Raw genomic sequence first — 60,948 nt, 5'->3', positions numbered from 1 at the left:
TTTCATTACTCGTGTACATTGTGGCATAACGGGTAGTGCTCTAGTAACTATCGTTTGGATTGGATTCTCCCAGCTCTAGCAGCTGGGGTTCGAACCTCTACGGATTATTTTTTTAAAATAAATATAAAATGTTTTTCTTTTATTTTGAAAGAGAGATATTTAGAGAGTCAAGTTAATTTAGGATAATATAATTTAAAAGATTAACAACATCAACATTCAACAGTGTGGCGTGTTGACCGCCGCGAATGACTAACAATTTAATGTCAGAAAAAATGAAATTATAACTCTCTTCGTTACGTGTTTAGAAAAGAATTTATATCTCATCGTTGGTATGTCGGCGTTGTTATGCAAATGAGTTTGTGCAGGTGATGATATTGTTAATCATTCGCGGCCAACACGCCACACTGTTAAATTTAGATTTTTGTGCTAAACATAACATTTACAACATCAAAAAGCGGGTGGCGAAAGCCATAGAAAAATAAAAGATGTTATGGTGTGCTCTCCCTGCCTCAGCACTAAGGCCAAGTGAAGCCAAATGGGCTCCTTCAATTTTTGTACTCTTGGGTGGGCTTCTTTTCCAGATGGACTTCTTTTCGAGATTACTAAATGAGGAGATCTACTAGGTTCCCGCCCTGAGAAATTGTTTTTTTTTTACATGATTTGAATTATCTTCTAATGTAAAGATTAACAACATCACAATTCAACAGTGTGGCGTGTTGACCGCAATGACTAACAATACCATCTTCCCCACTACACTTGCACCAACTCATTTGCATAATAACGCACGGCATACCAACTGTTCAATATTTGTATAGGGGTAGCAATCAATGGGTTTGTTGGATGGCCAGGCTTGTTCAGGCTGCTATTGTTCATCATTTAATTCATTGTATCAGATTTCTCATTATCAATTATTCACTTAATTCAATATCATTTATTCATGCTCAAACACAGTAAAATGTTGTACGTGGTTTGAAATCCTTTTCGTTTGTTCAAAGTTAAAAATTCACAACAAATTGTGACAATTATTTATTACAATAATGCATATGTATTTAAATAAATAGAGAGAATACACTGGCCAGGCCAGGCATCGGCATCTTTACACATTTATATTTATTTGAGAGTTAAGTTAATTTAGGTTAGGCAGGGGCTGGTCTTGGAGACTTATATTCTTTCCATATTTCGAAGTCCAATTTCCGGGCAACTCTATTTTTCTAAATTAGTATTCACCCAACCATGGTGGGCTGGTCCTGTAGACTTATAATTTCGTTTCATATTGTTTTTATTTAAAAATGTTTCATGGGGGTAGCCCATCGAGCAAAGCTGATCGACAATACAATATATAATTGGTCAATCACGGCTAGCCTCGTCGGTTTCGTTGTGCTGCCTATCGCACACACGGTAGTTTGTGAGCAGCCTTCCAATCCTTAGAGTCGATCGAGTCCGAAACAAAAGGATGGATGCACTATTGTACGAAAAAACCTGACAGACCTGTTTTGTACGATATGATATTGTGTAAGGTGATATGTACAAAATTGCAAGATTAAACAAAATATTATTCTTGTTCTGTGGTATATTATTTTTTTAGTTGTTCAAAAAACACACAATTATGCCAGATTATACTAAAAACGGATAAATAATGCCGCGACATTATGCCAGATGCAGTGGGCCTCTAAATAATGCCAAAAAGCATAATAATGCCAGAAATGGCAACTATGGGGTACATCCTTAGTCGTCCAGTATAACTTAGAGTAGGACCACTGGTCCTGTTTACTCAGCCCTCATCTTTAAAATTTGAGCGTAACTCATCTTTTTTTGTCTCCTTTGTGTCGTGAATTACCACTTTTATTAATAAAATCATGATCAATACATTGCAAATTAATCAGTAATATTTTTATCTTTATATGTTACTTCTTTAATCACATATTTTTATTTTTATTTTACTGTTTTTTTATAAGGCTACTACATTTTCATATCATTCAAACTGTTCCAAAAAAGGTCTCAGAAAAGAAAAAAAGTATGATGCATCGGTGCATCGGCATTCCACCTTGCTCATTAATCGGTACAACGCCAACAATCGTGTTCACCATACGCACTTTTGTACATGAATTCAATATAGACTATAGTTTCTCTTAGGTGTTATTTTATAGAAAGCTTATATTATTATTTTTTAAAGTAGTTTATATCACCTTCTGCTTTTACGAATTTTTTCGAGAGCTTTTCCAACTTTCGTAAGTCCTTGATTGACACCAAAGTGTTTAAGGTGATATCGTGAATAATGTTGCCGAACTTCCGACAGCATAACAAAATTAAAATAAACTTCAGTTTGATAAAAAAAAACATTTGTGCATACATGTTTCGTTGTTACGCCGAACAACATCATCAGTGCAACTAAATCCGTATTTTCCAAAATGTATCATATTATTATATTCAAAAGGTACGTTAAAGGCAACCCCAAAACTGATTGTAACCACAATCTAATCTCACATATCCTGGTTTTCCGGTTGTCGTCTTATGGGTATTTTGAACTCAAAGTACGTTCAGTTGACGTTGATGGCGCCTGGTATTTTTAGGGGAAATGACTGCTTTGAATAAGTTTGAATCGACTGTGTAAGTCTGAATGTGTCTATTTTTGTGGCAGTTAAAGGGTGTCTTCCCGAATATTTTTACAACATTGTTCCGGAATCGATGACGTATAATAGGACGACGACATAATAAAGGAACTAGTGACTGTGTAGTTAGTGGCCTTTGTGGTTCCTTTAAATGCTCATTTGAACTCGAACTTTAATACTCATAGCACCATAATGCACTTCATCTGGTTCATTTGCTCATGTCTGATTTTTTCATTTGTGGTAGGGGAACCAGAATGGACCGAATGTAATGACGATGGATGCTGTACTGAGGAAGGGTAAGATTTTCTTCTTTTTTTTTTATTTTCTTAACTAATTATGGTTATTGCTATACTACTGTATACTATATCTTGTTTTAAAAAGATTTAATATTGGCAAATATAGTGATGACAATGAATCGGTAATGTTACTAGCAATTGTAACAGCATACTATTTAAAGCTATATAGTCTAGGAAAACATCTGAAAAGATGCCTAGGAATCAAGTTAGGGGGTAGAATGATAGAGGCAGTCAACATAGCCAGATATCCTAATTAATCCCTTCTGATCATAAGCCATTTTGACACTTAATTTTTTGCCTTGTAGGCCTATTGAAATAAAATCAGATCTAAATAAGATAGATGCACTTGTGCTTGACCGTGTAATGGAAACTGCTCCAACGCTTACGTGTATCAATACGTGATGTTTTTTAAAACAAGTAACTAATTCACTAAACCCTTAAGGAATATTATATATCGGGCTTTAAAAAAAAACACGAATTATACAAATTATAATACACAGAGCATAAGCTCTCATCAATGTATTGTATATACAGTTTGAACATAAATAAATCAATCAATATAAATTGACTGTTGATAAGGTCACAAACTAAAAATGTTTTATTTTGTAAACATCAATGTTTCTAATTTGTTGTCTTAAGTTGATAGATACAACTATACTAGCCCATGCATTGTCGGAAAAGAAAATCACATTTACATTAAGCACTACATGTTGAAGAATTCAGGAAGTGATACATTGGGAAAGCTATATAGTAAATACGGCTAATCCGATTTGCTAATCTTTGCTATATATATATAATATTAATCTTGGCTCTACGACAGCCATTCATATAAAAACGGAAATAGGCCTAACAATAATTAGAACCATTAGCACTGTGATATGACTTCGAATTGTTAACATTCTACAACATATGTTTACAATAACATGTTGATAGATATGTGCATTAAAATAATTATGGAAAATGACTCTAAACGAAAATGAATAGAATAATAAATTAAGAAAATTAATACTAAAATTGTTCATAATTAACGACAGGCTAACAACCTACTTTGGCATGGCAAACAAATCAAATCCGATGTATAATCAAAATTGGCAACTACTTCATTAACCATTATTACATAAACTACAACAATAGCATACAGTAAGTAAATGTCAACGTAAGAGTAAAATTAATGTTGACTAGCGTGCAGAATATTGAACTCATATTGTAGCCCTATATTTTTATTTCTTTTTCTGTTATACAAATTTGTCTATAATTACAGTATTTTAAATAGCCAATTTTGTGTTTTTATTAACATAATAATAATATTAATAATAATAATAATGACAATGATAATGACAATGGCAATTTACAAATAATAGTAAATAATAATAAATAATAATAAATGATAATAAGAAATAATAATAAATATTAATAAATATTAATAAATATTAATAAATATTAATAAATAATTATGAATAATAATAATAAATAATAATAACTAATATTAACAATTAATTAATATAGACACAGCTAAAGGCAATACAGTTCTTGACTTGTTACGTGAATTATATGGCCTGTAGCCTAATATCAAATGTCCGCAAAGAACCAACATCCAATGGTGGTTGACGCAGTAATTTCCCGGTAAAAGTAGGCCTAATCCTTCATAAGAGAACACCCAACATAATTAGGAATATATATATAAAGAGTCGCTATCCAATCGAGTTTGAACAATACCATGAAAGCCCCAGTTAGGTTAGGACATCTGAATATCAAGCAGAAGGTTTCGGGTTCGAGTCTCGGTTGGGGCGACTTTTTCTCATTCTCACAGATTTCCTCATCATTATCGTTTCAAATTAACTAATTAAATGTCAGTATATCACCGGGCGGTTTAGAATTAATGTTCTATGCCTGATGTGTTTATATATATATTATTCAACATTATCGTGCCACATACTTAGTATATTTACATTTATGGTAATATAATGACAAGTGTATCGACCGATGTATTAATAACACTATCGAGCGTTAGATACTACATGTTTACATCTGTTTAAAACATTCTAATAAAATCTCTAGTGTACTAGAGGGGAAAAAACTGCTAAATTGAGGTATGTAATACATTATTATAAAGCTTTCATTATTGCTATGGAGATTTATAATATTATGTTTACGTATGAATCTCATATCACATTATATATGTATAAAGTATCATTGTCTAATAAAAAAAAACTATAGTAATTTAGGAAATAGTGAAGCAGCATGATAAAAGGACGTAACAAATGAAAGCCTGCTATTAGTACAGCTGTGTTTCCATTCACTCGGGAAACGACCAATGACCAAATAATCCCCTGTAAAAACTTGTCTCACCCACGGAGCAAAAAAGGTAAGTAGCAGAGACAAAATGACTGGCTTGTCTAGTCGCTAATCTCGTGGAAAATGTAAAATCCATTATTATTACACAAACTAATCAACAATGACATAATTGTATTCGTCATAAATTTGTATCATTCACAATTAGTGTACTTATTAACGAGATTACGGGAGATAGTACGTCGCTTATCAGAGTAGTAGTAGTAGTAGCCCGACCATAATTAGATTGAGAATAGTTGTTTGTCATACTAAAGGTAATGTTTGCGGTCGCAAATACTGACTACCCACAAAAACAAGTTGGTGTAAACAAATGTTGTAACCTTAAAGCTCAGGTACAGGCATGAATTTTAAATATAGTATCTGGTTAATTGTACATAAATCAAATATTTTTAACAGACATCAAGATGAAAAACATGGCTTTCCCTTAATATGGTCAAATACAAAATTTGGCAAAATTCTTCCATAAAAACCAGGAAGACTTTTTTTCAGTAGTTAGGTAGTTAATCTAATGTAATAACATGTCTGGTGACTCCCTAGAAGGTGAAAAAAGATGGTGGATATGCGGTGGATAATTTTTGCTATAGCATGAAAATAAAACTCTGAAGTTGAATAAAAATACCAGAAATGTAATATTCAAGTTATATTACCTTTTTTTACCACACCGTTTATTTTTCATAGCTTTTAAAATGCCTCTCTATTTACAAAATTTGTGTACACAAGAATAGAGATTTTACTGTGTAATTTGAACTATCCCCCCACTGATAAGAAAGTGCTTATTTTCAACAAGCTCGTGTAACACAAATAAAATCCCAAACATGATGAAACATAGGGGAAACTATAGATTGATCATTATTGGAATGTATGATCAATAGAAATTTTTTACCCGCACCTGGCCTTTAACACAACTTTATGACAATAAAGATAAAGTTAGCGGTTGCAAATAGCAAAGGCAAGATGTGGTAAACCGAATTTATTTCCGATGTTGAGTCAAATTCATTTATTCATAAACTCTGATTGAAGTGTTTTTTTAAAAAACAATTAGCACTCATAAATTATGTTATTGTTGTTAATCACTGTAGCATTTAATTATCAAATGTAATCTTCCTCTAACAGGCAGTTCTCTCGACATCTTCTGCTACTTTTCACTGACGTCTTCGTCTCGTCATCTTCTTCCGCTCTTTATGTAATAGATAATTATTTTCTTTTCCAGGGACGCTTTCCTTCTATTCTTCTTTACAAAAACATTATAGTGTCCGGTTTACCTTCTTTACCTTCTACAATTCCCAGTTTAACTTTCACATTGTTCAACTTGTGGACATGTATTGACGATAAACTTCCACTCAAAATGTATTCTTCTAATTGCTGAAAAAGAGCGGCTCTTTTTGAGCAATTAGAAGAATACATTTTTAGTGGAAGTTTAACTTAGAGGCACTGAAAGACACTGAATGTAACAAGACAGATACTTTCTTAATTTTGGTTTATTTTTATTAAGTGACTTCATTGAGGCACCTAATAAGAATGCAGAAGTTTACATTTTTACTAATGAAATTAGCTTTAATAGCTATATTTCCATTGTCACTGTAACATCAAACCATATTGTTATTTTAACAATTCCAGCGGAACTTTACGTCAACGCATTAAGTTCCGATAGGAAGTGGAAAATACAATATTTTCTTGTAAAAACACATTCGCTGAATCATAACAGGGTTGTGTGATGTTTCAATAAATTAATAATTCTAAATAGTTATTTTTCATATAGATCGTCAGTGATGCCACGCGCACCATGGTATTACAGAGCTATTTCGACATTATCGTTTTCAGATCACGTGTACCGTTGTGGTGTAAATCTGCCTAAAACACTGCCAATTAGAATTAAGAGAATTAAACAACAGAACATCTATTAATTTTATATTACTTTTAAAACTCTTTTTTATTTTTATTTTGTTGTGGACAATTATTTACATAACGTTTTACATATTTCAAACAGTGCTGGCTGTGGTGATTGCGATGAAGTAATTGGTGAATTTGAAAAAGTGTATTGCGATTGCGGAACTTGCCAGCCAGGTAAGATATGCTTTCAAAATAACAACTCTATAGAAAATAACATCGTGTTTGTTTCATTAAAAAAATTGAACAAATGAAATCAGTACTTAAGAGATAAGATGTTTATACAATCCCAGGTTGACATTCCTTTAGTCACATTATGCCTTAATTTAGGACAGACGTGTACGACGATGAAATAATATGCCCAAATACATACATTCCCAATAATGATGATTATATTTATTAGAAAAGAAAGATTATCACTATTAAATATAACTTATACAATAGGAATGTGCCATGAGTTTTTAACACAGGAGAACAGTAATGCATTCTCAGCGTCATCACATATATTTGGAATGGAAGCAAAACAAGCGAGGTTGGTAACAAATGGCTACTCGGAAAAAAATATTTACTTTGGTTGGCAACCAGATGAGAATGATACATTACCATGGTTACAGGTAGATCTAATGGAGAAGCATCATATTTCTGGGCTAGTTACATTTGGAAATGCGTTTGGAGATGATTTCGTGTCGGCTTACAAGGTGTTGGTTAGCCCAGATAATGAATATTGGGAAACAGTCGATGGTTTAGATAATGAAAACGGGGTACGTACTGATTAATACTTTCTTCTTTATTATAATTGGCATTATTATAATCATACGAAGCAAGATTGCGTTACGACACGCACTGCTAAGCGTAACGGCCGTCGTCAGTTTAGAATTGCTATCACAACCAATCGACGCCCTCTTCGTCCTGTTTCGTAAAGTTACTAGGCCTTTATACAAATCGTTCTTAACAAAATAATTTAGCTACATTTTTAGAAAGATTTGTCTAATAAGGTTGAGTATATAACGTGCAAATTATCAATACAAGTGGTAATTGAAACCATACAAAATAATCATTAGATAAAGTGTAGAGTTGACCGAAATTTTAAAAATTACTCCAGTATAAAACAATTTCAGATGCAGGTATAGATTATGTTATTATTATGCATACATACCTTGTTTTTTACGCTGCTGCTCTAGCCCGCTACGTCACAAGAGATGACTCATTTATAAGCTAAGCAAGCAGCAGTTATAGTACTAAAGACTGACGTTTTTGCTAAAATGCATACTCGACTATAATGTAGGTCCCAGCTGCTGGACCCAAAAAAACGTCTGGGAAAAGGTTCACGGTTGAACGATTTTGGATTCTTGCCCTTTGATTGGTTGACGCGAATCAACAGATTGTGGAAGAATTTCCACTTGTACCAACTTGAAGTCACGTTGTCTCTAAAGGGTATTCGTTGCATGCCTACAGTTCAGGCACAGACAAACAGGCTACAGCACATTAAAGTTCAAAATTGACCATTTTTAATTGCCATTTTTGAATTAGTAGATTAATATTTGGCAAATAATACATTGTTGAAAAAGTACACATGTCTTCTTTCAAATGCTGTGTATACAATTAACTAGTGAAAAAATGGGCAAGTGATTCATAATTAAAGAACTATCTGTGATTTGTATGTATCTTTGCGATTAAAGGACATCTTTTTAATAATTAATCATAAATTAATCAAAAGAACAATGATTAATTTTAAAATGTCGAGCGGCGTTTTTTGTAAGAAATATTTCTTGTTTATTATTATTTTATTTGTAAGTGTCTTACTGATGCAAAATAATTGTATATTTTAAACAAATATATAGGTTTTTATAGGTAACTCAGACGGAAATTCATCGGCCATTAATTATTTTGATTCACCGGTCCATATGCGATCATTACGTGTGTATCCACTGACGTGGCAGAGCCAAATTGTCCTACGCATAGACCTACTTGGATGCTTATGTGAGTAATTTTTTTTTAATAATGCTGATAATAATTATTAATAATGAACGAAGAAGCAACAGTAACTTTTTTAGTACTCTTGGGTGGGCTTCTTTTCTTTAAAATGAATTCAAAATGCTGTACATTTTGTGAATTGCTACTACAATAATAGTATTTTCTGCCAATTTTAAATATTTGTGATGAAAATACCATTTTTAAAATGTAAAATAATTCGTAAGCGCAAAATTATTTTTATTTGTTATACTTTTCAGCACTACCAGGGATTTCAGCAACAAAAGAACCAACGGGTAAGTTAACGTTAATGATATTAGTTTTAAAATGCATACATTAATAAATTATGTAATTTGTATATTAATGTAAGTTTTTGCTTTTATATTCGCTTTTTAGATGTAAATAATATCAACATTTCTGTATATCTGATTGCTGGTATCTGCTTTACATTACTGCTAGCTCTTATAATGATACTTTGTGTGAGCTATACACCAAAACGACGTACAGATATGTAAGTGTTTATTTATTTCGTAGTCTTTTGTCTTAGCATACAACATGTAGGAAATATTATTTTGAAATACTTGCATGCATAATTCCACTATGGAATGTTGTAAATAAAAAAAGATGGAAGAGAAACACGTGATTGTTGACAAACACGGATATCCTTATCTAGCAGAAACGAAATTATTGCTGTACTAGAAACCATAACAAAACCATAAAGCAGAATTGTTATTTTCATTTTCATATTACATAGTAATAAAGACATTCCGAAAGCATTGGTATCTACCCCGCCTAGTTCAATTGCAAGTTCACCGACATCTGCCTCATCCGGTACGTATCGTTTTTTATTGGCGAGCCTCTTTCCTTTTTAGCCTAATTGGCAGATTTTTATTACACATAATCACTAATTGCATCCTGCTCTTTTCCTTAAAGTAGGGACTATATCAAAATGTAGTATCTTTTATAGACCTTCCTAACAGGCTTGTAAACTGGGCTAAAAATAGGAACAGTATGGTAGTGCCAGAATCTATCCATGCGCCAAATTAAAAAAAAACAATTATAAAAATAAAAAATACTTTTTATCATTTCTCGTTTGCTTTTCGGTAAGAGTGAAAAAATGAAACAGAATGACTTTCAACGATGGTAAAATCAAATAACAATCCGATCCACCAGCTTATTCTAAAGCACTGTTGTATCAACAAATCTCTTTGAAATCCATGTCCCTTTTCGTGGCCCTCTATAGATGGTTACAAATCAACTTAATAATCACATACAGTAATTATTAACACCGAAACGTATCCTTGTATAAAATCGTTTGTACTCTCCGATTGCTCAATTGAAATGTATGTAAATAATTAATACTATTTAAAATGTGTTTTATTAAAATCGTGCAATTTAATTATTTAGTATTAGAATAATATGTAATTTGTAATAAATTATTATATATTATACTTCTCCAGAAAACTCGTCGTTATAAGGTACATCTACATAGGTTATTAAATATTTGCCGTGAGCAGTGGTGTGCAATAATTGTGTGTTTATGAATAGGCTAGCTGTGGTCATTAATCTCTCAGTTTATAAATTTTTACAAATTATAAACAAATTAAGTATTGTAGCTGATTGGCTAGTGGGTTAGTTCATCTACGCCACAACCAATCTATGCAAATTGGAACAACCCAACTCTCCTGATCCTTTACATACAATTTCTTGCAAAGTATCATAATTATACGATGTTCCTGTTCCTTTGCAATCACATTGCTACTGATTTTCGACGGCAAATCATATAAATAAAATCTTCATCGGAAAAATCAAGATGGCGGCAATGGACAGGGTAATTTTGAGATAAGGTCGATACAAGTCTTTTATCATTCTGGTAAACCAGCAATTTTGTAATTAGCAACACAAATCGCCCAAATGTGATGGGGAATGTGCTTTTCATTTAAAATGAACGAAATTAGTTATGCCAAATTCTTCCAGTTTAGGTACCGAATCTTCAATGCCTCTGAATATCACAGTATATCGGATTGTTATCATAATTATATTGACTAGCAGTAACCCGTGCGCCGCATGGTTTTTTCTGCCTTAATATGTTGTTACCCTAGCCTATACTTTGCATGGACAAGTATAATAAAAGCGCACTTTGATACAGGTAATTTTTAATTATTAAAATAAAAACAAATTGTATCAAGAATAAAATTCGGAACTACTCTATTTACGGCCATTGATTTTGTTATACACTATCCCTTCACTTTGAAATATATTTAAGTTAAAAAATTAAAGCAATACTGAATATGGAACTTTAGACTTTAGTTTTGACTGTTCAGACTTTACGAAAATAAAAGACGCTAAAGAAAAATTGTCTTGTGTGACGTGAATTAGATGATGCGTACAAACACTAACGAAAGTATAACATGTCAAACTATATTATTATATTATTTTGGGTGTTTTTCGTGTATTAATTATTTGATACATATAGATAAAATAATAAAGTGGACATATATCGAATAAAACACATTACTGCGGAAACACGAATTAAGTTGTTTTTATGTTCAACATTATATCAAACCATTTGGAATCGTTTTGTTTGTGTGTGTTCATTTTTATTCATTTTCATTTTATTTTTATTTCAATGGTTTTGTAAGCTACAAAATGAAAGCAGTGCTGGATATTAGACTTTGTGCTGTGTGAATATTAATCTAGGGTGCGCATCAGAAAGTGACAACGTGCATGAGAGGGAAATGCACGTTGAAGACTGTCAATCGGTCGGCAGATTAAAACCTTTTAATGATAAAATATGAATTGGTAAGTTATAGAATTAAGATAAGATTGGAATAATAAAACTACAGCTGCTTACGGAATTTGAAATCAACACAAAAGCACACATGGTGGTAGTCGAAATTAGATGATGCGCTCGGATACAAACTGCTTGGGTGTATTTTTCGTTGATATTTGATATTTTGTGGAAACACGACACCCATTTGGATTCGTTTATTTGTGTGTGTGTGTTTTTTTTTTACATTTTGTTTTTATTTTAATGGTTTTTATACTTTGCTATTGTTTTGTATGAGGTTTGGTGTCTTTTTTGGTAGTTTTGTAATTACATTGTGATCTATGATTTTTTTGCTTTAAGCGGTGATGCTTATTATTTACACATATCGCGGATTCGATCCTCAAACGTACTAAGCATTGATATCAATGGCCACGGCGTTTAACTCACTGAGCCAAACCGTGATTTACGAAAATGATTTTGTTCAAAGGACAGGTGTAATTAATTAAAACTTCAACGACGCAATCATTCGATACGGTTGACCGGCTGCTGAGACTAAACACTGTTTTAATTTGGCGGCCCGGCATGGTATTTTTAGATCCGGCTATGGCGGTACATACCAGAGGAGGTTGCGTAGTTTATACAGTGACGCATGAGACCTCAAATTACTGTTATTATTTGCCTTTTTTTAGTGTTTATACTTAAAATTCAGGAAAGTGACATAGTCTATCGTGTGCGGCCCCTCAATTAACACCAGTGTGCCAAATGTGAGCACGTATCGTTAAGTGGATACGGAGGAGATACGTAAAATTACGCGAAAAATTTAGCCATGCAATTGTCACTAGTTCAAATAAAACAGTGTCTTAAACTTCTAATATTATTATTTCTTTTTAGGTGATACGTCGTTTCCTAATCCTGCATTTGCTACTAGTCAAAAGTCTCTGTTGACGAGTGGTGGCAGACATCACTGTGAAACGAATCCATACATAAAAGTATCTTTTCCAAAAGCAATTCAACCTTAGTATAATGTTAATAGAAATATAGTAAAATGTACTAAAACATTTTGTAATTTTTCATTATTGATTACCCTGTTTTTATTTTTATTTACATTATTTTAATAATCTTAAACAATAAACATGTTTAAATGAAATGTTACCATGACTTAATGATTAATCTTTATACGATATTGATTTATCAACAAATTATAGCAGCAATATGTTCTCAGTATTTTTAGTACCATATAATATACATAATTAATGTACCGTATTCTGTAGGTGGCAAAAATGATTTGAATAATAAAAAGTATTATAATTCCGACACAAAACAACAATTTCTGGTTTTTTTTACATATTAAAACAACAAACCAGAAGACAGTCATTTGTATAAAATCTAATGGTTTTATTCTATGTATACAAATCGACAAAACAAAATATGTTCATATTATTATCAAAATGTTCTTCTATGAGGTTGAATAGTATCGATATATTCTTTACACTTTACAGCATCAGCAATGAAATAGGTTAGAATAGGTTATCAACCACGCTGAAATAATACAGCGTGGTGCTATTTAGTATGGGATAGGATAATTACATATTTTCATTCCCGATGTGTTATTACATTTTTTTAAATAGTTTTTTCGACTTTTCGACGCTTCACAATTATTATCATATTATAGCATAGCATAGGGTGATTCATTAATCATGCACATAAGTAAATATGTACACAGCAAGTAGAAAACATATAACGTTTTACATTTTATATTGTCATAATATAAACTCTTTGAAAGTATAACAATCATTTGAATCGATTCTACACTGTGACCATTTCAGTAACATACAGTGACTATCCTCAACACAAGGCTCATATTTCTGGTTTCAATTTTTGTCTAGAATATCAATGAAATACAGTTAAATTTGGTTTTACAATATAGGGTTGTACAGGGGACCTGACCTAGCCTAATGTATTATCTAATATGACTCGAAAATACAACTGAAATCTCATTGGTCTAGGTAAAGATGTCGTGCACGAGATTAAGTCGCACTTCAGCATTTAAGCATTATTGCTGTATTCACTTTTGTAAAATGTAGTGTATAATTCTACTATTGTTAAGGAAATTCATATTAAATTGAGTCAGGTTTACCAATATCAAATTATAGGTTTACCAATCTCTTAAATTTTTCTGTACTGTACTGTACTTACTGTATTATGCCTAACTGCATTACTTCTTTTTATTATCCTTTCCTAGATTTGGTCAACAGTAAAAGTCACTGGCTTTTAATCTTAATTTTATTTTTAAAGCACTAGAATAATTTTTGAAATTCTCAAAAATGCTTCCGAAATGTAATATTCAGTTGTTATAACAGGCAATTAAGACTAGCTATCAGTATTCGCAATAGCATTTTAGGCATAACTAATAATACACATTTTTACTAAAGTCAATGCTAATGTTCATTTATAAAGTAACTAAATAAACATTAAGCTTAACATGGTAAGTACCTATCCTAACTTTACTATGGATCAGTCAGTTTGCGAAACGAAATGTTGCTCCACAAACCATATTTTAAATGTAATGCTCTCTTATTTTAGAATTGATTGCTAAAAGCTATTGGATTTTGAAAACTTTTACAATTTGCAGCAATTTTCCATAAACCTTAATGATATTTAAACAGCTGCTGACAATGAATTTCGATTGATGTCTATGTTTATATCTATACTCTACATTCTAACTGATCATTTTCAGCAAGACTGCTTTTTGGTGTTTTTACTGTTCCAATTGTACGTGTTGTTATCCATAGGTCGTCTGATTTATTGTCGAATGAATAATCTCTCTCTTTTTTAGATCTTTATACAGCAGCGAATAAAAAAAAAGGAAGTGTTTTAAACCTAAACGCATGTCATACAAACTTAATAAATAGGCCTATACTATTATTTATTAAAAATTACTGAAATGGGGGTCTGTGAACAGTACTAACGGTATAAATAAACTATAGTATTATAAGGACTACTTTACAGATAAATGTGTATTTGAGATTAGTAGTTTTTATGTATCATTGTTATAATTGATAAGTGAAATTACACGTGGTATGTACGTGTTACTCATTTTATTTTGGAACTTAAAAATAGAATGTTAAAGAAAAATAGTCTATCGTCCATGACACATTCATTTAAAGATGTATTGTCCCTTTGACTAATTCCAAAAAAATAAAAACAGATTTCGGTGGGTCATTTTGAAGTATCATAATAGTTATTAACTTTCACCAAAAATTTGTCGAAAAAAAATCATTTAACTGAAATACAGACGTTTTTTTGTTAAAAAAATAACTTTGACTTCTAGTCAAAGTTTTCGATCAAAACATATCCCATAATGAAACGCACTTGTTTGGCTACTCTGTATGCATAATCATAAAAATTCCTCACGATCTGTGTGAAAATACCTTCTCAACCGTGACGAGTTGTAAACAATCATAATTAGCATATGCATAATGCGTACTCGTGGTTTGAAATCTTTGTTTACTTTCGCTCGCGACGATTTTCCAGACGAAATGTAATCAAACTAATTTTCCTGTTAATTACGTAATCTTGTTGCTTTTGGCTCGAATTTTCGACTTAAAGTGAATAAAATAAAATAATATTACTTTGATATGGCCAATTTAAATTTAGAATATTTTGACCTTCATTTTTTTGTGTTTCAAGGGACAATACATCTTTAAGTTTATTTTAAATTGAATTGAAGAATAAAATGTTATATGTTAATGATGGAAATTCGTATTATAATACAATATTCATTCCCATAATATACACTTACTTTGTACGGGAGCAGCAAATGACTATTACAAAAATCGTTACGATGACCCCGGACAATGCAGCGCCCCCTAAAATCCATACCAGGTAAACTTCAAACCAGTTCTAAAAATGAGATCAACGTTAATTTTATGAAATACTGAATAATCGAGCAATAACAATAATTATATCATGGAAAGGTTATAAAACTGTAATTTAAAATAATAATAAATCAACCCAATAAATAATATATATATATATGGTTAGGACATCTGCATATCAAGCAGGCGGTCCGAGTTCGAGTCTCGGTTGGGGCGACTTTTTCTCATTCTCACAGATTTCCTCATCTTTATCGTTTCAAATTAATTAATTAAATTTCAGTATATCACCGGGCGGTTTAGAATTAATGTTCTTTGCCTCTTGTGTTTATATATAGGCTATAGGCTGAGCGCTTTCAGTCAAATTTGTGTTTGATTTTACTGTTGGGTTCATGAAAAGTATTCCAAATCACGTTACGTTAAGTTTACTAAAATTTACGTATAACAACATTACAATAATTATATAGGGCCTAAAATAAATTAAATTACTCGAAGAAAGAACACAAATGGTAATAGGATAGTAACCTGTCTTTCTGGTTGTGCGCTGTAAATTGGATATGGCATCATTATTTGTAGTTCTTCCATCGGCACCAGATCAATTATCTCCTCGATATCTTGTCCGCTAATAAATGAATCATTAATGTGTACAACAAACACAATCGTCGTCACTAGTTTGCTGCGAAAAGCATATTATAATCCTGATTTATTGCAACAATAGACGTGTGATTAATGAATACAAAGTTATTACGAGGATGAAGAAGAGTACAATTTCAATATGGTACCTTTTATGTAAATATGTTTGTAAAACTACTTTTATAATCGTCATGGTTTTAAACCATGGTTCCTCGAATAAAAAGTTGTATAATCAAAACCAGTAGGTTTAGAAGAGATGATTTGGATTTTTGTTTCAGCTTGTGTTGAAATTCGTACTACCTTGTTATCAGCGCTATGCGGATCACTTAGACATAAATCATTGGATGTCATGTAGTAAAATGAATTAGCTATACATTATTTCATTTATATTTAAACAATCACTTTGGACAATTTGATGAAAATACGGACTCACGCAATATTAACATCTGTTGTAGGGATTTCAAAACACTCAACCCTTACACCGTCATTAACAATTTCATTCATTATGATCTTGAAAAAACTAGATTCAAGTGAACTTAAATCCAAATTACGTCCTTCAAACAACATTGATAGTCCATCGGTTCGGGAATCTGCAAAAATAAGAACATTATTTAATACCCGTTATATTAACAAAATATTTGACACGATCTTTACGGTACTTATTATAATGTATTTCTTATCTTAAGCCTAATTAGGGCATGTAGTAACCCACATATGGATTTTATAGTTATTGTTACAGTGTTAAAAAATGTTTATTGTATATGAATTTATGGAATTTACCATATTATTTAAATCAATAATTAACAAATCGATGACATACATTAGAAATGTACTTGAAATTAGTTTATTTATAATACAAACCAATAGAACACGTTAGTCCAGCAAAATGTTGTGCACAATCGCAGTCAAAGCTGTTAATTCTATCTACACACCTCCCTTGGTTATTACATGGTTGACTGAAACACTCGTTTATATTATTCTCACAGTTGACACCATCAAAACCATCTTGGCATGCGCACTCGTAACCATTTATATAATATCTGCATACGCCGTTGTTTTGACATGGATTAGATATACATTCATTTATTTCATCGACACATGTAATTCCTGTAAAACCGGGTGAACAAATACATTCAATCATGTTGATTGAGTCCTGGCATGTCGAGTTGTTTTGACAGGGGGAACTATCACATTCGTTTATGTTTATTTCACAATTGCGCCCCCTGTAACCCGGTGGACAAGTACACTCATAGTTCGCTATCATGTCTGTACATTCGCCATTGTTTTGGCATGGTAAACTCAAGCATTCGTTAATATCATTTTCACAAATAGTACCGTTGTATCCAGATACGCAATGGCAGTTATACGAATTCGCAAGATTATAACAAGTGCCATTATTTAAACAAGGACTACTCAGGCACTCGTTAATATCACTTGCGCATTGCGTACCCTGGTATCCATCTGCGCACTCACATGAAAACTTATTTATCAAGTCATTGCACGTAGCGCCATTTTTGCAGGGTGAGCTTATACATTCATTTATATTTATATCACATGTTTTGCCATTATATCCGCGTTCACATTCGCAAACATAGGAATTGATATGGTCGATACAAGTTGATGCCTGTTTACATGGTGCACTTGAACATTCGTCAATATCGACCTCACAGTTATTTCCCGTAAAGCCATTCTTACAACGACACTTGTACTTATTTATTCTGTCAACACACAATCCATTGTTTTTACAAGGGTCACTGTGACATTCGTTGATATCAATTTCACACTCTGTTCCATCAAAACCGTTTTGGCAATTACAAGTATAACCTGCTATTGAATCTTGACATGTGCCATTATTTTTACAGGGAGAACTATAACACTCATCCACGTTGATCTCGCAACGAGTACCAGTAAATCCTTCCATACATGTGCATTGATACCTGTTTACATAATCTGTACATACGCCCAAGTTTTGACATGGATTAGACAAACATTCATTTATATTTATTTCACAATTCAGACCAGAATATCCATCTACGCATGAACATGTATACTTAGCAAGCAGATCACTGCAAGTCGCATTATGCAAACACGGGTTGCTAATACATTCATTTATTTCATTTTCACACAGCGTTCCATAGTAACCCTCTGTACATTGACAGCTGTATTTAGCAACTTCATCTATACATATTGCTGAATTTGTACATGGGTTACTTGCACACTCGTTAATTTCTAAAGCACAGGATTCGCCTTGATATCCTGTGGTACAAGTACACGTGTAGTTGTCAATTCCATCGATACAAGAGCCATTATTTAAACATGGTACACTTGCACACTCATCAATATTCTCGTCGCAAAAAACACCAGTATAGCCGTCTACACATGTGCAGGTATATGCTCCAATCACATCTTTACAAGAACCTCCGTTTTTACACGGTGAACTTTGACATTCGTCAATGTTCTCTTCACAAGTACTTCCTGAAAATCCGTTTGCGCATATGCATGTGTACTGTGCAATCATGTCATTACACGTACCGTAATTTTGGCATGGTTGTGAAGCACATTCATCAATATTCGTTTGGCACGAGGGTCCAATAAAACCATCAGCGCACTCGCACTTGAAGTCTGCTACCAAGTCAATACACGTTGCTCCATTCTGACAAGAAAACGTGTTACAATCGTCATCATTTACATCGCAACGTTCTCCGGAATATCCTTCCTGACATTTACAAATAAACGCATTCAGTCCATCAACACATGTGCCGAAAATACACGGAGACCGCAGACATTCATTGATATTACTTTCACAAGTCACTCCTTCGTATCCCGGAAAACAATCACATTCGTACGAATTAACTAAATCTTTACAAGTTGCGCCATTAAAACAAGGATCACTGGAACACTCGTTGATTTCTGTTGAACATGTATTTCCAATAAAACCATCTGAACATGTGCAAACATAACCATTGATTTCATCTTTGCAAATTCCTGAATTTTTACACGGTTTATATTTAGTACATTCGTCTATATTGATTTCACATAATATCCCTTAAAAAAATAATTACGAAAATTAATTGTTACGTTGGAGAATAAACATTTTATTGTTTTTAGCATGCTCTGTGTGTAAATTTTAGGAAATGACGATTATCATCAAACATATTGCGTAAGTGATTTGAAAATCCTTACATCAGGCCTATTATAATTACACATGAACATTCATGACATGACACGCTGTGACATAAACGCAGTAGTACACCTCATTACCAGAAACACTGAATTCACTGAGAACTGTCGCTCACGGACAACTGGAACTGTGTTACAAGAACGACGAGTATACCACTGCACTGGCAGTTTGTCTGTCACAATTCATCGAATCTTTTTTTTCTAACACTTTCCTACTTTTAATTTTTATTTCTGTCAGAACATTAGTATCGAAATTGTCACTACACTGATTGAAAGAATGGTTTATTTGTTCATAATTACATGTTTTTACTAATTGTGGTGCAGTCTTATTAAGAAAGTGATGTTGATATGATAATTTTCTTACTTACCTTCAAACCCTGCTGGGCAGTCACATGAAAAACTATTAATTAAATCAGAACATGTGCCACCATTTTTACATGGTGAGCTTAAACATTCATCAATATTTTCAGAACATAGCGTTCCTAAAGAAATAAACAAAGTGTAAAACTGTTAAAAAGTATAAAACAATTAGTAGTCCCTAGTTTTTTTAATGAATAATGCTTAAAGATATATTGCTCCCCTGAAAATATATGTATTTTTTATATTTTTGTTGAATATACCACTTCAATATCACATAATAATTAGTCACTTTGACCAAAAATTGGATCGAAAAAAATTATTTACTTAAAAAACTGTTTAAAGCAAAACCAATAGTTACATTGACTGGAAGTCAATGAGGTTTTGGTTGAATTTAACCTCTTTTTAAAAGGGAAAACATTTTTTTTTTAGTTTTTCTTTCTTTCTAAGTGATTAACTTAAATCTTTTATTTTTCTTAATTTTTTTATGTTTTTGTGGGACACTACACCTTTAAGTAATGTTTATCATCAGAGTTATAATTTTATGTAATATAAAACTTTTTACTATATACAATTACCTGTATAGCCAGAAAAACATGAACATGAAAATGAATTCGGTTGATCTACGCATGTACCACCATGATCACAAGGTGAACTCTGGCACTCATCTATGTCACTCTCACAATTAAAACCTGGAAAATAATGAGTATTGGACAGAAATCAATTCCAATCAGTAGGCCACAGCCAATCAATCCACCGTTAAATCAATCCATAGCTTGTTATTTTTATTGCATCATTTTATTGTAGAGCAATTATTATCATTGACAAAATAACATGAAATAATAACAAAGGAAGTTTGATTTGAAGCTGAAACATAACATGATATTGTAAAGAAACTATACTGATATGTACCTTTGAATCCTGCAGTACATAAACATGTATATTGGTCTTTGCCATCTTCGCATCGTCCTCCATTTAAACAAGGGTCACTTCTACATTCGTTCACTTCCTGATCACAAACTGAACCTGCATAAACACCATCAAAATACATAACCATTTCATGTTGGCCTACATTATGCTGTATTATATTTTTTCTTTATGAGGTATATACAAACTTATTTTAAAGAACACGTCCGCATTGACTATTTGAATGAGGACGATGAGAATATTGAATTGCTGATAAAACAACTTATTTTCTGGCGTATTTATACTCAAACAGCGACTGAATTGGTAAGCCAACAGCCAAACTCAGACGCCGCCAGGCAAGACAAAACCATACTAATTATTCATTGGTTTTGGAGACAAATTGTGAAAAGCGTAATGTTGCAAGACAAGTCACGCTATAATAAAGGGAGGAGAATTTAACTGCGATGCTAAATTGACCATTTGCTCTAGATTCCTTTATAGTATGTTATCGTATCATATTTATACACTATACCATTTTAACATAAATTGCACTATTCTTAAGTTGGTGAACGTCTATCATATCTAAGTGCCGTGGTATGCATTTTTTGTATTGTTGCTCACGGGCTTCAGAATTTACTTCCATTTTGTATCCGCTGTGCCATATAAACACAACATTTGCAGGAATTAGTTCGTTTCCTTTAGGACGCCGTCGGCCTTTTGTTGTCATGTTATAATCATGTGAATATTGAGTCGGTAAACCATTGTACGTGTTTACTGGTGTCAGTATTATACATGTACAGGTTTTCTCCAATCAAAGACTCATCGAGAAAAAGACTACCTCTATTCATAAACCACTCGAAATTGTATTTATGCATATCTCAATAGTGATTATTAAATAGACTAAAGTATAATGAGATTTTCGCTTAGGCAATAATTAATTGTCCTTTCTAAACGATATGATTTAGTAAACTTAAGCCAATGGATTGATCATAATAGAGAAGTGTATATCAAAACATGCATTTTTATACTTATATATTCAGTTATCAATATAAGGTTGTCACTGAAGTTAATGTCTATAATATTTGAATTTTCCTTTTTTTCAGCTACTACATGGCTTTTTAAACATATGTAATTTGTTTGATAATTTTTACAAATATTACAGAAGTTTATTTGGAGTGAATGTAGATTATACCTGTATAACCGAACGGACATGCGCAGTTGAAGGAATTGATGAGGTCTTCACACGTGCCGCCATTAAGACATGGGTCACTTTCACATTCATTCACATTTATTTCACATATTGAACCTACAGTGTACAAAATAGGATAGATTATGAGTTATTGAAAGGCGATCTTTGCCATGATCATGCTACAAACGTATGCAAAAAAAATTCTTAGTCTAAAAGTATTTCCACCATTATACATATTTTACTACTTTTATTTGAAGTATTTATAATTGCGAACTATTCCAAGAGGACGAATGTGTGACGAAGTACCGGGTTGCGAACAATTCCAAGAGGACGAATGTGTAACAAAGTACCGGGTTGCGAACTATTTCAAGAGGACGAATGTGTGACGAAGTACCAGGTTGCACAACGAAGCCAAAATCCCCTTTTGATGAGAAAGGCACATTTCCAATGTAACATTAATTATTATTAATTAAAAAAAACACATAGTATCTTGCAATAATAATAATAACAATAATAATGGTATTGTTTTTTTTTATTGTTTTAACTCTTGTTTAATTCAAGATATGTATTCGTTTCAGGTTTGATTAATCAAAAGATGTAAGCAGCTGTTTAATATATTAAACGAAAACATAATTTACAAGCATTAAATTACAAGAAATAGAAGCTGCGTAAAACAATACCAAGCACTTACAGGCATGTCACATTTAATTAGTAAAGGGCTAGCAGAAAGACAATTGATACACATAGGCAGGAACAGAAAAATAAAGGTATTATGGGCCAATAATCACTGTGAGTGAATGTGTTACATTCGTTGCGGAGAATAAGAACCAGAACTTGTAATATATAATAGACCATTGAGTTAGTTAGATTTAAAGATGTATTGTCCCTTGAAACACAAAAAATGAAGGTCAAAATATTCTAAATTTAAATTGGCGATATCAAAGTAATATTAAAGTTATTCACTCTAAGTCGAAAATTCAAGCCAAAAACAACAAGTTTACGTAATTAACAGGTAAATTAATTTGATTACATTTCGTCTGGAAAAAAGTCATGAGCGAAAGTAAACAAAGATTTCAAACCACGAGTATGCATTATGCATGATGCTAATTAGGATTGTTTACAACTCGTCACGGTTAAGAAGGTGTTTTCACACAGATCTCGAGGAAGTTTATGATTATGCATACAGAGTAGCCAAACAAGCACGTTGCATTATGAGATTTTGATCGAAAACTTTGACTGAAAGTCAAAGTTATTTTTTGAACAAAAAAACGTATGTATTTCAGTTAAATTATTTTTTTTTTCGACTAATTTTTGGTGAAAGTTAATAACTATTATGATACTTCAAAATGACCCACTTTTTCGAAATCTTTTATTTTTATTTTTTTGGAATTAGTCAAAGGGACAATACATCTTTAAGTTAGAGCATGATTTATCAGACAAAAAAACATTGCGCTTGGTGCTGTTCATAATTCCATCCGATGCACAAAATCAAAATAATATTTTTGGGAGTGGAATTCAAACTATAAAAAATATTTCTGTACGTAAGTAGTATCGTAAGTAGTATTAATGCAATTGTTATGTAAATGTATAGTGTGCTGACTTTGACATTTACTATTAGTTTATCTGATCATTTAAAGCAGCACATTGTTGTATTGTATTGTATCGCGTGTCGGCGGGAATATTATGAGGCCAAAATATGACACGAGTACAGTTCACACATGGCCTGAAATACAAGTTCTAACTTGAAAAAAATTATTATATTTTGTTACATAAAAGTAAAATATTTGCCATTCAGGGAATGGAGAAGGGTAACGCATTGATTTTTTTCCTATTCAAAGTTCAAAGCCAACTAGAACATTGAAAGCTATTTTCACGCAGGGTTCTGTGCGTACTAATGTGCTTATTCTCCATTGCATCATTATGACTAGGCTAGTTACAATGTATAAAATGTGTTATATATGTTCTTGCACCAATCATTAGGTTTCTAATGTGAAGCGATTAACGATCCTTGCTAATAAGCGTTGAGTGGCCATTTTTTAAAATATAATATAATAGTATTTCCAAAGTCAACCATACATTTTATTACCAAACAGAATGCTTTTTTAGCCTATAAACATGTTATTTTGTTTTATTTGACAACGGCCAAGTTAAACTAAAATGGTTTATTTATAATAATGCGCATAACAAGGAGTCCAATAGTGAACAATTACATGCAAGGCCGAAAACATGGAAATGAACTACAAAAATGACATGTCTATCAAGCAGTTATCACCTTTGAACCCAGGAAAACACTCAGGTCCGTTGGTCCCACATATATAACGACTCTGACCCTTAGAAGCATCGCAGAATTGTTCGCAGTTTCTTCCGTAATAACCAGGATCACATGTTATACTCAATTCCACAGTAGTGCTGCAATTTATATTCATGAAAATATATATTCAGTAATTGGTTTCTTTAATTGCTGACCCATTACGGGAACTGATTAATTAGCCTAATTAAAATTAATGACAGGCGCAATTGATAATTTACATAAATTTATGGTTGCAATAAATTTGTATCTTTTATAGCTACCCAAGGCCATCATCAATAAATGTATATAAAAAATCTGAAGCTTGTGTCAAGTACAAATGTTACAATATGTTATGATAATGATAATTCCTATACATTATAACATGCTTAAACTACGGTAATATAATAAACATAAGATCAAACGTAGCCTCAATTAGTGAATATATTTAAAAAAGACTCAACCAATCTGTTAACTGACACAAAACAGCCCATGTTATCCATAATGTTCCTGGTACGAAAAAAAAATACTATAAGCCACTGATACCCACAGCATTCTCATTTTGGTCAGTAATTTCTCTTTGGATTTATATTATTTAATATAATTCTATCTATATAATTACAATACTTACCGGTGGTCAAAACCTAAATTAGAATCATATTATTTTACTACGTTATCGGCGTAGGCCTACGCTTTACCTAATTATGGTATCTATACATAAAAAAGATACTACATTACTTTGATACGCGGCCCTTCAACGTATGAGTCTGTTTTAACTGATTAATAGGAAGAATTATTTGCTGTAAGAAGTGGTCGACGAGATCTGGATCATCCTTGCTATCATGGTCCAATACTTTAACGTCTAAGAAAAGATCCCCCTGTAGTAATAATAATAATAATAAGGATAATGATAACATAAGCATTTCGCAAATCTCATGGATGTTTTAAAAATTCTAGTTTTTAATCCTAAATTTTCATTCAAATTGTAAAGCTACTTTATTTATCTCTTCCTACAGCACCAGGCATTGTGAACTTGATATCTTTCTCTAATTTCTTAAATTATTTAATTTGATTATTTTTTCACTCTGGTAGCTAAGTATGAATCTTACCGTCCAGTTTGTAAATTTAAATTGAAATGGGTTGGCCATCTTTTGTGACTCATCTCTAGTTGATATACGGTCAGGAAAATCAAAAGTATCCTCATTGCGAAATATCTTTCCCGTTATTAATGTGACGTCACAATCCATTGTACGCAGTCCACTAAAATTATAGAATCGTCTGACATTTAGAATTTTGACGGAATTTCTTTTATCGAACATCGTACAATGAATTCACATGGTTAGTATGACTCAACATAACGAAACATAGATACCAATACTTTTGTAGAAAAAAAGGACTTATGTTCACACCATTAGATTGAGAAGAGACGTAGACCTAGCCAAACTTGACCAAATGTTAATTTGCTGCCATACTAATTTCATTAAGGGAAATGTCTAATCCTTGAAAATTGTAAAACAGAAGGTACAAATAAATTGTCTATAATTACTCATTCTGACTTAATGAGAAGGTCCATTAATACAATTATAGTTTGAATTGTAAATGAGTTGGGCATTGTTTAAAGAATAATTGTTATGAACAACCATGTAGTAGCAATAGTATATTAAACGTTATATAATTTTCATTTAAAATAGCTCATATGGCCATGTTTGCTTTTGGTTCTGTAACTAGAAATTTGTCAACTAAGCTTTTTCTTTTTTTTTACCGGTAGAAGCAGAGTGTTGAATGTAAATGAACAGTGTAGAAGTCGCTTTAATAATAGCGTTTTAAAATAACATATGGGACTAAGCTACGTGACAATAATTAACATATTGAACAAAACAACGACCCATTAAACATTTAATAGATGCTTGTACATTTCCACATAAATTATGCATGAAAATATGTTAAATCAATTGTCATTGTTTTAATCGTAGCCTTTCAATTACACCGCAAATTAAATCAATACATTGTAATTAAATAGCATTTAGGAATAAATGATTGGTTTTTTTTTACAACTTTAATAATATCGCGAAGCAAATTTGGAATGAAACTAACTAATCAGTGAATCTTTCATATTAAAATCAGTGTATGTAGATGCATTGCTTTATAAACATAATCAGTCAAAAAGAATACCAGTACCTTGGTTCCTTTGTGAAACAAATTTCAAACATATTATCACATTGGCTTTTGCATTCTATTTCTTTTCTAGCTGCATCACAGCATTCACCATTGAACATTCTACTTGTAGGGTTTGAATAAGCCTTCAGAAAGAAATTGAGTGTCGCTGCTCCGTCTGTAAATGTCTGAAACAAAGTGAAACAATAATGTAATATTGTCTACTAGATTGTTTACATTTATTCATTTACTTACTTTAGTAGGCCTACTGAATTGTTTATTTTATTTATACTACCACTGTCGAAAAATATCCCATTTTTTAAACGTACCGATGTTACTAATATAAATTTATTTCTTATCAAGGATCTAAAGCATTTACAGTACGTCTGATTTTGCTGCCATTTTGTTGTTATGCAAATCCGGAGGACGAGGAAACATTTTAATGTAGACAACCACTTCATAATAACATAGTTTTAATTTATTCCATGTACAACAACTATTGTAAATGTAAATTATAAAATCAATTAAAATGCATGTTTTTAAAATAGGTTTTAATACTTAGGGTCGCAGCCACATTGTTCTTCAAGTTGGTATTTGTTATGAAATACGTAGCCTACCTTAAAAAACTCTTTGTTTATGTAAATGAAAATGGAATTGTAAAGGCCTGCAATTGAGATATTTTAGAAACGTTCATGCAAATGCATTATTATTATCAAAAAGCCTATACAATAATGACCTAACTCCGTTACCCCTCCATCAACTCATCCACGATGATGAAAAAGATTGGTTAGAAGTTAGTAATTTATACAGTACGTACCGAGAACTGTTTTATTGAAATATTCCTAATTTTCGGATTTTTTTAGTTTTAATGAATTGATTTATTATCTAACTTTATGTATTTAAAAACAACTGTTGTAGTTTAGTTTGAATAGGCCTATGTTCATGCGGAAAATAAACTATACTTATACCGTACTGTATATACATTTGTGATTACTTAATATGCACGTGTATGAATGTTTTTGAAGAAACGGAAAATAATGACGTAGATTACTATCTCTTTAGGTAACTAATGTGTAAAGTTTATATAGTTATTTCAGGTATTTTATATAATCCAATAATTAGGCCTAGAATATTTAAGACCATAATTTACAAGGACATAAATATTTTTCTGTAAATGGACTTTGCCACTTCTCTCTATTCCCTTAACGATAAATGAAAAATAAAATAAAGGAGCCGCATGATTCATGGTTATAAAATGTTATTGCCATTTTGAATGTTTACACGTGTGTTTAGACCTATTAGACGTTTACGTATTCGGTATAGTCAAAGTAGAACATCTTGTTGATTGCATTTTTTTCTTTTGCTAAGGATTTGTATTATTTTTTGGCTGGTGTGTATGTTAAACATATTAACAGTTCGCTTTTATAAGCTGTGCATGCCACCAGAACAACGCGCAACACAAAGAACTTACACCTCCTAACGTGCTGCTATACAGCACTTTTGATTTAAATATGAATAGGCCTTCGTATACATAAAATAATTACTATAATAAGTACTATTAACTAATGTAAAAGAAATTTGAGAACGAACTTATGAGGTTTCAAAGTCTTATGAAAACTTAAAAATCAATAACGTTGCTATAATAAATGGGATTCTAACTCGTTAAACTGGAAAATGCTGATTTGAATTGCTCATAGGATACAATAAGTTATTAATGAAAACTAGATTGTAGCATCTATAGGTTTTGGCTGATTTACAAACATTATGTTATGCGCATTTTAAAATTGGCTGCCGGCTATTATTTTAAAGAGAATAACCGTGAGTATTAGGCTGTGTTATGAAATTATTTGATTTTTGATTGAAAAAATTCTCTACATTATACAGTATATCACAAAATGCAACAATAAGAACATTCTTATTCTTTTCTTGTTTAGCCTAAATAATCGGGAGGGGGGGATAATTTATAACCTCGCAATATAAGAATGTAACATTCTTTTGTTTTTACAACCACTGCTAAAACTAATTAATTCCCTTAAGCGAGGCTAATCTCATGTAAATTCACTCTTCCCTGCAAAATATACTGTCACACAGGCCATTGTTTATAGCCTAAGAGCTGTAACTTGTAAGAACATGTGACCTTGTATTATGAAACTTTAGTAAGATACTCAAAGTAAAGATAAAGCACCGAAAATCCCGAGTACGAATCTTTCTAAATAATGTTATGGCGTTTATGCGTTTAGGCGTTTATAACTAGCACAATCACATCGATGTGTGATAATTACATTAGGGTGTGCATGCCTTCTTGTATTCGTTCATCATTGCTACTTCAAGGAATAATTTTAAGATGGATAGGTTGTTTGTATTTTGTCAACTTGGTGGGCAAGATTTTAGCTATTTTAGAAAAATATGGACATTTCAAATGGTAACTCTTGCTAAGAAACACTTGCGCCCATATTCCCAAATCGAACCTTAGTCTAGTTCAAACTAGGTCTTGGAAAGGTGCTAGTTTGAACTAGACAAAATAAGTACTGCAGTCGGAGTTTGATGATGTAACCAATCAGATGACAGTACAACTAAATGATAAAACGCTGTCGTCGCGAGGTGTATATCGTGCTACTCCCGTATGGAAATGCACTCTGGGGTGACGCAGGTAAAGATCTTCTCCAAATTGGATAGCATTTACAAACAAAAGTTATTCTCAAATGGTATTAACGTTAAAAATGTCAAAGAATATTAGATTTAGCTGACAACAAACTCGATGTTTTATGATTGAATAATCAACTAAATATTGGTCACGGTTTTCATCATCTGTTAAAAAGCAGGCGAGTTAGCTTTCTCTTCGTGGATTAAAACCATTGCTCAAATTCCGATTTGTTGAGTTAGGCCTCTTTTAGTCACATATTTAGTTTGAGTTCGTTTTATGAATTAAAAATAACGCCATATTTAAAGTTTATTTTTAAGAATACGGGCGTTAACAGTAAACATGCTTTCGAGACGTATGTTTATGTATGTACCACCTGGCGGAAATATCAGCCGCTCCTTATTAGATATATTGTTTATCGATGTTCGATGAAAAAATCACCAAGAATAATGGCCATTTGCGGAAACAATCTTTATGTATGCATAAAAACGTTGTACACCATTATTAAAGTCGTTGTTTTCTTCAACATATTCGATATTATTTATTTAAAAGAAATACATATTTCATGTTAGCCTAATACCATCACACTGTAGTCATGTCGCAGAACTCTTTAAGTGTAACTGTAATAATAGGTAGATTTTATATGGCCTTGTAAATCGTGCCAAATCGAATTTAATGACTGATTTATGTCATGCATTATGCTTTAAATGGATTGGTTATAAAAGTTAGCAGTAGTAAAGAAAAACGAATTTTAACTATATATAGGCCTAAGCCTATTAGAAAAAAAGTATTGATTGGGATATATATTATAACAAATTAATATTGATTAATATTATTAATGGTTTTACTATTCCCTACGTTCAAAACAAATGCATTAACAACTGCTGATATACAAATAATATGGAATAGTAATTATAGTTAATATACAGTAGTGACCTTCCATTAACGATCGTCCATCTTTACACTAAATGTTCTTCTTTGTGTTCATATGCCTACACTATATTATTATTTATATTATTAATATTATTCAAATAGCGTGAAACAAACAAAATGATACTAGGATTGCTAATGTAGGGCGTAGTTTTATTTCATTCCATCCAACGAAATGAAACCATTTTTTTAAACGGATATGAACTACGGTATAGATACCTTTATAATTATACTGACATTAATAATCATTTTCACCTAACGTTTAACCTGACCTATATGTTTAGGTAACATGTTGCTGTAATACTAAAAATACTGGCCTATAATAATTCTTGAACTACAGTATGAGTTTCAACTTTGACCTACTGTAATTTGCATACGCGAAGATTCCATAATAATTCGTTCTGTTACACATTTTTTCATTGAAGACTCTCAGAAACCTTACATTTCTCAACCCAAATCACGTCATATCATGGCTAACTTCAATTCAAAACAAGGGGCATCGACATTGGCAAATGCATACCAATGAGAAATCTGCTTCTTACAATTTGTAGATTCTAGATTTTGAAAGTTTGCAGAAACAGTAGGCCTATGCCATATCTTCTATTTTTAAAAGATAAGAAGAGATGCATTAATCGCATGTATTGAGAAAATGATTTATCTTCAGACATTATGATTCTTATATTTCAGTACTAAGGCTTATTTAACTTATATGTTACAACATCCTCACTAGTTAACGTCATCATTTTTATCTGTATGTACAGCAGTATCAATAGGTCTGATCAACTTTAAAATATAAGAAAAAATGTCGTCACTGATCTTTCATTCGGCCTAATCAATAGCTTAATAAAGTACATTTACTTTTAGTTAATGTACTCTTTTAACTGCAACTATTTCCTCCATTCTTATTTCCATTTAAAATGCGATTGACTGGGGGCGGGGGGAGGGTGGTATATTACAATTTATTCTAGATGCAAAACTAACACAGTTTGCTTGGAATTTATGCAATGTTATTATTATTATAATTGAACAACAAACAACAAAATCAATTATATTAGAAAGAGGAAATAATGGTAGATCATGGATGAAATTTATTTATAATATTGTATGTGTGCTATGGTGCGTATGATCATCAATGACATCATCATTACTCGGTGACTGTAATTATATTGGAGAATACGTTATGGGTTTAACATTTACCTGGATGTGAAATTTTTTCCTATGCAGAATTATATATGATAATAATAACTAATTTTAGTAGATGTAGAGTAGTAAATGTGATATGACGCTTAAATAATGGAATTAAAAGTTATACTAATATGCAATGTTATACGGCATTGATCTATGGGATGGATATTTTACAATCTAGTGGGTGCTTTTATAACTGAAAATAACTGTATTTAGGCATACATTAATATGGGATCAATGGTTGGTTATGATCTAAACATGATTAATTGGAGCAGAATTTAAATGGGGAAACATAAATATGTTACTTATGGATTCACAGAAACCATCCATACCGTAAACAAACAAGAAGTACACACTAACTAATGTTCCAATCTTGTGCAACTTTTTTTTTTACTATGGTTACTACGGAATGCGTCTATCATAAACTTGATCTCTATGGTAACATTCACACATTCTGACGTTATTGTTGACATTAGCCCCAAGACGCCCGTATTACTCAACATTAATATTTCTACACATTTTTATTTAGACTTTTTAAATATTGGCATCAGTACCCCATCACTGTATGGTTAGGCCTATATAATTTGGCCACCTTACTGTAATATTAGGCTATATTAGAAACAAAGAGTTCCATCTTTTAGAGACATAGGCCTACAGATTTGGAATTAGATGTCAAAAACACATTAACCATCAATATTGTTAAAGATTGATAATATGATTTATAAATTACAGCAATAATTAACAAAATGGGAGTACAGGTAACGTATAGTGACTAGTAGCTTACTAGGGAATATTTAATAAGTAAATATTTATTATTACATAGTTGATCGTTCTGTTTTCCGACTCAAAGTAGATTTATAAATTCAAGCTAAATGAGTCACACGGGCCTCTGGGTAGCTCAAAGTATGGTCATTTGTTGTTAATGTGACCATTGAGAGAAGACTTATTGCACGACATGGCTTCTGAAAGGAGTTAATGGATCGGTGCATTAGATATTACGGTTAAATTTAGGCATTACAAGAGGCAAATGCAAAAATCTCTAAATTTACGTCATTAGCAAGCATGTTGTTTTCGCGTTCAGACTTTTACCGCTCTGTCGATGGTTTAGGGCAGTGTTCACGGTATGCAGTTTAGAGGCTGTACTTTTTGACTTGCCAATGAATTCTACGCTATATAAAAACAAATGAAACAATTATAACGGCACAGCCTACACTAATGCAAAACCATGACACTAAGAAAATAAGTATCTTACTATTACTACTATAAATAAAAATAATTGCATTATATAAACACATTTAACACACTATAACAAAAGGAAGACATAAGGCACAACTTACCCAATATGAATAGATTAATAACAGCAGTTGAAATAACGTGTTTAGAAACATCTTCTTAAATTGCTTTAAATATATTTTAAATTGTAATACGAATCACCACGACTCGACTCAATTATCTGTTGACATATCTAAATTAGCAAAGCACATTGGATTGACAAAACGAACATTTTAAACAAGGAAACGCAGTCCTATATCCAAAACGTGATATCAAAAGCCGTTTGATATTGACTATGACATAGATAATAGATAATATGTGAATATTCCTGGACGCTGTATTGAGTTCATCATAACTTTATAATAGTCTGATTAGTTTAGCTCCGGAAACGATAGCCGCTGGCTTATATTTAACAGCATTGTGGGCTGTGCTACGGTAATACGCCGCTAACGCACCAGTGATTTCAAAAACCGCGAGAGCACAACAATCGATGATCCCATCCTAGTTAAAAATAGAACATCGAAAGAACGCGTTCTGTTATTTATAGTGATTTTCATATATACTATAATTAAAACCAATGTTGTACTGTAGCACTGGTACTTGATGATTTGACATCATCTTATTAATTATAAATTTGCGTAGATTTATAAATTCTATGCTGTATAGTTCGAAGTAGTGTAAGTTGTCGTTTTAACCAACCTCACCCAATATCAAATATACAAGTCAATGACGCAACGAAATTATGTACATAATAACATTCGAAATAGTTTGATATATCTTATGGACGAAAACCTATAGTATTAATTATAGAAATGCCAACATATTGTATTTATTATTATATTTCCATCGATTAATGATGTGTGCAGTGCCGGTCTAGGCCCATTGCCACCTGGCCTTTTGCCACCCGGCTCTTTTACACCCGGCCCTTTGCCACCCGGCCCTTTGCCACCCGGCCTGTTGCCACCCGGTCTGTTGCCACCACCGGTTATTTGCAACCCGGCTTGTTTCCACCCGGCCTGTTGTCACCCGGTCTGTTGCCACCCGACCATTTGCCACATGGCTGGTTGCCACCTAGGTATTTTCCCCCTGATTTTCATTTTAAAGAACAATTATAGGGGCTACTGGCAAACGTGATTGCGACAAAGGCGCGTAGCGTCTCTGGGCTAATAATAGGATTATTCCACGCTCTCAGTACAATTATTTGTACCGTCTGGGATCCACCTGCCTATGACCAACGGTGTTATACAATATTTTGGGATTTAAAATAATATAATATCACGATATGGAGATAAGTAGGCCCTATATTCTCATCCACTTGAAATGCTACTGATTATTGTTAATTAAACTTTGTTTTAATTATTTATAAATTGTTTTGTGACAGTCAATTGAAGATGCTGTATACATATATATTAAAAGCCGGGTAGCAAAAGGCCGGGTGGCAAAAGGCCGTGTGGCAAAAGGCCGGGTGGAAAAAGACCAGGTGGCAACGGGCCGGAACTCGTGCAGAGCTATGACTGTAGATGTATGTTGAATAGTTCGCCCTCTAGAATACAACTAATTTGCCAGACATAGTGTACTGTAAAGCTCGTTTATTTCGGTGAGTCTCTAGTACGCCCAGGAAAGCTCCCCATACATAAAAAACGTTAAAAATGTATTAGGGAAAAGGAGAGTACGAACCCGCCTCTCACGATAAAGCATAAAATACTTTTATTTTACTACTAACCAGCTTCGATTCGAGAGGATTATGGATTTTGTCATTTTTCATTTAATTATCACTGTCGTTGGTCAATTTATCCTTCGACCTAAAAACCGAGACGAAGCACAGCTTGTGACGTCATATGAAACTACCCTCCAGTTGGAATTTCTATCAGCGCGGAATGTACAGCAGGCTTAAGAAAATGTATTCTTAGTTGCTATGTACATTTTCAATTCAAAATAAAAGCAGTGAAATATTCTTTAATAATAATAACAGTAACTAAAATCTAGCTGTAATTGTAGGATCCAAGCAACATAAAAAGGCAAAATTCATTGAAATCATTTTGTTTTAAATTCTATTTAATTAAAAATATATATAACAGAGACATTTCTATAAAAAGCAGAATATTACTTAAAATATATTTTTAAAAACCTAACCATTTTCTCTCAAACGATTTGGTTTGACATTTCTGTCTTGAAATGATAACATAATAGCATAACATTAATTTGTAATTAAACGCTTTAATGGAAAATGTAGAAAATGTCATTTAACTAATAGTATTGAAAGAGAGTAAACAGAATAGAAACAAGAATTTTAATGAAAATAAAATAAGATAAAAGAGGAATTTTATTTAGAGGAAGACATTTTGAATTTATTATATGAAAATTACATGATGTTGAATTAAATTGAAATATTTTATTTATACTGGACGACCTCTTCAGTCAAAGACTGGTCTCCCAGACGGTCCCAGTTATGATAAGTGGCTGTGATGTACTAGTACACTACTCGTCTCGAAAGATGTACTAAGACCATCAGAACCATGGAGCGAGTTTGCCTCGAACCTTTGCCGATGTTATGGAAACGTAATTACGGTCCAACTGTCGGCTACTATTCATGTATACTATTTATATTATTAAAAAGAAGCTACCATTGAGTAGATTTGTTAAATATTACTGCTTTGTGGAGAGGTTACGTGAAAACCGAATTCTAATGGACCAATTCCTGAAAGAAAAGGTGTTGGTGAATAAGTCAACAAAGGGCATGGTATGATCACGTATACATGGCCATAATGTTCCCAGGTTAGAGATGCCCAAAAGATGACAACTTGATTGACAGCTGCTAGCTAAGATAGTGAGGAAGGCAACGGGAAACCACCTCACTGTAAATGTTTTCCCTTGAATAATGACAGTCAATAACAGGAAAGACGGATTCCAAGAAAACATAAGTACTGGAAGTCGCGTCCGGCATGGTCAGTAATGGGGATGGCCAGGTCGTCAATTAGCGAATATCCTAAATGAAAATTTTATATAGACATAAAATAGACATTTTACTGGATTAATGTAAAAAAGAGATTGTTATACTTATGGATGACGTCAATACTAATAGTAGGAGAGAAAGACGAGAAGTGTGTTGGGAATTGGACCTGGACACACTTTTCCAGCAACCATTAAGAGGAAGATACACCAGGATGGAAAATAGGATCAATTATAATGATCAAGAATGCAGTGAAAAATTGTCATAGTTATTCTGGAGCATGTTGGCTGAGATCATAACCTTGTTTCTATTACATATATATCTATGAGAATATTAAATCTAAAAGATTAAAAGCAAGAAAGTTAAAAAGAAGTGGAATCTTCAAGCCCTGGAGTGTGATACCACCAAACAGGAATTTAAAATACAAATAGATGAAGATAGTGCCGAAAAAAAATGATATTATTAACGATAAGTAGAGTCATATAAAAAAAGTTTTTATTTAACAGTACAGAGGCCAAAAAAACATGGATTACTGAAGAGATGATCAAAAAATGGAGGAGAGAAAGAAATGGAAAAACAAAAACAATGAAGAAGAAAGACAGAAATACCGAAGTATAAATAATCAGTACGACGAATAACTGACAAGGAAAGACTGGATCAGCAGAAAGTGTAAGGACATTGATGAATTACAGAAAAGGGAAGAAGTGATAAATAATTTACAGCGGTGAAAGAATTAGCACGAATAAATAAAAAGAGAAAGGCACACAAACAATATTAGATAAAGATGAAAATGTATTACTGAGAATCTTGATATAAAACGTATAGTAGATGGAAAGAATATATATAGATTATCATCTAATATGTAGATGATGACGCAATGGAATCACTCAACCATATCACGCTCAAAACGTTCCTCTGACACGCGACTTGCTCCAAGTATTTATTGTCTTTTTTTATGTTAGTCCACCAGTCGACGTTTCGATTTTTGTCTTGAACTACAGACTTGTGATACACGTATACAAATCGATTTGCAGACGTAAGAATGACGTAGGTTTGCATACCGTATTTGGCTATATGGGGGCGGTATATAAATATGAATTTTGAATCAATCAATGATCAAACGGACGTCATTTGGTTTAAAAAAAGGTACGTATTTAAGTACGATCGAGACTGAAATAACAACTGTTGAATTATATTGTGATAGGCATAGAGTGTTGCCGGTTGTTTCTGGTAGTAAGGCCTACATATCAAGTCTAAGCCTAGGCCTCGTACTCGTATGACCTGCCAAATAAACTCCAATAAATAGGTACATACCACCGGAAGCATTATTCAGAAACTATAGAGGGCGTGCATATAACATAAATATTCATGGTGCATGCCTGAGCTCATGACGTGATACTTGTAAAACACACTGTCTGATGCACATTCGCAGTGCAGATCGGCGTTACTGTACTATTTTTTTCTGGATGTTGTTAAAAGACACTAGACCTGCAATTTGTAACGTTTTGTAAAAATAATGCACAATAACTTTAAAAACATTAAACCAGGTAATTCCTTGTCTTAAATATGCGTTCTATTAAGGTTAATTAAAGTGGAGCTCCACCCAGAAAATTGCTATTTTTCATACATTTCAACTATTCTTTAAAAATATCATCCCTCATACTTCATATTTTTTTGAAAATTTTTTCAATGGGTATGATTTTCTTGAAAATCACGCCTTTTTGCGTTTTGGGGGGATACCTTGTAATTTCCTATTCTTTTACATGCAAAATGGGGGTATATTTGAATATTCCTAAAAAATTAATTTCTTCACTAAAAAAAAAATGAAAAATGTTTTTATATGTAATTTTTCCAGATCTTTTTATTTCTGGTATTGTTATTGCGTATACATTGCGCAATTTCGCGTAAATAGACACTTTCCCCCGTTGGGTCCAATTGGGTTTTTTACTTTGCTAGGGAGTATGATCACGTGACATTTCTCACGACATTTTTCACACTGCAGCTGGCGATCTGTTATTGTCGCGATGTTATTTTTGACGGGCGAAAAGTATATTAAAACATTCTGGATGTGACCCTATCATGTTTCACAGTGTAATAAGTGATTATGAAATTATTACTAAAATGTCAAATTTAACGAGATTTGAGAAAGACGTGGCTATATATTCAATAAAGCTAGGCCTAGGCCTACTAGAGTCTAGGTGTGTAACGATGCTGTTTGGCCTCTAGCTGGCTGCCTGATAGCCTTACAGCAGTGAAGTTTGTTCTGGCACCCAATCTCGGCCTACCCATGGGCCATGATAGGGTGCCTGAATAGTTGCTTTTCAGTCAGACATAAGCTTCCACATCCGTTACTATTCTGAGCAATACCAGTCTTGTTTTGTAGAGAATTTTGTGTTTCACAATTCTTAATGTGCGAGAAAACCCAGGAATGATAAATAGGACGAAACGACCAAGCATTTTCGAACCCATGACTACAGTCCTACCTAGACATGAATTCAATCAGACGATTTAGCTAGGCCTAGCTTAAAATTAATAAGCAATTTGATTAAGATTATTATGCTGTTGTTGTACAGTGCAAATCATGATGTTACATGTAAATTATGCTGACATTTTTATCGGAAATATTACTTGGGCCTAAACAAATCGTATTAATTGTGTGTATAAACAGGGAGTTGTAAAAATTATTTTACAACTCCCTGGTATAAAATTGATTTGCCATTTTCCAACACATAATTTATTAAAACGCGTCAGTCGCTAAGTGTAACGCGTTTTGCGACGTATTGTAAACTAATAACCCCTAAGTTACTGAAAAAGTGTAATGTAGTAAAAAACACTATTTTCTGACCGATTTTTTAGAAATTAGTATTTGGAAAATATTGCCATATCTTCCCTGTTTTTTGTATGTAATCACTTTCAATTAAACATACTTAAACATAATATAAGCTGAGAAAGTCTGAGTGTAGCTCCACTTTAAGATAAAAAGAGAAAAACAACACACTATCTAAGTAGCTCGGTTTCTAGGCCTGAGCTTAGTTGGTCTTAGTTTTGCTGGTAAAAGAGCGGTAGCGTAAGAACATCGTACGCTAGCTATAGGCCTAGCCTGACGTAGTTGTCGCGTTGCTGAATTAATTGGGGTTTTTTTTGCAGAATCCGTTAAGACGCTGAGCTATGATATAATTAAACCTGTATAATAACAATTGATTCTAAGGTTATATGTGAGGTTTAATTAATTCATTTAATATGTACATTGTTGGATGTCAAAAAAAAAATTTTCAGAAACATAAGCAACATATTATATTATAACGTTTTTATTTTTATTTATTTGCATTAGCAGTTCCAAATATTTTCCCATGTATATATAGGGAATAATTCAGGTTAAGTCTTAAAGTGCAATGTTAGATCAATTTCATTTACACTCAATGTTTAATACTATAGTACATGCATAGGTGCGGCTATATGATTGGTGAGTGTTTTTGCAGCAGCTACCCTAGCAGCAGCGCGACGAGAGATCATTTTCGGTTACCGCGTAAAAACTATTTCCAGGGTTTGCAGCCACATCATGAATATGTATGTGTGGATTCAGACGCTCTATATTTTCTGCCTTAACCTAATAGGAAAAAACAGGCACATAGCTACCACACAGTTACATGGTCTGGGTGGGTGGGAATGAATCAAAATATCTCGGCATATATGATCCATTCAATGTTTGATTTGCGGAGAAGCTAGCCCATCATATCAAGACGAGTTTTCATATTTAGATTCGGATTCGATTTATGAAGTCATTCATGCATATATAGTACAATGGTAATTGATTTCTTGGCAGAAAAACACAAACAAAACAATACACACATAATGTTCTTGAGAAAAATCCCATCAAATATGTTTACCAGACTACTAGGCATACAAACTCATTTTTAGCCTTCAGAAACTTTCATCATCACGTGTCATCAGAAACGTGTTGGAGTTCGAGTATGCACGCACGTCATCTTAGTTATTAAATATTTGAAATCTCCAAAAATACTTATTAATATATTTTATAGTGAGTAACCAATCGCATCCGGCTGAAACTAGTCAACCGGATAATCGTACGTACCAAGAATTCTTGGTGTCAACCACGTGACTTGTACGTATGTGCCCAGATGGAGTATTGTATCCAAGCACAGTACACGTATGAAACGCCATATGTGCAAAATATTTATCTTGTTACTAATATTAAAGGACAACTTGACCGAGGACCATATTTTTACAACGTTGGATGTACATATGATTTCAGAACAATCGCGAGATTAAGGATATCGCCGCACGCGCTCGCCGTACAGCCGTCGCCATAAATCGCATGGAACCCATACAAGTCGTGTCGGTTTGTGGTGGTGATTCTGCAGCCTGTTGATATGCCCATGCCTAGCCTCCTAGGCCTATGCTAGCTACACTACTAGCTAGGTACGGTATCGAGTCGAGTCTTATTTTGGCCGCCGTTTATGAACGCTTAAATTCATGAACTTTTATAAATTACTCACCATCGTCTTTGAGTACAAGGGTTAGTCCGGTGGATTAATATAACTATCATCGTCTTTATTCACCAAAAATCACCGCGATCGTATTAAACAAGTTATTAGTTCGATATGGTTGAATTATTCAAGAGCATCGTATGTCATGTTCCTAGCTACTGTTTCGGGTCAATAGACAAGTCTGGCAAAGCGCGAACATTTACTAAACACATTTTTTTAATAAATCGTAAAAAATATAAATGTTGAATTTTTTTATTGTTTCTTTTGCCTATCTGGATAATGAAGTGTTTCTTCAAAATATCAGACTAAACATTTTGGAAAATTTAAGCCTAATAAGGTCAAATTAGCAATTGAAGTGACGGTACCTCTTGTATGTTAACAACAGTGAAAACTCATGAGATAGATTTTGCCATGCACTTGTGACGTCACAGCAATTTACGGTAACGGCTGTATGGCGAGCGCGTGCGACGATATCCTAAATCTCGTGATTGTTCTGAAATCATATGTACATCCCTTTGAAATACGTTGTTAAAATATAGTTCTCGGTAAAGTTGTCCTTTAACACAGAGAACATAATGCGAAGGAGATTTAATATGGCCAACAGAAATTGTTTACATAATCTTTCATTACAGTACACCTTGCTCCCAATCTACATAGCTTTTTGGTAATTTACCTTTAACTGTGCAATATCTCAAATTTGTCATACGATCTTGAACAGGAACAGAGCATTGTATGACGTCACATGTGTGCAATTTAATTGTCCCCCGTTTTGTGCTCAAAAACATCTATAAAAAAAATTACCTCTGTATCAAAAGGCTATCAAATGTGCAATTTCTCGAGGGCGTCATTCAAGACTATAAAAGCAGAAACCGCGCAAACGGCAGTATTACGGTTTAGAGAAGTGAGTCGATATGTTAGGCACAATTTTCAAGTAAAAGAAAAGCCACATGGCCGTGGATAACTTCAGTCACTTCTATTTGTAATAATAAACATTTATAGGATTATTTATATAGGCTTTATAACTATTTGTTATATGTTTCTAAAATTTGAAGTGTAGGCCCTCGTTTACAGTATTCGTTTTCTTTCATTCTTAGCGTGTACAAAATCGTACATCGGCTATGCCACCTGGAATGCGAATTATTCGTTTACGTAAGGTGATTATTACTATAGCCTTATGCCACCACGTTTTTATTCTAAGCACACTCTATCCCTGCGCGTCCCTACACAATTCCATGTTATACCCGAGGTTTGAACGTAGTATTCATTATTCTACTAATCCGCCGGATAATCATAACCAACTTATAGTATTATATATTATAAATGTGTTTACTCTGGATTTCCTAATTTGTAATCAAAAAGTATGTAAATGCATTTTAATTTTACTTTGCAGTGCTTACATCACTTTATATGAGGGATACTGTACAATTCCCATTGCATCATCGTATTCGGGATTGTAATCTTTGGTCCACCTGAGTCTGCTAATTTCCAGTTTATTGATCAATATAATAAAACGTTACACACCTTAGCATTTTGTCACATATAGCTTATGTTAGTTTTCGATTTTTGCCTATCCAATTAAACTTTTGTAATGAAAGTCCTACCGATAAAGTGTTAATATATAGTATAAGCCCATGGAGTAATTTATAATTCTTCCATAAGCTTCCTAATTACATGTAAAGAGACTATATATTTCACTAGTCTTTGCTTTGAGAAATATATAATCTCACGATATATAATTATAGTTCACCTAAGTATTCGTCAATTATGTTTTCATGCATTCTGAGATAAACAATAGGCCTATCATGATTTCGCCAAATCATTCAATAATCATTCAAACTATTAAATAATTGAAATACATGTTGAAATACATTGAAATAACATTGTGATTAATGACCAGTATTGCATATTTCTGTGTTTCGAATGCTAATGTCCACGTTCACAATCAAAGACGGTAATACCCATTTATCTACATTATAATTGTTTTTGAATTGCATCCGATACATTAATCTTCATCTTGTAAAGTATAAGGTAAAGCTTAAAGGGAATTCTGGCCTATCTACTCGATTAACAAGTTGGGTATTCCATTTTGTAAAAATAGTTTATTTACTATTTTATGTAGATTAATCAAGAAGATTCAAGAAATTGTATAGATCCATTTAAAATAGAAATTCACTTTCTTAAAATATAGTTAAAACAAGGAAAAGATAATTCAATAAATTGCCAAAATGTAGGGCCAAGTTAAATACGAAAAAAATGTAAAACACAATTCACAGAATTATCGTTGAACGTTTGAATTAAACAAGTGAATGCTATTTAAAATAAAAGACTTATATATATATATATATTATTAAATACCTCCATGATTAGATCACTCATGGTGGTCGCGACTCTACAGCTTACTACTTCGGTCGGTCGGTTGGTCGGTCGGTAAACACTAACTCAAATTTGAGCACGCGACTGCTTTTTATTGATATAGCCAAATTGCATAGACATCGTTGTATCTGTACCTAGTAGAACATTTACCTAACCACGATATATTTTGTTGGCGCCATGTACAATATTATCTTCTAGAATGTTAAACTACCATGTATTATTATTAATAGGATATGCAGTGATCTGAGCGTTTATGGCGATGACTCATTCGATGACGTGTGTGTAAAATTAATGTAATCGAATTGTCTTGGTAAAACTGGGGAAACAGTGTTACATAGCTGTGTTCGAATATGCATACCCGCACACAACAGCTAATATGAATTCATATCAGCTTATGAAGAGCCTACCCTCCGGGGCTACTTTATTTAAAATGTGTAATCTCAAGACAGCAACCTTAAAAATTACAATCTCAATTTCATATCACAAAATCGATTACTGACTTAATTTTACTGCAGATGATATTGGCATTTAAAATAGGAAATTGCTATCTATTGGGAAATAAACATACATTTCAAATAAATTCCAACCAGAAATTAAGTTTTTTCAGTATTTCGGTTCATAGGGTGTAGCCTACTCGATTTCTCTTCAGTTTTGTAAATGTACTGCAAGCACATTAATTATCTGTTAAAATATATACAGTATTAAGTATATTACTTGATTCACTCGACCGATCAGTTAGCTCTCAGTGATTGTGATTTGTTTGTTTGAATTAAGATTCGAATAATTTCCCGTACGACACTATCCTATATACATATATTTATTTTGAATAGCTTCAAGGACCATTAATACGATTTATGTTTATAGTTTGGTATCTTTTTGACCGAACGAATAATAATATATAATACTAATAATAATAATACTATTTCACTGACGAAGGGCTAGTGTTGGCCGAAAGCTCTGCTAATTTTACTGGCTGTTTTACTTTTTTATTTTTTATTTTTTAAGCATTGTCATTTTTTCAGTAATTTTCCTCTGGATTTATTATATCAGTATATGTATAAGAAATCGTTGAGGGCGGTAAATATCCAATGTTTATACACACGGAAATAGGGTATTCATGATGTAGGGGAGAGTGGGTGAGTTGCATTCTAAATTACTCACTTATAACATGCAAAGTTCCTCAAAGTTCAATCATAGGTCCACTTTTATTTTCTATTGTTGTAAGTGATCTCCAGTTCTAGAATACTTAAACTTATTCTTTATGCCGATGATACAAACATATTTGATTCTCATGCTAATCTTAACACTTTATTTAACAGCATAAACAACGACCAGTTCAATTCATCTCAAACTGGTTAAAATGCAACTAATTCTTAACATATTAAAAACCAAACATAATAATTCAAAAATATGCCTATATACTGTAAAGCCCAAAATGTTCGCGCGCCCTTTATTTTCCCTTGATTGAACAACGATCGCGAAAATGAAGGGCGCGCGAAAATCGCGAGATTTCCCACGATATTGTTTACAATCAGTCTAGCTAGGCTTAGTATAGCCTAAATATGGAAAAAATGAAATGAAACTCCGATTACAGTATACATTGCCAATAAGCAACTTAATCGTGTTCATGAAATTAAGTTTCTTTTGTGTCACTACTGATTCCAATCAGGCATGTAAGTAACCTACATTAATACAATCATCACTTTGATCGCTAGAAACATAAGCATGATTAGTAAACTATGTAATATATTCCCCCAAATATCCAACAATTCTTATATTTCATATATTAATTAGAAGTTCGAAAAAATAATTTCATTCCTAATATTTAAACCTCTTCGTCACTCCGTTTAATATGTTGGACCTAATCACACAATTTAAAAAGCAAATTTAACAATTACATATGCATTTAATAAATTATTAGTGGTCTTGTGCAATACCTAATGTTTTAACTACCATAAGGATATATTGTTTTACTTGTTTTAGCAGCATAAAAATATTTTACTTCATTTCCAATTTGCTGATAGTTTATAGACAAATCACACTTTTGACCATATCAAAGTACATCTTACTTGTCGATATAGATTATGTTTGTGATAAAAACAAACCAACAACCAAAAGTATGATTAACAAAAGTTCATAAATACCAACAGGTTAATCTCTAATAACAAAAGTAATTTTATAGTGAAAAATACTATTATAGATGTCTAAAGACAAAATGTTTGGTAATGTATCTTACGCCTCGAGTGTTAAAGTTAAATCACACACCAAAAAGCAACAAGTTAGAAAATTGAGTTTAAAATAACAATACGTTGTTCATCCTCAGAACTGAGAATGCAGAAAATCCAGTAAACTGGGAATATAAGTGAAATTGGGTGAGACCGGTGTGAAAGCTAAAATAATAACAAGGTTCACAATGGGAGGGATTGAAAATAGCTATTTTAGAAGAGCATTGTTTCTCATGAAAAATGATGAATGGAAACTACCAAGAGCATTGATTCTGAGAAGTGTGAACAGCAAATAAGACAAGCTTTGTCTGGGTGTAGACTGGTTAAACAAAAACCATGTCTCTAGAAAGGGTTGTGAAATGGAAACTGGCAAAAGATTATGTAATGGTTTACTTTCGATGTAAATTTTTGTTAAATAAAGATAAACAAATATCACTATTAAATAATAAATCTAATATCTTGATGAACGGTATTGTGTTTGTAGATTTTAATTCTCTGATGTGTCTGGAATGCTAAGAAGGGACGGTAGCAATCAGTTTTAGCATTTTTCTAATTAACTCAGTGTTATTGTTTCTGAGAATGCATAACTATGGAAGATTTCTCTTGCTCTCCTCCTCTAACATGGCCTTGATGTTCTTTGAGCCTGGTTTGAAGGTCACATCCAGTTTTCCCGAAGGGACACAGTTATACACAACAGGTTGACTCCTGTTTCTATTGAGCAGAAAATACGGTTTTGAATACTTCTTTTCAAGAACTTGCCAGCAGAAATGGGTCTCCACAAAAAACCACAAAAAAGAACCGATCTTAAAAACGGTTTCAAAAACCCCAATTAATTCCGGTCTCGATCGCAAAGAACCGTTCTGAAACTTGTTTCCGTGGAGCAATTTTTAGCTGCAACACAATCGCGGTCTCAATTGACCCCAAAAACTGAACTCTGCTGCACTGCACAAAACCGCGATAGGACCTAGCCTAGTCATTTTTATTTCTCTATATATTGATTATTTTATTTAACTAAAAAATGTGGACCGTTGCCATTAAGAGGTTCGTAATAAATATGTGGGGGGGGGGGGAAGATGAGGGGATTAGCCGGGAGTCGAAAGAAAGACTCACATGTTTATAAGAATATTCTAAAGCGTGTGCGACATACCTATACTTTAATCAAGGACCACAATAGCGTTTCAGGCAAAAATGACATGATTTCCTGCACCTTCTATGACGAAATAGATGCAATTCTTGGGGATCGCGCTATGCGAAAAAAGTAAACATGACCTCGAACAAATCGCGCTTCCGTCTAACGAACTGCATTGTGGTGTATAATTAATGACGTCATTCATAACAAACGCTCACGGAACCGGTTTTATTGGAGTAAAAATTGAGCTGCAACGCAATCTTTATTTATAAACAACTGCCGAAACCGGTTTCCAAAAAAAAAAAACGTTCTTTTTTTAAATTTTTTAATTGAAACAGACCCGCACTAGGAAATACTTGTATGTCAGCGTGAGAAAGCTGTCTCAATGGTAAACATGGAAACTATCTAACTCTGCAGGACCTTTATGTTGTAACCATTGAGCTCCAACGCTTTGTTGACATGTTGTATTTCTTGTCGAAAACACGTACTTCCTGTGCCCTATTTTGATGAGAGTTTTACAAACTGATTAATTCGTCGACGGATTTTAGAAAGATCGCTAATGTAAATATCTCTACGTGTGAGTAGGTTTGCAATAAAGTGCCCTCAGGTTCTTTTGTGACAAAGATGCCAATAAATGGTAAACTGTAGTCGTTTTCCTCTTCCATGGTGAATGCAATTATGATGTTGAGAGTTGTGGTGTTGGAATTGCACGTAGAATCTACCTAAAACCATGTTTATCGAAACATGGGTTAATGAATAAAAGTACCTTTGTATGATCACACGTTGTAGTTACTGTACTTTAGGCCTACCAGCCTATAATATAATATCGGTTGCCGGCCACAAAGAGTATCGTGAGGTGACATAACGATCTCTGGTTATACTTCTAAAAATAGATTGTTTCACATACTACAGAGGGCGCATATCAAACTTTTTGCGCGTTATTTTTGACATCGCTTCTCCTCAAGATGCCTCGTAAGGAGAGAGGAAGAAAACGCAAACAAAAAGATTTGGCACAACAAGCCAAACGTTGTATCACATTAGATGGCTGATCATAATAATAATGATATTTAGCTAGGTACCTCTGACGGTCCAGTGATGATCAATGGCAATAATAATTTAAGAATCGACTTATTTTTCACATGTTTAACCATTTAAAAGGTCCATATAGTATTTATTTTCACATAAAATGTAATGTGTGACTTTATTAGGTAATTATTTACCATTTGTCTATAAAATTGTAAATGAAAGAAAATATGGTTTAATACAGAAAATCAAGAATCTTATTATGTAAACATGCATGTAAAGTATCTTAGCTATTGAATTGACAGGCACTTCTAGTAGGACTGTCATATGGTTTACATACGTACAATGTATGTACAAAAAGTCAATTCAAATATAGATATATATAATTAAATATAATCAATACTCTATATAATCTGCGCTTGAGTGGTCTGTTCAACAATACTTTTTAGAATTGTGGTGTTTTCGTATTAAATTAAACTGTATTATCATATTTGGGATACATAAAAAACGATTTTTCTATCTGAGAGTGGCACTAATGTTCAATATGTGAAATTTTCATTTGTAACTTTTTATAACCCTCCCGGTATATTAGAGGCCGATTTGGTGGTGAAAACATCAGATTGATCGAAGATGTAATTGAATATATGGATACTAGCAAGTTAACAGGGGCATTATTCATTCATTCATTTCATTCATTCAATCTTTTATTTCGGAAACTCTGGTCCATAGAAAGTAAATTACATATAAATGAAATAAATTAAATAAACAAAATTACTACTACTCATCTCAGGATGGCATTCCATCTAGAGAGCATCTTCGACTTAACTAAGACGTTGCTTATAATCGTTGAGATTAAAATATTTTTGCTTGCGTTAAGTCTACACATCAGGCCATATATTGATATTCTTAACAATTCATAAAAAGAGGGAATTCTACATTCCGTAAACATGAGGCTGGCACTGCAATGTCGAGGCCTTTGCAACAACACTCTTAAAGAGATCGCAAGGTACCTTGATTATAGTTGCACCATAATGTAGCACAATACATATTTACACAATATGTTCTAAATAAAACACATTTCACATTGATAGAACACATACTAAATTTTCTGACCAAGGAGTTGGCTCGGATACACAAAGATCTGTATTGCCGCTTTATATCAAACTCATCACATAAATCCAAGGATATAACATGACCAAGATATGTGGTTGAGTCAACATATTCTAAGCTTTTGCCATTAATAATAGGTTTCAATTGAATCCTCCGTGACTTAGGACAGATTATCATACAAGATGATTTCTTAGCATTGTAAACAATATCATTTTTGGCCGCAAAGCATTCAGAAATTTTAATTAGATGTTGCAACCCTGATGCAGAAGGTGATATAAGCACCATGTCATCTGCATACGATAGGTTGTTAAATTTAATATTATTTAACTCACACCCTTCTTTGCTGTTACTAAGCTTAATGATAAGATCAGTTATATACATATTATACAGATGGGGAGACATCACTCCTCCCTTATTAAGTTTAGACTTTAGAAAAGCTTTTTACACAGTAGACAGAACTTTTCTTGTTAACACTTTGTACCATTTCAATTTTGGACCGTCTTTTATTGCATGGGTCTGAGTTCTATATGCTAAAACAGAATGTATCATGTTGAACAATGGGTGGTGCTCAAAAAGCCTTAAAATGTTTAGAGGTATAAGACAAGGTTGTCCTTTATCTGCACTTCTGTTCATCTTGGTTGCTGAAATTATGGCGTTAACATAATTTCAGCACAACACAATTAGAACATATTGTGTAAATATGTATTGTGCTACATTATGGTGCAACTATAATCAAGGTACCTTGCGATCTCTTTAAGAGTGTTGTTGCAAAGGCCTCGACATTGCAGTGCCAGCCTCATGTTTACGGAATGTAGAATTCCCTCTTTTTATGAATTGTTAAGAATATCAATATATGGCCTGATGTGTAGACTTAACGCAAGCAAAAATATGTTAATCTCAACGATTATAAGCAACGTCTTAGTTAAGTCGAAGATGCTCTCTAGATGGAATGCCATCCTGAGATGAGTAGTAGTAATTTTGTTTATTTAATTTATTTCATTTATATGTAATTTACTTTCTATGGACCAGAGTTTCCGAAATAAAAGATTGAATGAATGAAATGAATGAATGAATAATGCCCCTGTTAACTTGCTAGTATCCATCACAGGATAAAGTGATTAAAGGTATACTTTTACTAAACCCAGTTGTCGAGGTCAAAATTGCACAACTTGCACGGTCTTATTTATAAAAGACGAGAACAACATAAAAAAGTGTTATTTTGGAAATATTCTTTTTTTCAAACCAACAATTAGTAAACTAACCTTCTTGACAGTTTCGCTGTCCTGATCGGACAGCTTCTTCAGAAATAATGACGATCTATCATCAAACAGATTGACCTCTAGAGGGCCTATTCTGTTTAATGACAGGGTCATACACGTGACTGAGTTGGTGGGCGCCCTCGTCTCTGTTGATGATTTGGTTTCCTCGTCGGCGGATCCAGCTTCCCTGATGCGTCGGTTGTTTGCATCTAGTTCCCTGTCGATGATTTTAGGTTGTGTCCAGTCTATGATGTGGTTTAACTGGACGGCATGATCTGCTATAGCTGATTTGCTCAGTTACTTTTCTGATTCTCGATGTGATTGACGAGTGAAGTTCCTTCTCTGTTGGGTTACCTTTTCTGTTTCTTTTCTATGTTCTTTTAATCTTGTGCCAAAACAACGACTCGTTTCTCCAATGTAGGTGTGATCACAATTAGCACATGGAATTTTGTAGACACAATTAGCCACTTTTAATTTGTCAACTTGGTCTTTAGGGTGGACAAGTAGTTGGCGTAATGTCGTGTATGACCCTGTCATTAAACAGAATAGGCCCTCTAGAGGTAAATCTGTTTGATGATAGATCGTCATTATTTCTGAAGAAGCTGTCCGATCAGGACAGCGAAACTGTCAAGAAGATTAGTTTACTAATTGTTGGTTTGAAAAAAAGAATATTTCCAAAATAACTTATACCTACAAACCAGATGAACATTTTCAATCATAAAAAAGTGTATTGATGTTGTTATCGAATTTGGTAGTGTATCTGGGTTAAGACGTAACAGAGAAAAAACAAATGTCATGTGGCTTGGAAAATGGAAGAAAAGGACAATCTATTTGACATTATTTGGATTTCTGACGGTTTTAAAGTTCTAGGTATTTATATTGGCCATGACAAAGAATTTTGTTTTGCTAAAAACTGGTCCGAAAAAATCTATTCGTTACAAAACACGGTTAAATCGTGGCGAAAAAGAAATCTGACCATTTTTGGAAAAGTAATTATCTTAAAGACGCTTGGCCAGTCGAAACTTGTTTATGTTGCAAGTATTATAGACACGCCTGAAAGTGTTCTAAAACGTGTTGATGTTACACCCAATATGCACTAATAGCTAGAGGGCGTTAGGTTCAGTAATCGAAGGTCACAGCAGCACGAGGTCAGCACCCTACAAGACAATAATAATACACGATGTACAGTATTAGATGTCGAACCACAATGCTTTTATTCAGCTATCTTACTACCACAGTAGATATGGTAGAAACCTCATAGTCATACCATAGATTACTAATACTAGCAGAATTTACATTATTCTCTTTCTTTTTCTTAATAACCAAAAACAACATGTTAACAAACACATTCTTGATTAAAAATATCTTTCCCTCATATAACAATACCGTATAATTATTCCATACATCATCAATAGTACTGTAATACCCATCTCTATGCCTAACACGATGCATTATAATCTAGGCCTGACAGCAAAGTAAACAACAAGTGCGCCCTCTACAAATTACAGTAACGGAACTCATCTCACACATGTGAGTCGAATCAATGAACAGTAAATACACTATAGGCTTATCTCAGTACCGTATACATTATAACTTGTCCTAGTATAGTGCCAATAATTATAACAACACATAAAGTAATCGCTCACAGTATTTGTTACCCTACTGGTAATTTACCCGAACATTCCTCTCCAGACATAATTTATCATTACCTATGTTGTCACATTTTATAATCATTTACGGCAACATACAGATTGATTTATCCCTTAAAATACTGTTTTTATAGATTCATGCTTCATCGTTCGTTCCTACATAATTTCTAAATAAGTAGACTCATCTCCGTTCTACTTCCTGACAATTTACTTTATGAAATAACCCAGTTATCTTTACATACCTACAAGACAATAATAATACACGATGTACAGTATTAGATGTCGAACCACAATGGCCGCATCACTCGTGTTATCGTCTTCTCATAGTTTGGACGGTACCAATCGCTACGAGGGGTATTCCTTAAAAGTACAATTTTTTTTAGGGGGCGCTATTTATATATCTTTATTTCAGACTATAACATTGATAATATAATTTTTTACTTTTTGTGGGATGGAAAAAGAGAAAAGGTCAAAAGAGTAGTTCTTATGAACGAATATGAATGTGGTGGTGTTAAAGCGCCTGACTTCAGGTCACAGGTTAAATCTTTAAAAATGTCTTGGCTTAAAAGATTGTATAACAATGAGGATTCAAAGTGGAAATGTCTGCCAAACACGTATTTCAATAGAATAGGCCCAAAAGATATTATTGAAAACATATCATATATTGATAAGAAAAATACTATTTTTAAAGCCATACCCGATTTCTATAAATCTATACTATGTATTTTAGTCAAACTTAATTGTGGTATGACTAAACGTCAATTATGTTATGATGATATATTACATCAACAACTTTGGTATAACAAAATGATTTTATACAATGACATCGAGGCAAATTATCGAAACATTGTGCTAGGTACAGGAAACGTATATGTCGACCACATGTTCTCTATTGGATGCTTCTGCGTTTACAAAGCACATACTTTGAAAAATGTAAACAAATGGATCGGATAACTGTCTCGTTTTTTTATGGCGGAAAAAATAATAGATCTTACCTTAATCGCCTGTTATAATTTATATTTATGTGAATCTGATTATTTAAAATATATATGTTTGTATGTATGAGAATAGTTATGTACTACAGGTATAAATATACGGATATTTACATAATATTGTTGTATAATACCCATAGGCAGTTACATTTTATCTTATATGAAATAATTTTAAAAATTGTATAAATTAATATTTAAAACAAAAAAGAAACATAACGCAACATAAGTAACGCACGAGAAGATAAGCAAACAAATATAACCATGAGACATCAAACTAGACACAGGAGTAAGAAAAGCATTTTTAATATTTTTATATCTAAAAAATACATACCGAAAATAATATATATATTAGTAAATGTATCTTCTACAGTACATTTATTAGTTAAGTGTTTACAATTTTAGATGTTGAGAATTATAGAACAAAAACAAAATATTAGAAAATTATGAAAAAAGGTGGATAACAGAAAAGAAATATTAATGTTCTGAACAGTAACATTGATAGAATCACATAATGTAAATTTATATATATATATATATATATCCAATCTGCAGACAGTACTGTTTCGATCTTATTAGATCTCGTCAGTGCAGCTCAGGTTTCGAAATGAAATGTACCGCAGAACTGGCACAATATATAGGCTGAGCCAGGTATGCGGGGCATGGTACACTGATTATGAACACAAAGAGTGCACAAGCTCAACGAGCGTGCTTTGCAAAATGCTAATAGTATTCACAACAAAAATGCACCGTTTCGAAATGAAGAGTGCTCTACAAAACAACATACTATTATATGTATATAGCAGAAAGTAGAGGAGCGTAATATCCAATCTGCAGACATTACTGTTTCGATCTTATTAGATCTCGTCAGTGCAGCTCAGGTTTCGAAATGAAATGTACCGCAGAACTGGCACAATATAGGCTTAGCCAGGTATGCGGGACATGGTACACTGATTATGAACACAAAGAGTGCACAAGCTCAACGAGCGTGCTTTGCAAAATGCTAATAGTATTCACAACAAAAATGCACCGTTTCGAAATGAAGAGTGCTCTACAAAACAACATACTATATATGTATATAGCAGAAAGTAGAGGATCATATATATATCATTCTCACAGATTTCCTCATCTTTATCGTTTCAAATTAATTAATTAAATTTCAGTATATCACCGGGCGGTTTAGAATTAATGTTCTTTGCCTGATGAGTTTATATATATATATATATATATATATATATCATAAAAGAAATAGGTGCTGCATAGGCAGGATCATGTATAAAAATAAAACAGACAAATTTCTTGTTTCTGCCTCAAAATAAAATATTTATTATACTAGTACTTTCGACCATAGGTCATCATCATCAGTACCTGATGATGACCTATGGTCGAAAGTACTAGTATAATAAATATTTTATTTTGAGGCAGAAACAAGAAATTTGTCTGTTTTATTTTTATCTATATCATATATAAACAAATCAGGCAAAGTACAGTATATCATATATATATATATATATATAAATCCAAAGGCAAATTACTGAAAAAAATGACAATGCTGTGGGTATCAGTGGCTGGATCTCAATGGAGATACAAATAAAAAAGCGAAAAGCTAAATCAAAACGATAATGTAAACAGCCAGAAAAGTTAGCAGAGCTTTCGGGCAACACTAGCCCTTCATCAGTGCAAGTGAGGGAATTTGGATAAAGTCATAGCATATGAGTTGGCAAGTGCTGCCTGGGTGGACAGGAATAAAAGAAATATAACAATAGAAACAGCGTGTTGAATAGTGGGTGGAGACTGAATAAGAGTAGAAAACAAAGAAGGTAGCTTGGTAGAGATATAAACAATGAGCTATGCTCGACGCGATTATGAGATCATGTTCCGAATATGAGCACTGTTTCTATAATTTACAGTATGATTTATATATATATATATATATAAACACAAGAGGCAAAGAACATTAATTCTAAACCGCCCGGTGATATACTGAAATTTAATTAATTAATTTGAAACGATAAAGATGAGGAAATCTGTGAGAATGAGAAAAAGTCGGACATCTGCATATCAAGCAGGCGGTCCGAGTTCGAGTCTCGGTTGGGGCGACTTTTTCTCATTCTCACAGATTTCTTCATCTTTATCGTTTCAAATTATATATATATATATATATATATATATTGGTCTAATGGTTAGGACATCTGCATATCAAGCAGGCGGTCCGAGTTCGAGTCTCGGTTGGGGCGACTTTTTCTCATTCTCACAGATTTCCTCATCTTTATCGTTTCAAATTAATTAATTAAATTTCAGTATATCACCGGGCGGTTTAGAATTAATGTTCTTTGCCTGATTTGTTTATATATATATATATATATATATACACAAATCAGGCAAAGAACATTAATTCTAAACCGCCCGGTGATATACTGAAATTTAATTAATTAATTTGAAACGATAAAGATGAGGAAATCTGTGAGAATGAGAAAAAGTCGCCCCAACCGAGACTCGAACTCGGACCGCCTGCTTGATATGCAGATGTCCTAACCATTAGACCACTGGGGCTTTCATGGTATTGTTCGAACTCGATTGGATAGCGACTCTTTAACATTCTCGGCGTGGTACGGCGGAACAGCACTAGTCCTCAGTTGTACGCACGCGCACCAGAGATCAAATTGATACGCCCTCATCTTACAGTATTTTTATTCACGAGGCGGGATCTCCGAAGAGATACTTTTATATATATAAACAAATCAGGCAAAGAACATTAATTCTAAACCGCCCGGTGATATACTGAAATTTAATTAATTAATTTGAAACCATATATATATATATATATCATAGTATCTATATCATATATATATCATATATCTATATCATATATATATACAACTTGTTGTTGTCTCGCACTAAACTTTCGTACAGCGAAACACTCCCCATAAAAAACACTTCAAATATAACAAAAACGTAACATTAAAATATATCTCAAAATTAAATTCAAACGGTAATCGTAAGCAAAATGTAAAAAGTAAAATGACTCAACTTTTTAACTCATCTTGTGTAACTCTTCGATACGTCCATTTCCATTTATTGCTGGTAAATCTTTTTGTTATTCCGTGAAAATTAAACCTGCTTGGTTCTTTCGTTTTTCTCTGTTCTTACCTGCCTAGCCATGTTGCTTGAATTCAAACTGTGATGTTTGCAGCACTGTTGCGTCGTCAGTTCTCACTTGCGATTACGCAATGCGGCACTTTGCATCGACACGTCCTTTGTTTATTAGTCTCTACTCTACTCTACAGCTCACTATGTCGGTCGGTTGGTCCAGGTTGGTCGGTCGGTAAACACTAACTTGAGCACGCGACTGCAGCCATGTATATGGCCTTGTTTTTATTTTATTTCAACTACATTCAACAGCGAGAAATCGCCAATTATAGGATGACTTAAAAATATTTAGATATAAATATATACGTAAAAACACAGAAAAATATTTCTTTATACTACTGTATTGCTTTTGAAATACAACAGCGCCACCTATTTTGTACTTCCGCCGTGAAGATTAAATGTATGACTGGTTTCGCGCTGGAAATACATTTTGGAGAGATATGTACGAATTATTTAGACCAAAAAAGGCTATTGAATTAGCTTTAGATCGTTTGTATGATTTTGATTGATTAATTAATGGGAACATCTCTACAAGAGGGTGTAATCGTTGGAAAAATACAAAATTAGCCTAGATGAGTTCCAGTTGCCTCTCAATGTTTCGTATGGTATCGCTGTCTTTCTAGCCTAGCTAGGCCTGTTAGTATTAGCCTAGGCCTATGCGCTTTAGCCTTCCTAGCTAGGCCTAAGATTTTTAACACTATACAGTAGGTGTGTTTATAAAATCCCCATGAATTTAATATTTAATATATTGTTAAAAACCAAACTTTACTCTTTCAACAATGTGAATCAATGTAGGCATAGGCTTACTTTTTGTTCAATCTGAATCAAATGACAGGAATCTATTTAGATGTTATATAAAACAAATAATGCATGTTTTATATTCGTGCAATGGTACAAATAATGGCATTTCGTGAACGATGAAAGGTTTTATATTTCAACTCGGCTTTGCCTCGTTCGGTGAGTTCTTTTTAATTTTGTCAGATGTTTTTTTGTTTTACTAATACTAGGCCTACAGAATGTAATGAAACCAGCGCCAGACTAACAAGGCAATATACCTTAAGTTAGAGTTAGTGTTTAGAGTCGACTAAAAATGGGGGTTGTGTTATTGAACGCCTACAGTGTTCTGCAATTTAGGGTCGGCGGTTGTTAAACGGAATATAATAAGCCAAACATACAGTATTGCTAAGATATTTTCAATTTTTATTCCTCATAAAATAACGTAAATTATTTATAAATATATTTAAAATTATAATACAAACACTATTTTACATTATACATACTGTACATATTTTGGAGCATTAGGCCTATGCTGTATTTATACAAAACGTTATTAATAAAATATAAAGAAATTATATCTACGACGATCTACGTTATGATCTGAACGCATATTCTAGTTGCTGGAGTGGGGTTTGTTTTTTTTTTGCTTTGCTAACAAATTCTACCATAACTAATATTAAATCAAGGTGACAAAACATATATCAATTATTCTACATTTCACTATCAGCTTTAAATGAATTATTGTTATTCTTGTACGATGTATATATTTGTAGAAAGCTGACTTACAGAAAATGAACAGAATAATTTTATAAACCATGTTATTTCAAACGCGAATAGGCCTAATAATAATAAATAAACTACATAACAAAATACTCCTGTATTTATCCTTTTTTTTAGTAGTTAGCGCCTACGATTGCAATTATATAGATTACTAACTATTATAGATTTTAATATGAGAATTGTTCACATAGCATATCATGGGTTATTTCAGGCATAAATACGTTTTTTATAATTAATATTTTATTAGTCATCATTAACTTTGAAAATTACCATATAAATTATACATCATTTTGTAACCTCTCTTGAGTGAGGTATATTACATCCCTGCTTTCATTCGATCAGTACGGTATAATTTAATCATGCGAACTTTTACGTTGCGTCACTTTGAATGGTGGACTCTAGTGATGACCTTCAAAATGTTATTGTTCAATATTCATAAGCAGTATAAAATCGGAAATTTGTTGTTTGATACACTACTAAGATAACACATGCAATATATTTACGGATTATCGGTAAGCGTGTCATGTCGGAAGGGAGAATTACTGCCATGTTTTTCAAGATTACAGGATTCATCTTGTGTGCAGAAAACCTGCTATACTGGTGATGTTTCTTCCGACCTAGGTTCATCTTGCCTCTCAACAGTCACATACCTTTTATTCCTCCTGTGGATAAGAAACAAAAAGTAGACATAATAAAAAGATGTGAAACTGGGGGATGGCACACAATTAAAATCACGTATACATTTTAGATATAATAATTGTCCCCCTGAAAATATAAATATATATATTTAATATGCCATTTTAATGTCACATAACGATTATTTATAGGTATTCATTTAAACCAACAAGGCCATATACATGGCTGCAGTCGCGTGCTTCAAGTGTTTACCGACCGACCGACCAACCGACATAGTGAGCGGTAGAGACTAAACATTGGATCACAAAAACAAATTGTGGTGGTGCCAGGTAAAGGGCTATCCCACTCCGCGAGTATTTTCTGTTGGGGAATATAAACATGTAACATATCTAATCTAAATTAAATTAAATGTCCTGTATGTCCCACAACACGGAAGTAACGGGCCAGGACCTCGTGCAATGTGTATTGAAATAGCAAGGTGGGTGTTTCAAGCTCTTTCACTGTGAACATATTTTAAATAATCGATTAAAATGTTCTCAAAATACGTCAAACCACTCCTCTTTCTAAAAGGTCCGGCCAACGGCTATACGATAATATTATTTTGAATATCACAGCATTAAAAAATAATTCCCAGTTGTACGTCTTAGTAAGCGATCTCAGTGGTTTTCCTTTTCGGTTCACACCATCCAAGTTCAAATGAAAGAATGAATGTCACACAATTTTTTTTAAACAACGGTTCTAATTTGTAAAATGTGCCATAACAAAAATATCGATTAAAACGGCCTCATTTCAGGGATATCGCTGATACAAAGTGCTGTAGTAAACGAATGTGTCGCATAATAAATATCTCACCTCCACCGTACAAGGATCAGGAGTATTATTACTGCCTGGAACACAATAATCCCTAAAATCATTCCTTCCAAAAGATTTTTGTCGGAAGATACCTGCAAAATATAATCAACGTGTACAGTCTATGAATGATTAATATTAACATATATTAAAATGTATCAATGCATCGTGTTAATTATGACATGAACTCTGAGAGTCAAAATAGAGAAAGTTACTTAATTAAACAGTTAATAAATAAAATTGTATGTGGAAAAGCTAACATTTTCAATCACCTAATAGTAATAAAAATGTTGGAATCATAAATGTTAACATTACATTTGTGTCAATATAATCTATAGGCCTATGCCTTACTAATTCATACGAAGAACAGCCTTACCTCCGTATTTGTATTAGCGCTCCCGTTGTCGTCGTCTTCGGCTATTGTATTAGGACTCATAAGTTTGGCTCGTTCACCTTCAGGTATTGAGTTTATTATTTTATCAGCATCACTTTCCGCTATCATTGTATTGTTTATGTAGATCACAAATACCACTTGAGTAAGATCGTCACTAGGAATACGAGATCAATATTATTCATTAGTGATAAACTTTGTCAACAAAAACCTGTAATACCCTGTATTATTATTACACTGTATGCCTTCGTTTATCACGCTATTTAGAATGTGTTATGTTAACATCATGCAACAAACAATGTTCCGTACTTTTCAAGATAACAGTTTTCTCATGATGTTAACGATGGTGTTTGTTTTTTTTCGTTAAAACCTGAAATAGGCCTACCATGAAAAAATAGCTTATTTCACCATGGCCCTATTATAATGTATATTGACGTTATAATATATGGCCCATTAACTGATAATATTAAATAATGCATAAATTGATGATGTCTGTAGGTTAAAAAGTAATTCCCAGAGAGGCTTAAAATAATTAATATTTACACTTCACATTACAGTAGTGTCTCGTGAGAGGTAATTGCATGTGAGTGTTTATTATACTCTCAATATGCAAGTAACCAATTGTACTATTATTATAATTATGTCTACAACGTGAAAGCAAATGAATGGCTTACGGTACTATCATTATAGCTAAAAACGATATTGTGCTTGTTAATCCCGATGTTTTGTATCTAGTCTTAACGATTATTTAAATACTTAATCCATTTTATTTGTGTACAATATGTTTATGGTATTGATACACCTATTTAATAATGTTGACATTAGTAAGGGTTTTAAAAGAAAGAAAATGCATGCTCACTGTTGATTTTGGTTTGCTGGGACAAATGTCTGAACGACTACATCTTCTGTTCCCGGAACGTGTTCTTTGATCAATTTTGAAAACTTCGTTTCTAATTCTGTCAGATCTAACTTATTTGTATCTTTAACCGAGATCTCAATTCCACTTTCCATAGAATCTGAAGAAAAAGAACAAAAATTGATTTACATATGTTTACAGGTACATGGCATGGTCACGCAAGCCAAAACAGTATAAACTACATTCACTTAATTTCACGGAAAGAAATACGGCGCTATTGAATATTATTCGTGATTTTCCATTATTTTAACAAAACAGCGTAAAACGAAAAAGGCGTGAATTTAGCTTTATTTAGTGAAATCACCGAACTCACCTAGTTCACATCGTTCTCCTACAAACGAGTCTTGACATATGCACGTAAACGTACCGACGTCATCGACGCACGTCCCACCGTTTAAACATGGAGAACTTGAACATTTATTAATGTTATTTTCGCAAAACTGTCCTTCAAAGCCTTCATGACAAACGCACTTGTGACTGTTGATTTCATCTATGCATATACCAGCGTTCATACAGGGTGAACTATCACACTCATCAACGTCGATTTCACATAGTTCTCCTTGAAATCCAGCGATGCACTCACAATTAAAGTGATCAATACTATTGGTACATATACCGTTATTCAAACAGGGGTTACTCGTACACTCATCAGCGTCGTGTTCGCAAAGCTTACCATATCTTCCTGAAGGACATTGACACTTAAACAAAGGTTGAAGGTTAATGCAATTTCCTCCATTTTGACATGGAGACGTGTCACATTCATCAATATCTTGATCACAGTCATCACCTAAAATAATATACAATATACGGTAACAATTATACTTTTCAAAAACAATCCAACGGTGTAAAAATGTAGCAAACGACACAAAATAAAAGTTGCAAAAGTATACCATCAACTTTCATAAGAACGCATTTCAAGAACATGTGTTTGTTATTGTTTGACATAAGCCTACTATCTTTTTATAAGACAATAATTTTTCCATTTCTTGGGTCACGATTTTAAACATGAAACGATACAGCGATTATAATAGTAACCTGAACCATGGAGTAATATTCCATGCCTAGACGAATAATAGTGTAGTTTCCATGACTTATATATTTTTTTTCATTTTGTTCTTAATTTCTTGAAAATTCCAACCCGAATTCTTATTTATTGATAAAGTGGAGCTTACCTATCCCGTTTTCCAATCTAACAACAGAGAACAACGCGTTAAAAACCTCTTCCATACAGTATTATATATATACTTTGTTATGATTACAATGTCCTGAGCATGGAATTCTACTGCTGTGTTAACAGACTAAAAGCACGGTTGGTTTACAAACATCAAAAGTAGGTTTTCAACTTAATTAGGAAGGATTCAAGCACAGATTAACTATACTCAAAACAGATTTAAAAAAATCAACATTCCAACATAATCTGAAAGTGGGCTTACTGAAGATTTACTAATCGGCTTAAAGTCTCGATTGGAATTGGCTGTAAGTTAATAATAAGAGGTTGCAGGATTTCAACTTCAGCGTATTTTAAAAGGCATGATACAAAAGAAGGCATGAATGAGGGTTATGTAATGAAAGAGCCTACAAAATAAAACATAGGGAGACACACAAAGAAGCCTAAAGTTCACTTGACTTATAGAAAGTCAGATTCAATACATGTCATTATGAATGCATATTATTCTAAAGTAATTTTCCTTGAGATTTTTTTTTTCGAGGTAAGCATCTAAATTAATTAACTAAACGAGT

The 60,948-nt window shown here is 32.9% G+C and overlaps 3 protein-coding genes across 5 annotated transcripts in view; 1 reads left to right on the top strand and 2 right to left on the bottom strand.

Moving 5' to 3' along the window:
• Positions 1–2,552: 2,552 nt before the first annotated feature.
• Positions 2,553–14,221, top strand: LOC144845812 (EGF-like repeat and discoidin I-like domain-containing protein 3). Of its 2 annotated transcripts, none has more exons than XM_078703269.1 (8): positions 2,553–2,905; positions 7,245–7,321; positions 7,589–7,909; positions 9,005–9,124; positions 9,376–9,411; positions 9,512–9,626; positions 9,870–9,946; positions 12,777–14,221. In XM_078703269.1, the coding sequence occupies exons 1-8, from the start codon at positions 2,802–2,804 to the stop codon at positions 12,902–12,904; spliced, it is 978 nt and encodes a 325-aa protein (XP_078559395.1). In that variant the 5' UTR covers positions 2,553–2,801; the 3' UTR covers positions 12,905–14,221. The 2 variants fall into 2 exon arrangements, with proteins under 2 accessions (XP_078559395.1, XP_078559390.1); XM_078703264.1 differs by having other exon boundaries at positions 2,556–2,905; positions 7,589–7,905; positions 8,986–9,124.
• Positions 14,222–14,245: 24 nt separating this feature from the next.
• LOC144845484 (uncharacterized) lies at positions 14,246–40,031 on the bottom strand. Of its 2 annotated transcripts, none has more exons than XM_078702876.1 (14): positions 39,962–40,031; positions 26,491–26,654; positions 25,422–25,572; positions 25,051–25,190; positions 24,298–24,434; positions 22,029–22,142; positions 20,843–20,956; positions 20,509–20,622; positions 19,942–20,055; positions 17,255–19,438; positions 16,827–16,983; positions 16,286–16,436; positions 15,688–15,788; positions 14,246–14,723 (listed from the first exon to the last, which is right to left on the bottom strand). In XM_078702876.1, exons 1-14 carry the CDS (start codon positions 39,962–39,964, stop codon positions 14,591–14,593), a joined length of 3,777 nt encoding a protein of 1,258 aa, XP_078559002.1. In that variant the 5' UTR covers positions 39,965–40,031; the 3' UTR covers positions 14,246–14,590. The 2 variants fall into 2 exon arrangements, with proteins under 2 accessions (XP_078559002.1, XP_078558992.1); XM_078702866.1 differs by lacking the exon at positions 39,962–40,031 and adding an exon at positions 32,560–32,860.
• Positions 40,032–56,291: 16,260 nt separating this feature from the next.
• The window catches only part of LOC144845629 (uncharacterized), a 12,896-nt gene continuing 8,239 nt past the window's right edge, over positions 56,292–60,948 (bottom strand). Inside the window, exons 7-11 of the mRNA XM_078703067.1 lie at positions 59,522–59,995; positions 59,152–59,308; positions 58,278–58,449; positions 57,905–57,996; positions 56,292–57,078 (exon numbers count right to left, since the gene is read on the bottom strand). Of these exons, the coding sequence (XP_078559193.1) occupies positions 57,009–57,078; positions 57,905–57,996; positions 58,278–58,449; positions 59,152–59,308; positions 59,522–59,995 (965 nt within the window). The 3' untranslated portion in view covers positions 56,292–57,008. The remainder of the gene's footprint in view (positions 57,079–57,904; positions 57,997–58,277; positions 58,450–59,151; positions 59,309–59,521; positions 59,996–60,948) is intronic.

This window comes from Antedon bifida, chromosome 1 (assembly GCF_963402885.1).
Source record: "Antedon bifida chromosome 1, ecAntBifi1.1, whole genome shotgun sequence".
Lineage (NCBI taxonomy): Eukaryota > Metazoa > Echinodermata > Crinoidea > Comatulida > Antedonidae > Antedon > Antedon bifida.
This window is presented reverse-complemented; position numbering and strand designations above follow the sequence as displayed.

Bases quoted from the DNA above. Each gene is read 5' to 3' on its own strand.
- LOC144845484 (XM_078702866.1), bottom strand. From the start codon at position 32,610: ATGTTTCTAAACACGTTATTTCAACTGCTGTTATTAATCTATTCATAT. The intron at 20,623-20,842 runs GTACATATCAGT...ATTATTTTCCAG, and splicing joins ATGTACTGCAGGATTCAAAG to GTTTTAATTGTGAGAGTGAC. The intron at 15,789-16,285 runs GTTACTATCCTA...TCTCATTTTTAG, and splicing joins GCGCACAACCAGAAAGACAG to AACTGGTTTGAAGTTTACCT.
- LOC144845812 (XM_078703264.1), top strand. From the start codon at position 2,802: ATGCACTTCATCTGGTTCATTTGCTCATGTCTGATTTTTTCATTTGTG. The intron at 7,906-8,985 runs GTACGTACTGAT...ACAAATATATAG, and splicing joins GTTTAGATAATGAAAACGGG to GTTTTTATAGGTAACTCAGA. The intron at 9,412-9,511 runs GTAAGTTAACGT...TTCGCTTTTTAG, and splicing joins AGCAACAAAAGAACCAACGG to ATGTAAATAATATCAACATT.